Consider the following 72,089-nt stretch of genomic DNA (forward strand, 5'->3'; position numbering starts at 1 on the left):
AAAAGTGTTGCATTGCCTTACTCCATATCTATGAGGCCATGCAAAGTTATGCAGCATGGCTTTGCGTCACCGCATTGATATAATTGAGAAGCCCGCGCCACCAGAGCGTCATAAAAAGTGGAGTTCCGGCTGCAAAGACCTCTTGTAAATGAGGCCCAAAGAATACAATACCTAATCTAACATGTTCCGATTTCACTGCACCATGCACACTTTGGTGCAAGGGTGCCTGCATTGGCACTAGGCAGCTATTTTATCTTCGCCTAGGGAAAACACAGGGATGCGCCATACTATTGTGAATAGCTGCATTGTTGCATTTTGGAAATGTCGGAGGTCTGTGCTTCCAAATTTGACTCAGCTCCGCCTCCCAATATATCCTTGTACATATGCCCCATTGACTTTTAAAGCAATGGCAGACCAAAATGTTCATACTTTAAACTTCTCTTTCTGTATTTTGATATAGCCCTGACATTTATTCTATCATTATCTCATGCATGACTTGGGGACCGAGAATGGTGCTGTATTGTAATAGCTGTGAAACCTGGACAGAGGCCCAAATCTCACCCCACCTATCCCTCTTCCTGCCAGCGGCATGTGCTGCATGCTTATATTTCCACCCACATGTTGAATTTCTTGAGAACAACATTTGATTGGGTATTAATGATGTGCTTGCACTGAAAATAGTGCATGTATTGTAGTTTTGCCTTGTGGTTAAGGGTATATTCACAAAAAACAGGATTAGGGAGTGAAGAGGTAATGCCCCTCACGGGCACTAGGGTGGGTATGTCCTCCTCAACTAGGCTAATTCAAAACAAAAGGATCCACCTCAAAGAGGTTCAAAGGAAAGTGTTCCCAAACTTGGTAGGGCATACACAGTGTTTGCTTAAATACCCCTCACACACCAAAAGGGCCCTTGGTGTCATGCTTGATGATAGGGGTCTTCCCGCCCGCTGCGGCGCGGGCGTGCTACAACTAGCGACTACGCTGGAGCACTGTTATTTTAGTGCTATGTGTGATGTATGGGAAGTGAGAGAAAGGGTCGGGGTGGATGAGGTGAGTGTGTTAAAAGGTACCTGGCCTTATAGACTTAAAGAATTTAATAGGTCATAGGCTGGTACTGTTAAAATGGTAATTCGGAGATATCCCGCGTTTTAATGTGCGGATACTCCTGGTCAAGTCAACATGTTTCGAAGCATCAAGGCTTCTTCATCAGGACTAAAGATGATCCCTTCAGTGCTCACTATGTTGCTATCAATTGGTGCAGAATGAAAAAGAGTGCTATGTACAAAAAGTGATATTAAATACAGTACCCAGTCGGTATTGTTAATGTGTAAGCTCAGTCAGTATTTCTGAAAGTAAGCTAGAAGTGATAGGAGTCAGTGCTCCATGAGCCTTCTTTTGCGCGTGGGGAGGAATTGGCCACTGTGATTTAGTGGTTAAGAAGTCCTCACCTCGACTTGCGCCATCCCGCAGCTCGGTTATAATAAGCAAGGGTTTTGGTGCTCATTCCCCCCTCTGATAAACCACTGTGATAGAAGATTTGCACTGTGATAATATTTATTAGGCCTTTTAAGGCGAGATAGTGTTTTGTTTTGCCAACTGTAATTCTGTATTCCGTAGTTATTTTATGGGTGTGTGCCTAACGGCTGCCTTGTGGGAAAGTTTACACTCAGAGCAGTAGGACTGAATTTATTAGGGTGACAAGTCATGAGGGGGCGTGGCTTGGCGCCCGACGAGGACGGCGGCTCTCATGTGAGCGCTCCCGGTCTGAAGGGGCTCTCGCTTCTAATTTTGCACCAAATATCCCCGCAAGACGGATTTTCTGGCACCGGAGCACACGGACACCAGCAGGCTCCCGTCGGCGGAACGAAATGAGCAGCGGAATGGCCGTTTCTCACATGTTGTAACGGACGCGGCTGTGAGACAGTCGCGCCCGCCATCTTGGGTCCTGTCAGCGCGGACGGCGGCGCTCCCGTTCGTTACCCATGACAGCCTGCCACAGAGCCCTTCGTCCCTCCAGCTACCTTTGGTGAGCTAATTTATGCATTTTAGCACCATCGCTGGGCAACGTTTTTTTTTTATGGTGCCTTTTCCTCAGTGAAATACATAGACTTTATTTATCCTCTGGCGACCTGAGCGGCCATGTTACCTGGTTGTTGCTTCTTTACCTCAGGCACCCTGCATGTCTACACAGCTGCAGCCCACTCTAAATTATAAGAGCGCTTCAGTTCCTCATGCTCTTATTTCAGTGGCTATCTCCTACATGAAGCTGTCCTGCGCATTATTTTTACAAGTTCTTTTTTTTCTTTTTCTCCACATGCTCTTTCCGCATCTGTGATGTTTCTCACCAATTAATTCTCTGCTGCATCGCCATGTACCACTCCTGTTTGCCCTAGGGTAGTGCTGTTCTTCCGCTCTCACTCTTATTGTACTGCCTCTTCAAATGACTTGAATGCTGCTCCATTTATCTGCGTAAATCCTTTTTTTTCTGGGGAGGAACTTGCTTGTTTTCCTCCTCTCAACAACTCCTGCGCACACTTGCAATTGTCTATAGACCAGCAGAGATTGCCACTGAACTTTATTTTCTCTTACCAACAATTCCTTTTTTATGGAAAGAAAGGCAATTGCCCGCACTCCCAAGACTCCACGTCGTGTATTCATCAAGAACTCAAAAGTCTTCTCTGCATTGGCGCACCTCGAGGCCTCTCAAGCGCTCGTCACTCAGATGTCGCAGTCTAGCACAGAGCGGCCTGCCCAGCCGCCAGGGAAAGTCACGTCGAAACGCCTTAAAAAAGATCCTCCGTCACCAACAGGATCCACCTCGACTGTCTCCATGGAGCTTCTATTGGAAGAAATCCGCGCCCTCAGACCTTTCATGGAGGAAACTAATTCTAAGCTGCAGGTTCTCACCGACAATTGGTCTCAGATGGATGCCAGGGTCACAACAGTAGAAAAGTCTCTGACCTCTCTCCAAGAGTCGTCCTCCAAGGTCTCACACATGCAGTCCCAGATTTCCTCTCTTCATAAGCAGGTTGAAGAGTTGGAGAACCGAAATAGACGCAACAACCTCCGTCTCTACGGCCTGGCAGAGAATTGTGAAGGGACTGACCCCATCGCCTTCTTCAAGTCTTTTTTACCCAAGCTCCTTCATTTGCCTGAGGGTACTACGCTTAATATCCAGCGTGCACACAGACTGGGTCGCCTCCCCTCTACTCCTTCTCCCTCTTCACGGCCGAGAGGTGTCATCATGTACTTCTTAGAGTATACTGACCTTCTCAAAGTCATCTCAGCAGCACGTGCATCACCTCGTCTCCAATGGTCAGGATCCAATCTCTTCTTTGCGCAGGATTATGCCAAAGCTACAGCAAGCCGTCGTAAAGCATTTTTAGACATGAGACCTGAACTTCGCGCTCTTGGAGCCAGATACGGCCTTTTTCACCCTTGCCTGTTCAGAGTCACATACAACAACAAGACCACGACCTACAAGGATCCTGTTCGTCTACGAAGTTTCTTGAACGCTGCACAGTCATCTGACATGGACTTCTCTGGCTCCTCATCTGCTTTCCCTCCATGAATCTTGTTTTCAGTGACTTCATTGGCTTAACCAAATTATATGTTTCATGTTTTGATGTTTGATGTTTTGCTGTTTGCCTTTCATGGGTTTCCCAGCATCCTCAGTTTCTATGTTCCTCTCTTGATCCCTTCCTATCTTTCTTCCATCTGTATTGGATAGACATGTATTCTCTCTTAACGTTACTGTGTTTTCTTCTTCCTTCATTTGTCTTACTCATGTATGTTTTCCCTCCCTTTCTCTTGCAGGTTTACAATATGTTTGGCGTTTCCCCCTCGACCTGCCGGTTCGCTTGCATTGGATGCTTCCTTCCTCTGCCTGGCGCTCCCCTCCCACTCATTTTTCCTCGTCTCCTCTCCCTGGTGATCATTCCTCCCCACCTCTACCCTCCGTAAGTATGTTTTCCCTTTCTTCCCGAATGTTCACACTCCTCATCGCGATTTTCTCCCTTTCAAGTTCACTAGTTTCCTTTTTTCCACAGGTGTCTTCCTCTCTTATTTCTCGACTACTCTTCTACTATCAATTTCTTCCTACCATTTTTGCTATTTCACGGTCTACCTTCTCACATTTCTTATGTCAATTGATTCTATCTTTCTCTCCTCCGCTCTATTTTCTATTTCATCACCCGCTTTTACTCTCTTTTTCCTTACCCCATTTCCTCTTTCCTCATTCTTTGACTCTATATCGCACTGTACTGGCTTTTATTGACTTTCTAATTCTCTTTGGCTTTTTTATTCCTCTGGGTCACTTCTGTACTTCCTTTTCTTCTCTGATGTGAAATGTCTTTGAAGATAATTACATGGAATGTTAAGGGCGTCAATTCACCTATCAAACGACAAAGAATTTTATCACATCTTTCTCGTTTGAATGTGGACATTGCTTTTTTGCAAGAAACTCATTTAACTGCTGAAGAATCTGTCAAATTGAAGAGAAGTTTGGTAGGCGATGTCTATTATTCTCCTGCGGACGGTAAACGTAATGGCGTTGCAATTTTGTGTCACAAAGCTCTCTCCCATTCCCTAATTACTCAAGAATCTGATGCCGAGGGACGATGGATATATACCAAACTCTCTATCAAGAATGTTCCAATTTCTCTCCTAAATGTTTATGCCCCTACTACTGGTGATCCCACTTTCTGGCACTCATTTTCCCAGCACATCACCAGATTTATTGATGATAACTTTATACTGGCGGGAGACTGCAATCAACCCCTAGATCCCTTCCTAGATAGAAATTCCAAAGCACACTTTATCCCTAACAATTCCCACAAATCCTTCTCTCGAGCTATTTCCCAACACAAACTTACTGATGCTTGGCGTCTATGTAATCCGGATCTCCAGGAATTCACTTTCTATTCACCATGTCATCATTCCCAATCCCGAATAGATTATATCTTTGTTACCCACAATATCGCCCAAACTCTCACTAATGCAGAAATTGGTCCAATTCTACTCTCTGACCATGCCCCCACACTAGCTCAATTGGACATCTTACCCAAATCTGTAGGTCCTAAGCGTTGGCGTTTCAATAACTCTCTCCTCTTAGACCCTAAATTTACCACCTCGTTCACCTCCTTCTCTCATGAATTTTTCTCCCTTAACGATAACTCCCCTGTCCCCAAACACACCATTTGGGATGCCTACAAAGCAGCAGCAAGAGATTTTATCATTGGCTTTGTTGCTAAAAAACGCAGAGCTGCTCGCGATTATACCAAGGCTATCCTTCTCGATATTAAGAAATTGGAGCATTCTTATTTTACTTCTCGCTCACAGCAAACTCTAACAGCCCTGGTCAAAGCTAAAATGGAATTCAACAAAAAGTCAACGGATGATGCGTCATTGTACTTATTAAAATCTAGTGCCAAGTTCTACGGAGGCAAAAATAAGGCTGGGAAAATTTTAGCCAATTATCTAAAGGTGAAACACAACAAATTAAACATTGAATCAGTCTATGACGTCAATTCGAACCTCAAACATACTGACGCGGACATTCTCACAGAATTTTCTACCTTCTACAAGACCCTGTACTCATCTGAAACTCAACCCTCTTCCCACTCCCTAGACACATTTTTCTCCTCTATTCACAAACCATCTCACTTTCCAATTGACCTCTCTCACTTAGAAACTGACATATCCCAACAGGAACTACTCAAGGCGCTTCAAACCCTCCAAAAAGACAAAGCCCCCGGACCAGACGGCTTCACAGTAGAATTTTTTCTCCACTTTTCAAAACTCCTTATCCCCAGACTTCACTCCCTTATTGGCACCTTCCTTTCCTTGGGATCCTCCTCAGGCTCTTTTTCAGACGCTCATATTTGCCTTATACCCAAGGAGGGAAAGGATCCTCAACATTGCAAAAATTACAGGCCGATCTCTTTAGTTAATATTGACTACAAAATTTTTGCGAAATCTCTTGCGGCACGCCTGGACCTTCTTCTTCCAGACCTCTTGGGGGAGGAACAGTCGGGCTTTGTCAAAGGCCGTTTTATAACTGATAACACCAGACTCCTCTTTAACATCCTTTCTACATCTCGCCCTTTAACCCATCCCCTTGCGGCTATTGCCCTGGACGCCGAAAAGGCATTTGATAGGGTCGAATGGACTTACCTCTTCCATACTCTCCGTTGGTTTGGTTTTGGTCCTGTTTTCATTTCTTTAATTTCACTACTCTATTCCAACCCGCGTGCAGCGGTGTGTGCCAAAGGTCAAACGTCCTCCTTTTTTGATTTAAAAAGAGGCGTTCGCCAAGGTTGTCCCCTTTCTCCCTTTCTCTTCAATCTGGCCTTAGAACCCTTCCTTTCCAAACTCCGTCAAAATCCCTCTATTCATGGTTTCCAACTATCAGACACCCACATCAAACTAGCCGCTTATGCGGATGACATTTTGCTATTTATCTCTGACCCCTCCGTTTCCATTCCTGCCTTTCTTGCCGAAGTCCACACTTATTCCCAACTATCTGGCTATAAACTCAATAATGATAAATGTGAGATCCTCCCCTTGACTAAATTCACATTTAAACCCGACTTTGCAGTCTCTAATTTCACATGGAAACCTTCAAATATCAAGTATCTTGGAATGCATATTACCCCCACCATCCCGGATACTGTTTCCCTGTGCATGTCCAAATGCATTCAAAAATGTACGGATCTCACTTCTAGATGGCATCCCCTTTATCTATCCTGGTGGGGTCGCTTTGACACTATTAAAATGATGTTATCTCCCATTGTTCTCTATACCCTCTCTAATATTCCGGTCCCTGTCCCCTCCAAATTTTTCAAAAAGATCAACTCTATTCTAACGTCCTTTCTTTGGAATAAAAAGAAGCCAAGAATGTCCCTAGCACGTCTGATTCGTCCTAAATCAGAAGGTGGAGCTAACTTCCCTGACTTTCCAGCCTACCACAAGGCGTTTCAGTTGAGACAAGCCTCTTTTTGGTTACAGGACCCTGACACCCCTTGTCCTTTATGGATCAAATTTGAACGCCACCTTCTTTCCCCATTCTCCATTGCTGAATACCTTTCCTTTTCTCGCAAACCCACCTCTATCTCTACTCCGATTCATAAGTTTACCACTAAATTACTCCTCTCTTCCACGCACACACCTCCTACTACCACTGCTGATTTCCTTTCCTCCCCCATATGGCATAATACATCCTTACTCATTCGTGATAGGCCCTTTTTTTGGAAAACTTGGCATACTCGAGGTCTGCAGTGGGTCTCCCAACTTTTTTCTCACTCCTCTTTCTTATCTTTCGACACCCTTCGCTCCCTCTATAACTTACCTACTTCCTTTGCACGCAAATATCAACTGCTTAAAGATACAGTCCTAACGAAATACAATGAGCTCTCTCAGTCCTGCCCTCCTCCTGCTCCATCCACCCCCATTACCGAACTTCATTCCTTCTTACGCACTACACCAAAAGCCACTGCTATTTACAAATACCTTCACGATAGTAAGATCCCGAGACCCAAGTCTAAAGTAGAAGAATCTTGGGAACATGATTTGTCTGTCTCCTGGTCGGTTTCCCTCTGGGACAAAATCTGGACCAAACTCCGTAAATCTTCCAGAGCAGCGACCCTCACTCAGACTTTGTTCTTTGTTTACAATAGACTCCTTTTCACACCCTCTGACCTTCACAAACGTTATCCTGCCACTCCCCACATATGTTGGTCTTGCTCATCACCACAAGCTAATTTATTTCATATGTTATTTTTATGTACTCAAGTGCGTAATTTTTGGCTTCAGGTTTGGGCTCAAATTAATTCAATCTTTCACACCTCTATCCCTTTCTCTCAAACACATGTTTTTATGGGCAGTCTCTCACCTTGTTGGAATAACATTGATCTAAAACCTCAGATTGTTGACCTATTACTCGCCGCTGCCTTCCAACAAATAACAGTCAACTGGAAAGACTTCTCTAAAATTTCCTTCAAAGCGTGGTGGTTTAATGTATGCCACAACCACAGATTGGACACTGCCCATGTCTTCCCGGCATGTCTGGCTACAAAACGCATGGACTTATGGACTCCCGTTACACTTTATCTAGACTCATGTAGTAAACGCTTGTTTCACCCTCCGCCTCCACAACAGGAAGTTCCTAAACCTCCTTAAATGCCCGATGCGTTCCACTTATCCTTCACTGTATCAACTGTATTTATTACTTCTCAATGTTCTCATGCTTTTCATATTTTATGCTTACCGTATTTTTTTTTTTTTTTCTTAGCTTTTTCCCTTTTTCTCACCTTGTACCCAGATCTATTTTATTATAATGTTTGCATTTGTATGATTGTATTACTCTGCTTAGATTCTTACTTTGATATCACGTTGTACTTTGTTTTGACACCTGGTTTACTTTTTTATTACTCTTAATAAAATTCTCTTGAACTTAAAAAAAAGGGTGACAAGTCATTGACAAAGGCGATAGGCCTGACTGGTTCAGTGGTAAAAGTTCTGTCCGATGTCATATGTAACTATAACTCATGCCTCACATATTACAACACTCATGACATGTTCTATAACATCATTGATAATATTACTAATGACAACCCTATTCATTGGGGGTGAAAGTTATAGTATTCAATAGGTGTTTTTTTTAAGTGTAGCATTTTAGATTTAAACTATTCAATTCAATTCATTACTTCTTTATTCAGCCATGTGTGGCCATAAAAGAGAAAGCATACATTAAAAGAGAAAATAAATACTGCAATATTGAGTAAAACCAAGTTATACAGGCAGTTTTTATAGCATCACTCTAAATCTTGAAACATGTAGAATAGGGGATAGTCTACTGACTGTACCATAAACTTCACCATGACCGTTAATCAAAACATTTAAAGTAACAACCTTAAAATTCATGCAATCGGGTCAAAGGATAAAATCAGTATTGACAAATAGGTAAAAGAAACAGCAAAGATAACACAATAACATACAAGGCTAAAACCAATTAAAGAAATTGCCAAGGGTGGTTGGTTCTTAACTTTAGACAGCAGACAAGGGGAGCCTCAGCGAAGGCTAGCCTTCCATCAATGTTCTCCATCTCACAACAGCTTTAAGGAAGGAACCTACTCTAAAAAATATATTGTGACTGTTGAGCAGTTGCAGATGGAATAATGTTTCACTGCATTTACCAAGGGTATTTAATAATGGTTTAAGATGATGTTTGCGCAGAAAATGAAAAACATTGCAAAACACATAAAGTGCACCAGCATTTCATCTGCAGTGGCATCACAGGGGCATGGCAGAGCTGTTCCCCATGGGGCATGAATTGTCTCAAAAGCACAGAAGCCGTCACACCGTGCCTGCTCTAATTTGGAAGAAGAGAGACCTGCCTCAATGCACAGGTTCTAAGGACAGATATTAAGCAGGTTCAATGTAGGAGAAGGACCTACAGAAGGTCTCTACACAGTGTTTTTGCAATTCAATGTTCAGCCTTCTAGTCATGCAATAATCTAGAAAATAGCACTTGACCCTTTGTTTATCCTCTTTTTTTCATATTTTGAGGGGCCAAGAACAAGGCGGTTAGACCGAGAGAATAGAAATCTTAAGACGTAATCTATCCAACGGATTGTACGTCCCTTATCCAAACTGAGGCATCCAAAATGATGTGTCTACATAAAGATGCCTCTGGGTTGGTCCACACAATAACCCACAGTAACAAAGGTGTCCGATTAACCTTGTCCGTTAGTAAGTGTATCTCAGAGTGTATAATAAAGCTAAAACTGGACGGGGGTGAAAACATCATCAGTTCCAACAGATACGATTTTCCTCGACTTGAAGAGGGGAGGAACTGTGATAGCCCCAAACCTGGACAACGTAGGTGGCAGTGGAAACACTATGCATTGTAGACATTTAAGAGGGGTGACAGTCACTTTTCTCGCAACTATATGGAGGTTAAGCACTGCACCGGCCACTCTGCTAAGTTTCAGTCGTAAACTAATTAGTTGCGGTTGTCAAGACCTTGTGGAAATACCTAGATATCTAAAGTTGTTCACACTGCTGAGCAACTGATCCATGATGAAAAGCCTTGAGATATTGATTTTGCCAGGTCCACATTCCATAATGTGGGCCTTTCTAAATTTAGTAGCCAGGTTAAGACTGCTCCTAAACAAAGCAAAATGATCCAGTAGCGTCCACAAAGCATTAGGAGTGTGTCAAGAAGGACCACATCATCTGCATTAAAACTAATATTTTCACCCAACTATAATGTCACTTTAGCTGTTGTGTTTTTTCAGTGACTTTTTGAGGCATTTTTAAATCAAATTAAAATGTTTCTACCATACTTAACAATACTTCACTTAAACCTTTGTTATTTTCAGTGAATATATACATATATATTTCAGAGGAACCCTCTTTCGCTCATATGGAACACCTCGGCCCATCTGTTGCAGTGTGTTTAGCACTCTTGGAGGTAGTAAAAAGGAATTCTGCACCGTACTACTAGATAGATTGGCACCTCATGTCCTGAAAGCCAGCAAGTTCTTATTGATCAGAGATTTTAACCATCATTTAGAACTACTCGCCAATTCGGATACTGCCAGTCTTATAGACGCCATGGAATCCCTTAATCTATCATTAAGAGAGACCGGTCACACGCAAAGGGCAGGCCACACGTTAGACGCCATTTTCTCAAATATATCTGAGTTGGCAGTTGAGCCCCCTCTAGTAATTCTTGGTGCTGCCTCTGCCATCAACAAAACGGGCACGGGGGGCAAGAGAATTATCGCAGACCATGGTCAAGAATAACGCCGGCTGATTTCTGTCAGGTCTACAGGGATCCTGCTTTCAATTCGGATGCAGACCCTAACCTGGCCTGGTCAAAGTTCGAGGGAGCAATCCAGGGAGCCCTGGATGTTGTAGCTCCTCTCAAAAGGGTAACCATTCAGGAGAGGGCAGCCCCTGCCCCCTCGCATACTGACACCCTTAGGAAGGAGAAGTCCACATGTAGGGCCCTAGAGAGGAGATGGAGGAAGTCAAAGGATGATACAGATGAATCACGATACCGAAAGGTCCATACACTCTACCTCAACAGCTGCAATGCAGCAAGAAGGGTACATTTGGGCGTACGTATTACAGAGGCAAAGAACTCCTCTAAGGAACTATATAAGATCTTGAAGGAGTTCACAAATCCTAAAGTTGAGAATGTGTCACCCCCCCGCCACTCAAGCACTCTGTGACGAGTTAGCTAGTTATTTTATCCAAAAGATCGATTTGATCTATCAAACCCTCGACACGGAGGAAGAGGAACTGGTTGGGGGACAACCAACCAGCGACCTGCGGCCGGATGTAGATCCCTTTCCTGGGCTCGACTCCTTCTCCTATGTAACAAAGGAGCCAGTAGGCTCCCTATTGAGTCAGGTAAAATCGGGGTCGCCACTGGACCCAGTACCACCGGCAGTCATGGCGACTTTTTATCCCGGTCCTGGCAGGTGCGCTCTCCACAATATACAATATCTCTCTGGAGACGGCCATATTTCCTAATAAGTGGAAAACCGCACGTGTAAAGCCACTGCTAAAAAAAAGCATCAGCAGACCCAAATGAGCTGCAGAATTATAGACTAATCTCGCTTCTTCCTTGCTGCTCAAAGGTCCTGGAAACTTTGGTGAATCAACAACTATCCCTCTATTTGGAACAAAACAGCCTTTTGGATCCCTCGCAGTCTGGCTTCCGTGCATCACATAGCACGGAGACCGCACTGTTGGAGGTGATGGACACCATAAGGATGACTCTGGATAGAGGAACCCCAGTGATCCTAGTCCTCCTTGATCTGTTAGCAGCATTTGATACCATCTTGTACAGGCAGCTGCTCGACAGATTTAGGGGATTGGGGTGAAGGGTAGGGCTCTTAAATGGATACAAAGCTTCCTATCGGACCGTACCCAGAGCATTCAGCTAGATTAATTTGTATCGCAGACCACAGGGATGGTCGAGATGTTCCGCAAGGATCTGTCCTGAGTCCTACCCTGTTTAATGCATACATGACTCCTTTGGCCAATATCATCAGAGGCTACGGCTTCGCGACCATCTCTTATGCGGATGATACGCAGCTAATTGTCCCCATTGAGGAGGACATTATGGTAACTCAACTAAAATTTAGGAGCTGCATGTCCAGCAATGCCAGTTGGATGAGGAGGATTTTTTTTACAACTCACCTCCTCAAAAACAGAGATTCCACTGTTTGGGAAGGCCAAAACCATCCGGTCCCCAGAATGGTGGCCCACCGAGCTGGGCGAAGCCCCCCTCCCTAGGACCTGGGCCAAGAACATGGGTGTCAGAATAGACGAAAAACTGTCTATGGAAGAGCAGGCTAAGACTGTGGCCGGGACCTGTTTTGGTACAATGAGGATGCTTAGGAAGGTCTTCCCATGGGTCCCCCTGTCAGCAAGAAAAATCCTCACCCAGTCCCTTCTGGTAAGCCGGCTAGATTACAGTAACTCATTGCTGGTGGGGGCAAGGGAGGATCTTCTATCAAGGCTCCAGGTGGTGCAGAATACAGCAGCCCGTCTAGCCCTTAATAAACCAGCGCAGACCCCTTCTGCCCCCTTGCTGAACCAGTTACACTGGTTCCCGGTTAAGAAGCGAGCCATCTTTCAGATGCTCTGCGTGGTCTTCAGATCACTACAGGGTAGGGGCCCTGCGTATTTCAGAAATGAAATCAGCTGGTATCAGCCTGTGCGACAACTAAGATCTGGCAATGCTAACTTGTAGTGCCCCCAGAGAACACACAAGGTCAGGATGGGTGGTAGAGCCTTTTCCTATTTGGCAGCCAGGTATTGGAATAAATTACCACAGAACATCAGTTTGTAACGAGCTAACCACGTTCAAGAAACTTCTACAAGACATGGCTTTATTAGTTGCACTTGCTCACGTAGGACTGTCTCCTCAAAGCGCCGAGAGATCCCTTCGGGGATGATTCGTTTGCGCTCTATAAATCCACAAGTAAGTAAGAGATAAAGATGTTCGTTTAAAAAAGCAAAGGTTCAAAGTGATGTTATAGTTAAGTATGGTTATAAGATCTTAGCATGTGGCCTTATGGCTAGAGCGGTCATCCTCGAAGCTGGGGAACAACGTTCGAGTCTCACATTCTGTAATTCTGAGCAAACCACAAAGTGCTTGATTATGATGCTGGTCAGAGTTGCCTCCCACTGACATTTCTGGGGCTTCACAACCGAATGACCTTGAGTCGGCAGTCTGAAATCACAAATACGATATCTATACTACTATTATAAAGAGAGAACTTTGCCCTTTGAGCCAGGTAAACTCGAAAAGTACACCACCAATCAAACACCCAAGACATCTTTGAAAACCTCAGGGCAAGCAGAAGGACATAGGCTATTAAAAAGAAAAAATATACGTTGTTTAAAAAATGTCGAAATAAAAATAAAGTAGTCCCTTGCAAGTAGCGCCGGCCTCGACGTCTGCGTGATGACATCATTTGTGTTTGCGCTACCTGGCAACACTTCCGGAAATAGCGCCGAAGATCGCAACCTGCTGGGAGGACTGCCGCGGCCCTGCTTGCTGCTGGGAGAAGTGGCGGCCTGTGCAGGCGGGGCGCATGGAGAGTGGCGGCCTGTGCGGGAGGGGCGCCTGGAGAGTGGCGGCCTGTGCGTGCGGGGCGCCTGGAGAGTGGCGGCCTGTGCAGGCGGGGCGCCTGGAGCGTGACCGGCGGCTAAGGTAAGGATCAGGCTCTCCGGGACACGGGCGGGAGGGGGCTGGGACGGGAGGGGGCCGGGCCGGTCCGGGGCGGGAGGGGGCTGGGGGCAGAAGTGCACGCAAGCCTCAAATGCTGCCCCCAGCCCCTTTCTGCCCCAGGCAACGCTGGGGCGGGCTGCTAGTATATATATAAATACACACACACATATAGATAGGTAGATAGATAGGTAGATAGATAGATAGATAGATAGATAGATAGATAGATAGATAGATAGATAGATAGATAGATAGATAGATAGATAGATAGATAGATAGATAGATAGATAGATAGATAGATAGATAGATAGATAGATAGATAGATAGATAGATAGATAGATAGATAGATAGATAGATAGATAGATAGATAGATAGATAGATAGATAGATGGTGTATGCTGCTAAGGATACATCCATTTTTACAAAAGAACAAGGAAACCCTAAAGGTATGCCATAGGGACCTTGGGCAGTATCATATTATACAAAACAGTGGTCCCTATTTTTGGACAAAATAATGTACAGGAACAATAATCATACACCTAATAAGTGATATGTCTTTTGTCCAGCCGGACAAGAATATTATTTTTTCATTCAGTTAGATTTCAAAAGTTTTGAGAACAATTAGATGTCAAGCGGGCACAGCCATGACCCTTAACATACAAGACAGAACAACGAAAAAAGGTGGCCAAAAGGGCAAAGCAAAAATGTGTCTGTGTACTTGTAGTCAGTGTTACAGACTTAGATTGTTTAAAACACACCATTGTATTTACTCATTATTACATTAATGTATTGCATATGGGGTTGTTATGGTCGACGACGTTTCAATGCCTTTTTACATTTTGGACTATTTAGGGATGGGGCCGCGTCTAGCCCCATGAAACCAATCGCACAGCGTCATGCCGCCCTTGGCGTGCATGTATATTCGAAGGTTCTTTAACCATTTATCAGTACTATTCCATTTTTTTTCACCATATTTTCTACTTCTCATATGGACAATTTCATCACATTTTGTCGAAATCCACAGAAACCGATTTTAGTGCCAATTTCCAGTTTTCTAATATTCTAAATGTGCCGATGCGGGCCTCTTAAAAAGAATATGAATAATGCGTCGTTCATCACAAGCAGTCTTTATTTCACTTTAAAAACCCAATGCATTTCGGGCCATTACGTGCCCTTCTTCGGGGGTCACTGCTGTGGTTGTTAGTAAAAACCTGCGGTCCTCGCATCATCATCAGGACAAGGAATAACATCATTGTTGTCTTGAGCATGAATTATTAGCACTATGCCTTTTGTCACATTTAGTGCGTGCTTTCCTCGTGGTCTTACTAGTACCTCGTGGTCTCACTAGTACACACATTAAGTCATGGCTTCATGAGCGTTCAAATAGAATAAATTCCGTTGGGAGATAATGATTCTCCAAATACACCTGAGTTTGAGCACGATAGCTCAGTCCATCAGAGTTCGGGCACAATGGCTAGATTTGCAGGACTCTGGAGCACAGTGGCAATTACGGTGGTCCAATGTGTGCACACATCGGACCACCGTAATTGCCACAGTGCTCTTATTAGGTGTATGATTATTGTTCCTGTACATTATTTTGTCCAAAAATAGGGACCACTGTTTTGTATAATATGGATACATCCATGACAATATATGGCAACGAAACAGCCCACTTCAGACATTTTTTCCCTGTGAATGATTACATGAACCTGATTACACGTGCAGTGTGCTTCAGCGTCAGGGATGGTGGGCCAGTCTTTAGTTTTCCATTTTCTACTTTTATAGGACCCCTTTCATTTGCTTTCTTCTGTTCTTTTTATTTACATTTCTTAGAACATACTACAGCACTAGTGGGCCACTTGCCAAATGCTCATTTTATCTGCAGGGTGCAGTATCCCATGCACTCACTGCCTCCAGCCCAGGTGACCATCATAGAATGTTATTGTCCATAGTGTATCATTGTTTTACCAATCCAAGATGGTCATATTGGTTCTACATGTAGCAGTCATGCTGAAATTTTAAAAAGAACAATACACTATGTAAAATACTGTTTCAAGAAGACCACCTGCTGCTCTGTTTCATTTTATTTACTATTCCAAGCATATTCCCACCACATTTAGATTAGAGCTTATTTTCTTTTTTCTACTTGCATTCTTTTAAATTATCTTGTGTTTACTGTTGAGTTGGTTTGTGTGTTTTATTGTGGTTGTGTAAGTGATCGAATACAAGAATTTGTCAGTGGGTGGATGAATGAATAGCCGCGACCCGGGTGCCTTGCGGGTGGGGGGTCACGTGTGGAGAAAGTTTAATTTAAAAAATAAAATAAAACTTAAGTTAACTTACCTTCGCGTTTGCAGGTATCCCGCGTCGTCCGTCTCAACAGGACGCACCCACAGGCGCTTCCCTCCTCTCCCTAAGCCAATCACAATGCTGCAATGGCAGCGTTGTGATTGGCTGAGACGCTGACGCCACAGGCATCTATGGGGAGGCCATTTTCTCTATGTAAGGTGCATGCAGCTTACATAGAGAAAATGCAGAGTGTGTATGACTGGTTTGGTCGGCGACCAAACTGTCAGCGCACTCAAAGTGGGCAAGCCACTCCACCCCTGGACTCCTGCAGGACTGCCCGCCCCCAACCAGGCATTCCCTTCTGCTTTCTTGCAGTGTGAAATTTAAAGTACCATTTTATGTTTCTGCTTCTCGCACTGCGAGAAAGCAGTGGGGGGACTCTCCTATGTACACATTGAGGAGCGCCCCTGTGAATGGATGAAGACATGAGTTCACATTCGTGCTACAGAGACCATGTATGATGACTCATTTGGTGCCATTTCCATCAATGACAGAAGAGGCTGTTTCATTTACAGGGCTGACCTGTTGATATTGCTAATGCCTCTTCAGCTTTGCACTACTCCTGTCCAGGGCCTATTCCATACAACTAAACACTTCTAGTGCTTTCAGAGCCCATTATAAAGGAATGAGCTGTTATGTCTCTACTCTAGTTGAAAGCTACATCAGTTTAAAGATTATTTTTATCACATTTATGAATGCATTTTGTTAGCTTGTTTCATAATACATGCTGGATAAACTGCTTGTAGCACTCCTTGTGATGTCACTGCAAGAATGGGCATTTGATGTCACAGGTTAAAATGTCCTTTCACGCCGCTTCCTGTGAGGTCATTGGGGTCAAAGTTCTGGAGAGGTCACCAACACGATTGAGCTCTGGCTCTAACCCTCCAGTCTCCTCTTGAATGTTGAGTGGTATGGCTGTTGCCAAACAAATACTGTTTTAAAAGCACACCATTGGCTCTTTAAAATATTCACAATTTAGGGAAAATAGTTTTCAATCATTCTGGAGAGAAAAGACTTACATTTCCAGGCTGTTCTCTGGGATGTTTTTGGTAGCTGGTGTTGCTCTCAGAGGCAGAACGTGTTTCCAACACTGGATTATACCTTCAGGTGTGCTGGTTATTTTCACTTTGATTTTAGCGTGTGCTCGCAATGTTCTGGGTTTCTTCGAAGTAATTATCCACCTAGCCTTCTAGGAAACATGGGACTGCTTCCACACAGCAGGCTAATCTCATTTTCGTCCTGTCATTTTGTGAATGTTAGAGAGAGAGAGGGTTTTCATGACTAGTACAATTATTCCTTTGCTAAGAACCTCTGCAATTCTGTTTTAGCTTTTTTTCCTGCAGGATCACACAAAGGCCTTTCCCAGGCGCCTACCAGCTAATAGTGGGGGAGATGCATAAATTAGCCACATGAGGAGATATGGTTTCCCTCTGAGTCTCACTATAAACATGGGTACCGATTACATGCAGTAAGCAAATGTATGCATGCACCACCTACAAGAATTCGCAACCCCATGTTTACACTTCTTGCAAAGGAGCAGCATTCTGAATCTCTTTCGACCTATATTAGACATTTCAACTGTTAAAAGTAAGAACATTTGTCAATATTTCATCACCAGGGCATGGACATCAATTCACCAAAATGCCAGGGGTAGCGGAAGTGACATCGCAGGTCATTTGACCTTTACTTTGACTCATACAAACATGCTTACACATACTAAAACATTCACACACTTGTGCACGCACACCACACACACTCTCACCCGCAAGCATGCATACAGCATACATTTAACAACATTTTTTACTTACCTAGCTTCCAGATACAGTCATATTCCAGCTAATGTAATAATATTATTCACTATTTGTATAGTTAAAAAAATGACAAAAACCAGGCAAGTGCAGCTCCAACCAGCGTGCATTAGGACGAGCTGCGCCAGTGTTCCAGGCACTGCTTTTGTCACATTTGAGGCCAGGGGTCGCAAAAGAAGTGCCACGGGCAGCAAGGAGCAAGCCAGGGGTCGCAGCTGCGAACCCTAGCGACCCCTTATTGACATCGATGTACCTAGGGTCCAAATGCCAAAAGCAAGTTTATGACAAAGGTTTCCTGAGAATCAGCTTTCTGTCTTACTACAGCTACATCCATAACAATGCTATAATGCAGATGTGTAAAAACCGGGGGCCACATCCTCAGGAACGTGGCGGAGAGAGGTGTTAGCCTTCTTGGGTAAACACCTCTCTCCACCACTTCGGAAACGCGAGGCTGCACCCTATTCTCAAGGATAGGGTGCAGCCTCGCATTTCCCCCTGCAATGGCGCTAAGTTTCACCAGAGTGCAAGGGTGTCTGCAAGCAGGGAGGTTTGTTTATGTACAGGAAGGTGTCCCTTCCTACACATAAACAACCCTTAAATGCCAGTTTGTAACTTCTATGTATGCTGCTTCATGCAGCACACATGTAAGTTACAAAACAGCATTTTAAAAAACAGGGTTGTTTATGTACAGGAAGGGGCACCTTCTTGTACATAAACAAACCATAGCATTTTGTTTTTTCCATGTGTGTTGCACAAGGCAGCACACATGGAAAAAGCAAAAACGAGGAGACATAAAGCATTTCTCCTCGTTTTGTCACCTTAAGACCAGATTTTTCCAGGTCTTAAGTTTGGTGCGACATCCTATTTATGCTGCCCTTGTGAATAGGAGGTAGCGTCAAACTCAATGGGTGTTGTAGTGGAACGTCCACTGCAACACCCACTGCACACCCTGATAAGGCTGGGCTCCACTACAGAAATTTTAACAAGGAACCCTAGGTCTTTTTTTACCTGCTGAGAAGGGGAGAAACAACGCATCACAAAAATGAATTTTCCAAAAATAATCAGGACTCAAGGACCACAGACTCCAACTTCAGTTTAGGGAGTTTATTACAAAGCCAAAAACAACTGAATATACAAGCATCTCAAAACGAGGTTGTAGAAATACATGGGAACTAATACAAAACTAAACCGACGTATATGTCTGCTCCGATAGATGATCAAAAAAAGAATAAACAACTCTAAAAATAAAACACAAGGAAGGACTGCTCCAACATTCAAGTCAGACTTCATCTGTGACTGAAAAGAGAAAAACATTAGACTATCTCTACACTATCTCTAAAGTGACATCCCTACTTAACATTTCCCATGTAAAGTCGTTAAAAGTGTCAGCTTGTGAAGACTTCCTAAGAAGCACATTCACAATGTAAGTCAGATGACTAAACCAGCAGAGCTCGTTCTAAGATACTCTGCCTAGATCAATCCTCTAACCCCTTCTCCTAATTCATCCTGCCTCCTTCTACCTCTCTAACATTCTCTGACTCTCCTCCCTTGGGGCACTTTCCCTGCTACAAAATGCAAAACGGGTAAAACACGCCCACAGATCACCTCATACTAACAGACACCTCTCCTAGGTAGTTTTCCATTGTCTTCTCCATGTGTATTCCGTTGAACTTGGTTCACATGCCTCTTCAGCGAGAAGGAACACCGACTCCGAATTATCGATTTTCTGTTTACATTGTTTCACTCCTCCTCCATGCTTAACTCCTAAAACATAAGACGTTAGTTCTAACTAACAAAGGCAGCTTCTTCCACCTGCAACTGAAACGTGAGAATAGAAATGTTCTGCTTGCATATTACTATTTCTAAAACACGAGAGTATACCAGGGAAATTACATTTTTGGGCCTACATAATTTGGGCCACTCATGAATAAACAAATAGGCATTTCATATTACAACATGAACATTTCATTTAGGCTTTTACACATTAAATTATACACTCAAGTTAATAATGCTTTGCACTACAGCATCTACAATTATTATACGTTAAGCATCTCTCATTACTTATTCGTGCAATCTTCATCTTGGTGCACATTAAAACCAAAAATGCATTTTACTACACATAAGCTTCTCATTAGGTGACTGTGATATATATCAAGGGTTACAAATTCAGACAAAAATTTCATTTTGTTTCTCCTTGCATGGCACAAATACTTTTCGATCGTTTAACATCACATCATTATTACACCACACTTCTAATGCCCACATGTTAATACAACACAAGAACATATGCGGGTGCGGATTATCCGTGATTATGATGCACCCCTACAATTTTGGAGCACCACCACGCTCCATCAGCCCCTTTCACACTAGAACAGCGTGAAGGGGGCCCTATTAGCAAGGCAGCGTTAAGCCGTGTTAACCCACTTAACGCTGCCTTGTGTGTAGGATTAAGCCCCTATCGCCACAACAACGTCACTGAAAGTGGTGTCGCGATGGGGGCTTGAGAATATGCCCACTGGTGTTAAGCACATGACTGAACCAAGCTTTACTTTTTGGATTCTGATCCAAATTGATCAGGCAACTCTCAGGAAACTGCAGCTAAAATCTGCATTAATCTCCAAACCCTTCTCCCCCTTGATTTGCTAGTCAATGCTCCACAGCAATGCTTATTTCTTTTTTTTAATAGGAGGAAGAGCTACATGCTTTCTCAGGAGCTGCTGCCAGCACTGCTAAATTCTAGGGTTGTCAAATACCAAGGCTGCTAGGATTTGATTTCATGTCGTGCATCTGTCTTCCATCGCTGGGCACTTTCCATCTCTTTTATCTCGCCCTTGCAGGTTTTGTCATCTTTTCATTTTGTTTTGTCACTATTTTCTTATCTGTAACTCAGTCCTTTTTTCTCCCTTTATTTTTTACCTTTCTGTGTCTTGCTTTGGACTATAATTCTGATGACGAAAAAAAAAACCCTGGCCCGATAAAATTATTTCCTGGTATATTAACTGTAAGAACGGGTACAAATTAAGCACAATACCAGACATAGCATAGGTATATTTATAAAATATTTGTGCTGTAAAAAAGAAGGTACTTAATACACTAAGGTCCAGATTTGCTCAGATCTCAAGCACTGTTGTTGAGATGCCTGGCGTGAACTGGAGAGAGCAGAACTATGCCTTTTCTACAAAGAAATGCTGCAGTTCTGGTTCCTCTCCACATGCTGGTTCACTCTGTGCAGCCATGCCCTAGAACAGGCCCCATTGCGCCATTATGCAAGGACGTCTTCTTTGTGGTCTGGAAAGTTTCTGTGCAGGAAAGAGTCCCTTAGTGCACAAAAGCAATGCTTTAAGGCTATTTCTTCTATGTGTAGTACAGAATACAGCACACATGCGAAGAAGATAAAACGAGGAGAAATAACAATATTTCTTCTGGTTATGTCAGTCTCAGGTATGTGCAGTGTTTTGATGTAAATCTATGTCTTGAAGTCTTTGTAGTCATTGATTTGTGCCAAAATCCATCGGTGGATGCACAGGAATGCCCATGCACCACACATGAACACCTCCCTGCCGCAAAATGTAATACGAGACAGCACAATTGTACTAAATTGTGTTATTTTTTATAACAAGTCAATGCAAATCTCCCTCTTGGTTAGTTTGTGAATCCCAAACAGGATTTTGCTACAGATCTATGTTAAAAAGTAACGCAAACCAGCACAAAACCTTTAAAAATGGGGACCTAGTTTTGTAATCTGAAGTCTGTAATATAAATGTGTATCCTACATATTGTACTATAGAAGTAACTGGAAGACTGACACAACCTCACAGCTTTGAAAAACGCTCTGCAAAACTGATGCAATGCCTGGAGTTGGTCAGTTTCCACACACTCTCTTTGCCAATGTCTGTGAGGCTGTTTTGCAAACCAGAGAACATTGACCAGATACTGAATTGCACAAATAGTTTCACAATTTAATGTGAACAGAACTTTGTGTTTCATTGTGAAAACCCTTCAGCATAAATTATTGGATCCTGTCCTGGACCTTCATAAAAGTTAAATATGCCAGCTATGACTAATTCTACAAGGCTTTATGAAGGTCGCACTAATCACACATTAATTACATTTGTGACTGTGTAGGTGCATGTGAAATATGGAGCAGACCATAAGAACTAGGGTAGCATGATTTGCGAGGTTTGTGACTTGTTGCTGGTGGGAGAGATGAATGTCTGTATGAAAAGATGTGTGTTAGGTGTTTCAGATGTGTGAGGGTAATGTTTGAAGCAGGGGTAGCTACCAGAAGGCACATCCATCTAAGTAGGTATGGTAGTACTTGGGGGTAGTGAACAGAAATGAGGTGGAGCTTCTTGTTGGGTGGTTTACTTAGAGTCATCTGCCTAGTTATGCTACCTTTCACTTTGGACTGCTCTGTGGATCACCTACATGCACTTAAAGTGTACTTGAGAGTATATGGCAGAAAAGAAAGCCAGCACTGTGAAGAGTGACTGACTCCCATTGCAACAGGACAGTATCCAGTTTAGATACTATGCTTTGGACAACCACTAGTGGCAGAATGCCAGATTCTCCAATATCAAGATGTCCGCAGTGAGTAGGTGAACCACAACATGATGCTGGTCTGGTTTACAGTTTGTCACCTGGCACTTTCAGCAGGTATCTGTTGTTGTGCCATTTAAGCAAAATTAGTTTGACACCATTTTCTAGTGGATGTGTCTTCTGTTACTAGTGCTGTTGAATGGCCCTATTCTGGGGAAGTTTGAAACTGCTGAGTATGCCAAATTATCAATCTAGCAATCACATGGTTCTTGCATTGCGCAGCTTGTCCCCGTGGGGTGTCTCCACCCTGCACATTCTCATGGAGAAGTAGGCACTTGAGGAACAGGTGATACCCAACTTATGTTGGCCAAAATGAAGAAACATATTTACAAACCCATAAGAAACTGCAGGTATCTTGCTGGAGACGATGTCTCTATGCTCCCCTGTTGTAGGCGGAGGCAGGGAGTTTACCAGCAGCTTGAATCCCACTTTGCGTAGATGTTGTTGATTTTTAAAATATTAATCACAAAGGATGCTATTTTAGTTTATTCCCAGTTATTGGGTTTGTGTTAGAAGGTGAAGGAACACATACATGGAACTTGAAAAGCTAAGGTAATGGTACCGGGCAAGAAACAGTTCCCTAGGAGTGGAAGGGAAAATTTGTTTACTACGTCGAGAACACAAAGGAATGTTGAGAAATGCTTACACCATATTAGAGTGATAAGATCTGGCAGGGTCAGATACCCGAAAAGACTATATAGCTGTGTGGTATAGCGCATTTTCTCTTATTAATACCCCTTTTTCATTTTCCATTGTTCCCATTATTATGTGTAAGTGGTTAGCACCTAATGACTCCTTTGTTCTCTTACCTGTGTCATGGTACTTCCACCACTGTTTGTATTTGTTCTCTGCAGCAGTTCTTGATGACACTCTGGGCCCTCAGGACAGTGTTACTTGGTGACTCTAATAAACTTCAGGAAAAAGCCTCCTCGTTGTCGCTGTCCAAATTTACAAGTTGGCGACAAGCTTGGGATCGTACTCTTCACTCCGGCCACTCCATGGAGGAACTTCCTTTTTTTTTTTTTTTTTTTTTTTTTTTTTTTTGCCGGCTTTAAAGAGGTTTATTTTTCATTTCTTGGAAACGAGTTTTAACTGTGCAAACTGGTGTGGAAAGTACTAATTTACAGATGAACAAGTTGTTCAGCAAAGCTTTTATCGGCTTTTTAGGAAGATACAAAGTGAGATCAACTACGCAGTACATTTGGCCACTGCAAGTTACATTTTTTTTTTATTTCTGTAATTTTTTATTGTATATAAAAAAAAATATATATTTACATGGAGCATACATGAGTGGCGGAAAGAAAGAGGGAAGAAAAAGAGAAAAAAGAGAAAAGAAGGCGCCGGGGGGGGGGGGGGTATAGTAGTATTGTCCTGCAATAGTTCGTTCATTGCCATGGTGCGTGGGGTCGGATAGATCTACTAGTCCATGAAGGAAAAAGAAGTCCGTTATCCCAGTCTTGCTTGGCGTTGTCTTCTTTCCCCCCGTTGATCTGCCTGGTGGGTACAACACCCCGGACGATAGAGAGAAAGAGAGTGATAGAGGTTGGAGATAGGAGAGTGTACTTCCTAGCCGGTTTCTCTTGTTGGAGTGTCGGTCCCTGTGGTGTGTCCCTCAGTGCCTGTCTGGTGCCTGGTGTCTGCGCCTAGGGGGGCTTATGCGATGAGAGGTAGAGGTCTAGGGGCCTCCACATGTTTGATTGCCTGTGTGTTTTCGGTGTATATTTCGCTGTAATGTTGTCTGCCCCTCTTAGGAAGGTGACCCAGTTGAGCCATGCCTGCGGTGTCGCTTTTGTGGTGTCCTTCCAGTTGCTTAGGATTATTTTGACTGCAGCCGTTAACAGTAGGTCAATGAGGTCGCGGTCTTCTGTCGTTGTGATGGACGGGGATGCAAAGCCCAGGACTAGACTTGGAAAATCTATGTGTATGGCTACGCCAGTGATGTCCTTGATAAGTTCCCCCGTTCTTTCCCAGAAACCCTTGATCTGGGGGCAGCTGAGTAAGAGATGCTCTAGATCCCCCCTACCATCGTTACAGTTCCAGCATGTGTCGCTCTCTCGGATCCCCAGGGTGGATAGGCGGGCCGGTGTCCAGTAAGCCTTGTGCACTAACCAGTATTTGGTCTGATTTAATGAGGCAGTTATCTTTTTCCTAGTGGTCGATCTCCACAGTTCGGCCTTTTCTGTTTCGCTTAGTGCCTTCCCCGCTACATTCTCCCAGAAGTTTGTGACTTTGTCATTGAGTTTGGTGTGTTTGGGGCGTAGGGCTCTGTAGAGGTGTGCTATTTGGTGTCCTGTTTTGTTGAGATTGGCTGCAAGCTGTAAGAGCGACGGTGTCTGACTTGTGAGGTTTGCCTTCCTAATAGCTACTTTTATTTTCAGGAAGTTGTACAGTTCTATGTTTTGTAGGTTGTGCGCTCCCTTGAGTGTGTCAAACGTTGTGTTCTCGCCTTGTCTTAGAAGGTCATGGGGCGTGGATATGCCCTGTCCGTACCACGCCGGCATGTCCAGAACCTTATCTCTGTATTTTAAGGTAGGGTTGTGCCAGAGGGATTCAAATTGGCCTCCCCTGATGCTTGTTGCTAGTGTTTTGTCGACGCTTAATAGGGCTATCTTTGTGTTCTTGAGGATGGGGTTCTCCCTCATTGCTGGGTGTCGTGTGGCTGTCAGGAGAGTTATGGGGTTCATGCCCTTTAGTAGGCCGCGCTCAAAGGATAGCCATGCTGGGGTGTATTCCTTTCTTGGGTCTAGCCAGTGTAGTCCCTGTCTAGCTATGCATGCCGTCTGGAATCGCTTGAAATTCGTTATGTTTAGGCCCCCCTGTTCTTTAGATAGCCTTAGCTTGTGTAGGCTTATTCTTGGTTTCTTGCCCCTCCAGAGGAAGCTGTTTAGTAACTTGTCAAGTGTCTTGTGGAAGCTCTCTGTGTTAGTCAGTGGAAGCATTGTTACCAAATAGTTGACCATTGGTGAGAGCATCATTTTGATCGCCTCTATCCTTCCCCACCATGTTGTGAACCTGGGGGACCACCCCTCTACCTTGTCCTTGATTTTCTGTATCGTTGCGTGCTCGTTGTGTTCCAGTGTCGTTCTTAGGTCCCTCTCGAAAAGGATGCCCAAATATTTTATGGGTTTTGGTTGCCATGTAAGTCCTGATGTTCCTAATACTGTTCTTGTTGCGTGGATGTTTAGCGGTTTGCATTCAGATTTGTCCCTGTTAAGTTTGTACCCCGAGACCTTGGCGTATTTGTCGATGGTGTCAGTCAGTGCTTTTATGGATCTCTCTGGGTTTTCGGTGACTATTAGTACATCATCTGCGTACGCCGCTAGCTTGAAGGTCTCTCCCCCTATTGGTATCCCAACAATGTCCACATTGGTTCTGATCATCGTGAGGAGCGGTTCTATGGCTAGCAGGAATAGGGCTGGTGATAGGGGGCATCCCTGTCTAGTTCCTCTTCCCAGGCTGAGTGTGTTTGATGTGCCTCCGTTGACCACCACCCTTGCTTTGGGGTTCTCATATAGGGCCATCACCATCTTCCTATAGTTTGGGCCTAACCTGAATTTCCCCATGCACTGATCTAAGAAGGGCCATGAGACTCTATCAAAGGCTTTCTCAGCATCTAAAGCTATCATGACTGCTGCATTGTCGCTGCGTGAGGAGTGGTTAATTACGTGGCATAGAAGTCTCGTGTTGTCATGTGACATCCGGTTTTTAAGATAGCCTACTTGCGAGTTGTGTATGAGTTTCGGAAGGTAAGCGTTGAGTCTGTTGGCTAGGATTTTTGCATATATTTTGCAGTCTACATTGATGAGGGAGATCGGTCTGAAGTTCTTCGCCTCTGTTGTGTCTTTCCCTTCCTTGGGTATCACTATTATATTTGCCTCAGCCATTGAGGGTGTCATGTGTCCGCTCTGGGCGCATGTCGTGAATACCTCTCTCATTGTGGGTTTAAGTGAGTTCAGGTATTGCTTATAGAAGCCAGCTGTGAACCCGTCTGGTCCGGGTGCCTTGTTATCTTTGAGGCCTTGCGTGGCTCTCTCTATCTCGTCCCCTGTTATGGGCATTTCCAAGATGTCTCTCTCCTGGTCCGTCAGTGTGGGTGTGGCTATGTTCGCTAGTAGCTCTTTCCCCCCATCATCTTGCAGTGTGTCATCCTTAGTGTACAGTCCCTCGTAGAATTCCCTGAAGACTTCAAGGATGTCTTTGTTTGCGGTCTGGGATATGCCTTGTTTGTCTTTGATGGCACTTATCGTGTGGTGTCTCTGCTTCCCTCTCAAATAGGATGCCAGGTTTTTGCCCGCTTTGTTTGCAGTGCACAGATTAATTGATTTATATTTAATGATCCAAGTGCCCGCTCTCTCGCTCAGTATCCTGTTTAGTTCGTACTTTAATTTAGTTAGGTTTGTGAGTGTGTTCCTATCCTCTAATCTGGCTATGTGGCTGTTCTCAAGTTTTTTAATTTCCTTCTCCAGGTCTGCGACTTTCTTGTTTCTGTCTTTGTTCATCCTTCCCTTGATTGTCATGACTGTTCCCCGAATAGTGGCCTTCAGGGCGTCCCATAGGACTTCCCTGCTTGTGTTTGGTTCATCGTTTAGTATTAGGTATTCTTTTATTGCCTCCTCTATTTTGGCTCTCGCTGGGGCGTTTTGGAGCAGGCTGTCGTCGAATCGCCATCTGCGGGTCGGCTCATCGTTGTGTTTGCCCGATAGTGTTAGGCTTATGTGTGAGTGGTCTGATATAGTTCTAGGTCCTATCTCCGTGTGGTCTATAAGGTGAGTATGTGTTTCTGACATTAGAATGTAATCTATTCGGCTGTATGAGTTGTGTGGGTTGGAGTAGAAAGTGTACTCCCTGGCGTCTGGGTTGCTTATGCGCCAAGGGTCACTTAGACTTAGTTTGGTGCAGAGATTTTTAAGGATGTGGGGATTTTTTGTTGATTGGCTTGGTCTGTAGGGATGCTTGTCAATTGCTGGATCCAGAACTTGGTTCATATCCCCCGCGACGATCAGCAAATCCCCTAGAGGTAGTGAGTACAGTTGTGCGCCCACCCCCTCCCAAAAAGTTCTGTCGTCACTGTTGGGCCCATATATGTTAGCTACATGGAATGTCTCCCCCGCCCTTCTGAGTGTCGTCGTGAGCATTCGCCCGTGTGTGTCTGCCTGCGAGCCTACCACTTCTATTTTGGAGTGTTTGCTTATAATTGTTACTACACCGTTCTTCTTATTCTGTGCTGGGGAGCCCTGCACCTCACCTATCCAATTGGCCCCTATGCGGCTGATGTCCTCTGCTTGTAATCTTGTTTCTTGCAGTACGTATATGTCGCTCTTGAGTTTCCTAAGGTGTTCGAGTACCTTCCTCCTTTTCACCGGGCTGTTTAGACCCTTGACGTTTAGGGACACTATTTTAATGTCAGACGCAATGCTACTCTTGTTGCTATTTATCATTTATAGTGCTATTGTTTCCGCATTTGCAGTGGTTTTTCTCTGCGTCTTTTCGGTCTTCCGCCTGTGTGTGGGACCGTCCCTCTCCTCTCCTGTGTGTACTTCTCCCCTGTGTGAGTGTAAGAAGAAAGATAGAAAGATAGAAAGATAGAGTATAGAAAGGACAGGTGATAGTAAGTAGACCCATGTATGTGCTCCCCGCTCCCCCCCCACTCTTCTGCTCCCCCCACCCCGGTTGTCCCTCCCCCCCTCCCTTACTTGCTGAGTGGGTGTGCGACGACAAAGTTCCTTTGCTCCGCGTCTTTCCCCTGAGGTAGTGTCGGTTTCCTTCCATGATCTAGCTCGACTGAGGTGGATATGGTGCCAAGGGCAGAGCCAGGCACCCTGCTCTGCAGCGGCTCGATTGTCTCGTTGGGTAGTGCCTTGGTTGACCTTGGATTTGATGTGGTGGCTGTCGCTCTTCATTCTAGTTATAGTACTTTTTATTTCCCGCTGTGGGTGTAGTGAGGTAGATATGTTCCTTGTGACATTGGTGATTTTATTCCTTTTCTTTTTCCTTCGGCTTTTATCGCATACGCTTATTCAGGTTGTCCATTCTCATCCGGTGAGGCGCTTCTTTTTGCTGCTCCTGGGCTTCTGTTATCCTCCATCTCTTCCACGGGTGGGCCCTGCAGGTATCTCCTTAGTTCCTCCGGGCTTTCAAAAATCATTGTCTTCCATTTGTCCATTACTTTGAATCTGGCCGGGCCAACGAAGCTGAAGGTGGCCCCCCTTCTGCGTAGTGTGTCTCTGAGGGCCAGGAATCCTTTTCTTGACTCTACCGTGGGTTTGGAATAGTCTTGGGTTAAAACGATCTTACTGCCTTCCCACTTTAAGTTCTGGTTTTTCCTAGCGAAGGCGAAGATGGCGTCTGTTTGGCTTAGTCTGAGCGGGCTGCATATTATTGCTCTCGGCATTTTCCCTGTTGTGGGTTTTCCTGCCGGTATTCTGTATGCCTTTTGCACCTCGAACCTTCTGTCGAATGTAATGCCGGTGAGTTTGGGGATCAGCTCTTCTAACATTGCTGCGCATGACCCCGCTTTGTCTTCTGTACCTTCCGGCACTCCTAGGATCCTTATGTTGCCTCTTCTTGCTCTATCGTCCTTCTCAGCAAGCTGTTTTTGTATGGCTATTGTCGTTTTCTGTAGCTCGGCTATGGCCTTGGTGTTGCCCCTTGTCTCATCCTCCACTGCACTTATTCTACCTTCTGTCATCTCGATTCTTGTCGTTGCCTTGTGGAGGTCTGCTCTTATAGCTGCCATCTCAAGCTGCATGTTCTCAACCTTGAGTTTTGTATCTTTCCCCACTTCGATCCCTTCATTTACTCTCCGCAGGATCGTCTCTAGGGTGGCCGTCTCGCTCTTGTTATTTTTCAGAGGTGACCCTTGGTTGTCTATCTTTGGTTTTTTCTGATCACCAGCTGCTTTCCCATCGTTGCCTGCCATGCTTATAATGCCCCTCCTTGATAGGATGTTGCCTAGCCTCCCTTCTGCTAGGGCTGCCTTGGGTAGTTCTGTCGTCTTCAACGTTTTCTCTGAGCTGCCTGGCTTGGACGGCAATGTGGACGGTCGTCTAGGTCCGTCAGCTCCGCTTCCCTGAGGGGAAAACAACACGCCAAAACAACCAATTCCACAAACAAAGGAGAGGAACGAGGAGGGGAAAGGTCCGTCCATTTAGGAAGCTGCTCAGAAATAAGGGGAACAGCTGTGCTGCCGAGAAAAGCGGCTCGATAACTTTGCCGAGAGCCTCAAAGCGCGAAAGCCAAGATGGCGCCTGGTGCTCACAGAGAGGACAACAAGTGGTGACTGTGCGGCAAACCGGCTTACGAGAACAGCGAAGCAAGAACCAACACCGTACCCACGGAAAAGGGAGAGTAAGACAGCTCTCTGCACTTAGCGACTGAAACGCACTCAACGCAGAAGAGCCAAGCATCCGCCACCGCCTCCGCTCTAGGAAGGAGCAAACATAGCGAGGTAAGCCCGCTGAACAAGCAATCCCCCACCAGCAAAAAACAAAGCAGCGCGCTCACCGGAGAACAGACACCGTCACGGCTGCAGGCACCGGAAGTGAGAGGAAGGTTGGCGCCATCACCGGAAGTCTTCCTCAAATCAACCCCAAGCGGCAGGAAGTCGAAGGGCGTCATCGACCAGCGCCGGAAGTGGTCGCTCGAGCAAAGGTAAACAACGGAGGGGAGCTTACCGAGCCTCTCTCCTCTCAAGGTCAGTGGCCGGATCAAACGGCGCTGAGGCGGCACGAAGCACAGCGAACGCCATACAGAGTGACGCTGGGCGCAGGCGTGACGGAAGCGAGAACAAGTGACGCGGGAGCAGTGCGGTGAAGGCAAGCACAGCGCTAACTGCACCAAGGAGCCGGCGCTCATAGCGGGTCGCTCTAGCAAGGAGGAACAAAGGAGGGAAAGCTCACCGAACCTCCCAGAGGCGGCACAAAGCACGGCGGATGCAAGACAGAGTGGCGCTGAGCGCGCAGGAGTGACAGAGCACGACGGAAGCGGGAACAAGTGACGTGGGGGCAGCGCGGTGAAGGCAAGCACAGCGCTAACCGCACCAAGGAGCTGACACTCATAGCAGATCCTAAGAGGGCACACAGCCACAGAGCTAACTGCAGAAGCAGAAGCAGTGAGCAGCAGCGAACGGCAGACCAGAGCACAGGCAGAGGTAACAAGCGCAGCAATACTGCCGGAGGTGCGATTGGCACAGAGGCGTGGCGCTCATAGCAGGTAGTGGCGGCCAGCAAGCCAGGACACAAGCAGCTGCAGCGAGGGAAGACGGCCACTCAAAAAGCACAAGGAGCACAAGGAACACATAAGGTTAAGTGGCCAAGGCACCAACGAGAGTAGGACCGAGCCCCTTTAAAGAACATACAGCACAGAGGGCGCAGCACAATATAAAGGCAACTGGCAGTGACCAGTCAGAACTAACACAACATCCAACCTACCCTTTTGTGCGCCACACGTAACCACGCAGCCCCTGCGCCCAAAGGCAGTAAAGACGGAAGAGACAAAGGCACACGCTGGCAGGTCTCAAGGCAAAGACCAGAACAAGGTACATCCGAGAACCGAGCAGATACAGACTGCATGGAGGAACTTCCTAACAGTTGAATCTTCCATGCTGCTACCTCTGTCTTCCTTGGCTTTCTGAATGTTGTGATTCCTGAAAGTATTTCTTGCCAGTTCAGGTATATATTTCTTTCTATTTTGAGGGCCCAGGGCTCAAATCCTGTTTAAATGTTATCTCCAAATCCATTTTTCGAGTGCCAACTCTCGCGCCCTACTACTGCCCCCTGCTCGAGTGTTCCTTTGCTCGCTGTGCCACCTGCCTCAGCTCGAGCGTTTCTCGGTCTGCACCTGCTAGAGTGTTTCTCTACTTGTGGTGCCATCTATCTCAGCACGAGCGCTCCTCGCGCTGCATCTACTGGAGCGTTTCTCTGCTCGCTGTGCCTTCTATTTCAAACCCAGCGTCCCTCGTGCTCGCACCGGTACAGTTTTTCTTTTAAGTATTCCTTTTTTCAAAGCTTTCTCGCTGCCCCTAGTGTTCATCATTACGCTGCTGTTCGTGCGTACAACGATGTTTCCACCATCTAGTGACTTACCTGCTGCATCTTCTGCTGACTTTTATTCACCTTCATTTTCATTTTGAAGCATTATCTACTTCACATTGCTTCCGGCGACTTCCTAGCAACTGGATTAAATCAAGTTCTTCTGGACTGTCTTTGTTCTACTTCCTGTTTTGCAGCACTCCGTGTGGACATCTTTGGTTACTGCAGAATAAAAAAAGAGAAAATCTTTATTATCCATTTTAATGCAATCCTCTCCTGTACGTTAATTTTCCATGTTTGGTTGCATTTAAATTTGCATTTATTCTTTTTTCTCTCTATTTTCTCTTTTTTTTTACCTTTCCTTCTTCTTGCATTGTTTTTATTTACTAATCTTATTTAGCCTTTCAGGTTCATTTTTCATTGTTGTTTGGATACATTGTTTTATTTATTCCAGCTCCATTATGCAAACTGTCACTCCTCCTAGCCCGTTTCTACCAGATCCAGGTGTACCTCCTTTGAAATGGAGATTATGGTATAGATATTTCAATGCGTACTTGGTGCCATCGATAGTCTAAAGTTTAATCCAGATAGAAAACGTAGTCTTTTGTATCATTATTAGACTTTGAAGGACAAAATGTGTTTGACCATTTCCCAGAGTATACTGATCATGATAGTGGAGACATTGATGAATTTCAAATAGCCGTGAAACAACTTACTTATTTTGAGAGCAAAATCAATTTGGTAGTACACAGACACAAGTTTATCACACATGTTCAAGCTCCCAATGACTCATTTGATTCCTATGTGACTGCTCTGAAAATGTTGGTTGGGTATTAAGATTTTGAGAATTTCACATCTCAACTCATCAGAGACCAGATTGTTTGCAGGTGTCATTCAAAGAGAATTCAACAAAAACTGTTGTCTTTCAAAAATCCATCTTTAGATCAAGCTATTGACATAGCAAAACGTTCACAACTTGATTCGATACAATTAGGAAGTTCTATACCTGCTACTTCGATAGCTCTGGTTATTTCGGCCACGAAATCCAGTTTAATACTTCTAAATGTGCAAACTCTGGTGATTTTGTTCTAAGAGGTGGTAAAAGCAACATTTCTGCACGTAGCATGCCTAAAATACAATGTTTTAGATGTGGATCACCTACTCATGTTTCTAATTGTAAAAATTGTCCAGCAGTTTCACGAGAATCTTTTAAATGTAAAAAAATTGGACATTTTGGCATAAGGTATGTTCAAGTTTGCACTACGCATAATGAGCAAGATATTGTTGAAAAGAAAGTTGAAGAACTTATGTTGTGTGTTGAGTGTGTCAAAGTTAATAATGTTCATTCTAGTGAAAAGATAAGTGATCCTTTGGTGCATATTGAAATTGATGGTTGTGATATTCTGCTACTTCAGAATTACCATTATCTCCATCAACAAATATAAAGAGTTTTGGTCTCACAAGTATTTATTACCTCCTGATGTCATCACTACGGCTTTTGAAGGGAGCAGAAATGAATTGAGTAGGTTTTTCTGGACTGATATCAAGTTTGAGAGCAAAACTATACATGGTAAAGTGTATGTAGCTTTAAAATGTATTAATGTTTTGGGTTGGTGGCATCAAGCTGAGTTTGGTATGATTATCAAACTAGGACAGAAAAACCCTGTTTCTTTGATCAATGCTGTAGAGGTTCTGGTACCCTGGAAAACTAAGTTTGAAGATGTGTTTCAAGACAAAATTGTGCGCAATAAGAATTTCTCTCTCTCATTATATCAAAGTCAAAGACAATGTGGTTCCCATTAAGCACAAATTGTGCAATGTGCCTCACAGTATCAGAAGTGAGTTGTCTGTCATGTTAACTAAATGAAGAAAGAGGGAATTACTGAGAAGGTGGATGCCACTTTATGGTTGTCCTTCAAGTGGAGAGGTGTGGTGCAGCGGCCAGGGCAAGTGGAGAGGTGTGGTGCAGCGGCCAGGACAGCTGACTTTGGAGCAGAGGGCTCACAGTTCGATCCCCGGCTCTGGTGGCAGCTCAGCTCAGCACCATGTGACTCTGGGAAATAGCTCACTTAATTTCCACAACGTCCCCCAGCGCCTTGAGACCTGTAAGGGCGAGTAGCTCGTGCTTTAAAAATACGGATTTACATTTACATTGTTCTTGCTAAAAAGAAGTCTGGCGGATTGCGTCTTTGTGTGGATTTGAGGTCCCTTAATAAAGCAATTTGAGTTGAGAGTTTTCCTCTCCCACGTGTTGATGACCTTATCACCACAGTTGGTCAATCTGAATGGTTTTCAAAGTTTGACTGAAGAGCGGCTTATCATCAGGTTGTCTTAGATGAGCAGTACCGTCATCTCACTGCTTTTGGCACGCCTGATGGCACGTTTCAATTTTGCCACATGCCATTTGGATTGGCCTCTGCGGCTTCCGTTTTTCAAAAGATGATGACTTTCATGCTTAAGGATATACCTAATGTTGTTATCTTCCAAGATTACATTCTTGTGCACACTGTTTCACTCAAAGAACATAATACCATTATTGAGCAGGTCCTTACTATTTTACAAAGGAATGGTGTCACTTTAAGGGATGACAAATGCATTTTTGCAGTCAATGAAATTGAATATTTGGGCCACATTCTTTCACATGAGGGTGTCAAACCTAAACCCAGCATTGTCCATGGTATTATCAATGCTCCAGATCCTACCAATAAGAAGCAGCTCAAGCTTTTGTGGGTTTGTGTGAGTTTTATGCGAAGTTCATAAAAAACAATGCTAGTTTGACAGAATGTTTCGGAGGTCTTCTTAAGAAGAACACTGATTTTGTTTGGACCTCTACTTGTCAAGAGCACTTTCAAACTATTAAGGATAGTATTTTGTCCGCTCCTGCTCTTTCAGCATATGTTGAAGGTCATGATACTTATATCACTGTTGATGTCAGTTTGGACGGTTTGGGGCTATTTTGTCTCAAATGATGGGTTACAAAGAAGTTACAGTTAGTTTGGCATCAAGAAGGATAAAAGATGTTGAACTCAGATATTCTGTTATTGAAAAAGAAATGCTTGCTTATGTGTAGGGGATTGAGAAGTTCAAGCCTCACTTATGAGGAAGAAAGTTTTTTTTAAGAACTGATCACAAGCCGTTAGTAGACAATTTGTCTGGTAGCAAAATCAAGAATTCAACAGTCAGATTGTTTTGTCTGTCCACCAAACTTCTTGAGTTCAATTTCTCTGTATTCCATATTGCTGGCGGCAGGAACTTTAAGGCAGATTTTTTTGTCTAGACTTCGTGTAGAGGACCACAATGAACAATCTAAGGTACTGGAGGAGGTTGAGGATTGCATTATTGCTAGTGTGGAGGACACAGTGATCAGTGCCAACATGAGTGAACGGTTGGATGCATTAAAATCAAATGTTGTACTTAAAGAAGTTATGGATTTAGTTGTTACCGAATGGCCTAAAGAAAAAACTATTGATATAAATTTACAACCATATTGTAAAGTAGCTGATGAAATTTCAATTGAGAACAATTTACTTGGGGTGGGAGATTTATTCCTCCAAAACGTTTTAGACTCAAAATTCTTGAAACTGCTCATTTAGTTCACTTAGGAATGACTGCTACTAAAAGTAAAATTCATAATGATTTTTGGTGGCCCAGCACTGTTCGAGAAGTTGAGGCCCTAGTTAAAGAATGTGTACAGTGTTCTTATAAACGTCTCACTACTATTTCTCCAGTACCTAGTCATGTGTCTTGTCAGGACAGGGAGTGGCAGAGAGTAGCTATTAATTAATTTATTTGGACCTTTTCATGTGTTATCCAACAACATGAAATATTTTATTGTTTTGTTGGATCACCTGTCCAGATGGGTGGAAGGGAGGAGTGTGTCTGAGACTAATACCAAATCAGTTATTCGATTCATGTAAGAGGTTTTCAGCAGTGTAGGGACTCCTGAAGGGGGATAAGGGCGTACAATTCACTTCAGCTAGCATGCAAGAATTCTTAGCTAAAATGGGTGTGAAACATTTGCGCACCTAGCTTTATCATCCCCAGGCCAAAGGAAAGGTTGAAAGATTCAACCGTGTTTTGGTTGAGTGTATCCAGAGTACTGTTAAATCTAGAATGGATTGTGAAATTGTTGTTTGGGTATACAGGACCACACCACATTCAATCTCTGGTTCTGTACCGTTTGAGTTAAGGAGAGGCAGGAAAGTAAGTTCGACTTTGAATCCTTTTTAGAAAAACAAAGCGTTTAGTGGTAGCTGCAATGTTCTACAGGAGTCTTGTAAAGCGAAGTCTGCAAGTGATCTGTTCAATCGCAAAAGATGTGAGAAGTCTTTTGATCAGTGTAAAAAACAGAAGAGTTGTGAATTTTTCTGCTGGTGAGTGGGTACGTATCAAAGAACCCCTATTGTTGCAAGAAGGATCTTCAAAATACAGGGATCCTGCTTATATTGATGAGATTAAAGGCCATGCTGTCAAATTGAGCAATGGACAGTGGCTGGACATGTCTCCTTTGGCCAAATCCACTAGTCACGTTGCTACTAGCTTGAAAAAAGTAATGATGTTTGCCCATCAAGGGTTCAGATGAGTTCTAGAACAAAAGTGTTACCTAAGAAATGTACTGATTTTGTCACTAAATTAAAAAATATATATATATATATTATTTTTTCTATAGGAAGAGGAGACATGTGGTGTTGTGCATTTTCTCTTATTAATACCTCTTTTTCATTTTCCATTGTTCCCTTTATTATGTGTAAGTGGTTGGAACCTAATGACTCCTTAGTTCTCTTACCTGTGTCATAGTAGTTCGACCACTGTTTTTGTTCTGTGCGGCAGTAGCTTATGACACAATGGGCACTCAGGCAGTGTTACTTCGTGTCTCTAATGAACTTCAGGAAAAAGCCTCCTCGTTGTCGCTGCCCATCTTTACAAGTTGTTGTTCTCTTACACATCTATTAGCTTATTATAGTAGGCACAGTTCCAATAATGATCTGGCCCTTTAGGGAGAGGCACAGAGGCTTCATCTACCTACATTTCTGATGGGGGGATTGCCCTGTTCAAGAGGCCTAGGGTAATTATATAGAACATGAAAGGTTGGCTGAAAAATTGAAAAGGGAGCTGTAATACTACAAATCATCCTACTCGAGAGGGTTGAAATATGGTTAGCAATTAGTGTACCATCCTCTAAGGCACATCTACAGACAGATGAGGAGGCACGATGTGTGGTGCTGGAAGGCACACTAGTTGGACAGAATATTACCCTGGTAAACACCTATGCCCAAAATATACCAGATAGGGAGTCCTGCCTGGGGTGTCTGTGATGATCGCTGCAGGTCTTGATGGTACAGTAGGGTGGGCATGGAATTTTTAAAAGGTAATGTCTAGCATGCTAAACAGATGACTCCTTAGATAACAAGAAGTGAACAGATTAGACACACAATTCAGGGAAGTTGTGGAGAACCAAGATTTGGTAGATTTCTGGTGGAAATTCCATCTAAAAGGTAAAGGGGCAGATTTACGAGCCCTTTGCAACACTTTTGTGACGCAGGGGTGGCGTAAAAAATGTGGCCAATTTACAACGTGACACATCTAGGGAGATGCGTTACGTTGTAAAGCCCTGCGTCACATTATACCGGTATCAGGTATAATGTATGCAGGGTGTGCATTCCCACGCAGGAAAGCCTCGTAAAAGTGACTCAGTGAAATCTACAATATTTCACTGTGTCACTTCTAGGATGCCACTGCTTCAAAACCTTACCCCTGCGTGAAGCAGGCATAAGGAGTGACCCAGTGTAGTGGGAATAGGCCTCAAAATTAATTGCTGGAGTTGCGTTGTGCTTGCGACATGACTCCAGCAATGCGTGACTTTTGCCTCATAAGATGCGTCAGAATTTCAATCCTTTGCAACCATGGTGGCGCAAGGGTTTCTCAGAATGCCGCAGGGAAAGTGACGCATCTCTACAGTAAATCTGCACCAAAGTATATTCCTTCTACTCACTCCCGCATAACTCCTACAACAGAATCAATTACATCTTTGCATCCTGAGACAGTTAGATTATGCCCTTACCCAGCAGACTGATTGGTAGATAGTTGGCAATGTGTAATACCAAAAGTGCTTACATGGAGGCTGAAGGCGGAAACGCTGACGGAGGTAATATTTAAAGACCATTTAAGAGAGGTACTGATGGAGTATTTTGATAAGAATTGGGAAACAACGACCACTAGATCTATAGGGAGGGATTCCATGAAAATGGTTCTTAGAGACACATGGTTCGGAAAAAGAGAGGGAGAGATTAAAAGCCTGCAGGCAATCAAGACAAGATCGAGAGAGACAAGGCAGCAGTGATGTAGGAGATACACAGCCTAGATCTAAGGGGGCAATTGAGGGGAAAACATGGGACAGACTGGATAAATATACATATGACTCCTGGTAAAATAAATTGTACAGAGAAGGAGATATATTGGGCAGGATGATGGTCTGGTTACTGATACAAGAGCAAAAATGGCAACCTGTTACAACACTCAGATATGAGGCTGGGCAGGTCTATAACTCCCAGATTAAGATTAATTAAAAGTTTCACAACCATTTAGCACAAATGTATAAGCAAACGTATGATAGTAAACGGCAAGAGATCAATGCATACTTAACTAAGGCAAGGCTCCCGCGACTGAATGCAGAACCCAGAGACACGGTCTGCACGTCACTTCACTAAATAAGAGTTAATGGCCACTTAAAAATAATAATAATAATTCCAGATTTGTAAAGTGTAATTTATCAATCCTAAGGGCATCCAGGCTCTGGGAGCCGTTGGGGAGATTAGGGGTCAGATGTACAACAGTTTTCTGCGGTCGCAGAGGGGCATTTTGCCCTTTTGTGACTGCAAAAAATGATAGCACAATGTACCAACCCTATTTTGCGAGTCGCTAATGTAATAGCGACTCACAAAATAGGGTTAGCGACTCGCTATTAGGAAGGGGTGTTCCAAGGGTGACCCTTCCTAATAGCGGTCGCAAAACACTCACAGTTTACCATCCTCTTCATGAGGGTGGTAACCCATTCGCAAATGGGAAAGGGTCCAGAGGGCCACCCTTCCACTTTGTGAATAGGTGTGCGAACAATTTTTAAGAGCAGGCAGTGGTACCAGGGACCACTTCTTGCCCTTAAAAAATGAAACAATAACGTTTCATTTGTTTCTTCTTTAAATACATCCTGTTTTCCTTCGAGGAAAACGGGTTGCATTTTTTTAAAAAAACTGCTTTATTGATGTTTGCGACTCGCAAATTGCAATTCGCAAATTGCATCTCGCCATTTAATGCAATTTGCGAGTCGCAAACATCAATGGTCGTACATCTGGCCCTAAGTGAACTATTGCCCAGAGTCCCATTATGCTGAGCTGAGCTGAGCGTCCGCCAGCGATGGGGATTGAACCTTGATCGCACTTCTGCCCTACAACTCCGGAAAGAGGGAAAACCCCAGGATTAGGTTGACTGCCAACAGAGTGTTATTTCGAACATGCAGGAGGCCAAATGGACAGGTTCCTTGAGGTAGGTCCCCGATTGACATCCCGCCTCGGGAAGTAGGTATTTATCGTCAGACCCTCTCTGACTAGCAGCCTGTACCTTTGGACGATTAGCTGAATTACCTAATTTATGACATTCTTGCCTTGAAAAAGCCTTGGCCAGCAGGCCGTAGGGTGAAACACATGTCGGCTGTTGCTGTTCTCACTTTGAAAAAAACATAAATAAATAGGATTTTACCTAAGCAACTTTTGGTCCTTGTTCTCCGCACTACCTTTTAACAAAAAACAGTTTTTGGGGTTATTCCAACCCTGAGACTTCAGTGAATATCCTTGAGGTAGGTCATGAACCACTAGAACATAAAGCATTAGATAGAGGCATTCTACCAGAGACTATAACAAACTCATATATATTGATTCCGCCAAATCTGTGAATGGATTTTCTGGACTGTAAGGCATACAAACCCCTGTCCATTTTCCGAGTGTACATGTGTAGGAGAGTAGGGTCTGCAATCCTATGATCACCCCTGATTTTTGCTTTTTGCTTCACTGGTTTACGACTTCCCTGGCAGTGGGCCTGCTAATCAGACCCACAGCCTAGCTGTTCTCTCTCTAAATTGACACGTGTACCTTAGGTGCATTTACCAATTGGTACTGGGCCACCTTATCAGTCCCTGTACCCAGGGCATAGGTGTACCCAGGGCCTACCAGGGGCTGCAGCATGTATTATGTCACCCCTGGCTGGCCATCTAAATCTAACACAACTGGCTGCACGACAGCTGGGGCAAGGTGGTGTAATCACCCTTTGCTTTAGATATAGTATACCTATATCTAACCCTAAAATGGACACATGGATTCCTGTCAGTCACTCCTATGGTAGGCTTTAACAATCCTGAAGGCAGAGTGCTTGGAATTATGTGAGATGGTGCTCTGGCATGAGCTGAGCCCGTCTGCAGCTTGCGGAACCAAGTCCTAATAGCTGTTCTATGATGACGCGTACCATATACTCTTAAGTGCATTATAATCCTCGCGGTTATTTGCTATCTTTGGTATCGCTTTATCAAAACATGTCGAGTAAGGTGTCATACGAATTGGAATACTAACCCCTCGCCAATTCTGGCGACGGGGTTAGCATTCCACCCTTCTAGAGGGACACGACAAGTATGTAACTGTGAACCCCGGTTAAAGTTAACTCGAGCCTCAGCATCACAAAATGGATGTTGCCACCACAGACACAAGTCTGACCTCCTGCTGCTGGGAGTCCTTCCAGCGAGGAGAGCTTGGACAAAGGGGTTCCTGTCAGGGGCGGTGCTAGCACCATCCCAGACAGGGTGTTGTGTATCCTAGGTAGGCAGGGCTGAATAGGAAGGTGACTGCAAGTGGCACCCCGGTGCTCACTATGCATCTGCCGGCTTGAACCAGTTCCAGGGGCACACCAGCCCCTGAGCTGGGGAAAGTCCGGAAAGGGGAGAGGGGTGTAACCACCCCCCTTCCTGGTCCCACCCATGGGCAGGACCTAGTCGCGTGCCAGCCCCTTTCTTTAGAATAAAGGTAGGAGCGGGGACCCTTCCAGATTAGATCATCTTTGAATCCTGAAACTACTTTCCATGAAAGGAACTCAAGACTTCTTATCAAGATTTCTCCCTTGTGACTAAAGAGTAGTCACCCTGCATCAGCAGGCACCAACTAAGTATCTTGCGGTTTGCTGCACGTCCTTCCTCCGGAACCAGACCGACCAGCACAACGAGACCCGGACTCCCTGCCATCTCTGACCTCTACCTGCCTCTACAGCACAGCTGAGAACCGTGGGTGCGACGAGACCAGAGGACCCGGCGACCATCAGAACCAGCACAACACTGATCCAGCACGACCGCCGAGGGACCCTCGAGTGGGTGCACTGGGGTAAGAGAAGCCCCAACCCCAAGCAAAACGAGCACCGAAGACCGGCCCCCCAGCATCCACCAGATCTGCGTGGGGCCCTTTTGCTTCTTCGTTGCTTGCCACGTTGTCCGGTCACTTGCCTGTTGGCTAGTGACCCTCCAGACGACGTCCTACACTTGTTTCACCGCTGGTCTAGCTCCTCTAGACTAGCCCTTGTCTCCTCTTGAAGGGGAACTTCCTCGGACCCTCCTGGTCCACTCCAGACGCCATTTTTGTGTCGCCACGTGGGCTTGCCGTAGCCAAGGCTTGTTGCCTCCTTCAATGGATCCAGCATCGCCAGCAGCAGACATCCGACGTGGGACAGCTCCCAGACCTCCAGCCTGGTCGACATCAGCGCCCTGGTCCGTACAGCAGCAGAATCCAGTGTCACCTCTTCGCCTGACTGAGTGACCTTGTCCAGTGCCATCCTGGTGCCCATCTAATCACTGGCTAGTGATTCAGAACTCGGTCCCCTCTGCTTACAGGTACTCTTCTTCACTGATACGTCCCTGGATCAGCCCGGAACATCTTCACTGGCCGCCTGCCAGCAACTTCCACTTCAGGCTCCTGGTTCGTCAACGAGGATTCCCGACGACACTTGAACCCTATGCAGCCGCAGCCCCTGGGCTAGGTAAACGGAGTACCACGGTGCTCCAGCGTAGATCCACTCTCTAAGTGTCTAGATCCACTTTCGTTTTTGACCTACCTAGTCGGGTTCGCCCAAGAACACTAACTTTGCATTTGCTAGCATCCATAGACTTTGTCCCGCATTGCGCGTGAGAGTTTCCACTCTGCACACGGCGCCCATAGGCCTCCTGCTTCTAATCTAAGGGTTCAGCATTGTAGGCCTAGCGATTCTAAAGTCTCTGAGAACTGTTACTTACCTGCTAGTGATTCGCATTCCACTTCCATAGTATATGGTTTTTCGTGCCCCTCGGGCATTTGTGTAAATTGTGCGACTTTCAGTATTTCTTTAAGAGTTTTGTATTGTGCTTAGCACCCTGTCCTCATAAAGAGTCCAGGGTTGTTGTGTTATGAATAAATATCCTTTTATTTTCATAACAACTTGTGTGGTGTCCTTTCACTTGGTGTTCAAGGGGTATATGTGATGGTATTACAGCTGGCTTAACACGTCCTCTAGAGTTTAGCCTAAAGACTGCTCTTGTCCATGCTACTAGGATAGCTGGTCTATAAGGTTGACTTACAACCAATCATCAATAAGGGTCGTTTGGACTGATACATAGTGATCACTAGAATAGTGAGCACTGCATTTCAGGCCAACTTCTCACATTGGTGAGCAGCGGTTGGGATTTGAGCTTGCTGTTGTTTTACCACACGTATCCTAAGAATATCATTTGAAAGATCACATAAGTACCCAGGTACATATAACTTAGCTTAGAATACTCTGAGTTCTACTGAACCAGCTGCTGTAGTTCAACAGGGCCTAGCACATCCTGACTGCAACTCTTAGCAAGGGATCAGTAGGCAAACAAATAGTGTAGGTAAGTGTACCACTTACACCTCACTAGAAAAGCATGTCAGACAAAGGAGGGAACTCCGAGGCCCCCCTTGTGTCAGTTGACCCTCCACAGGTCATATCAAGATATGCAGCTCTTAGCTTCCAGGAGATGAGACAAGTGTGTACCTCCAAGAAGCTAAAACAGGGTTCTAACCCTACCATCCCATTCCTGATTGGTCTCTTAGAGACGTATGATGCCAGGAGGGCTTCTAGCACAGGCCCTCCTAATCCAGATGGGAGCATGCCCCCCTTAGAGGGAACCCTTGGGGACCCTGACCTCAACCTCAATGGAGCAGTGAGTGAAGGAGAGGAAGAGGATCTCGAGTTGTCAGGGGATGAGGCAGACAAGGGTCAGGTAGAAGTCAGTAGACTCACCAGGACCAACTTAAGTAGGCATGAGAATGGATTTGGGGGACCCCCAGGCCCACTCTCAGGCAGGCTTAACATTGGGAATGGACGGGTTAGGTCTCTATCCAGAGGCTCTAACAGATCCATTCGAACCAATGGCTCTCAGACCTCTTCTCACAGAGGGATGACATCCCCTCAGAGGAGAGAGCATGAGGCCAAGATGAGGGAAGTCAAGCTGAGGATTGAAAGGGAAGAACTTGCCCTGGCCAAAGAGAGACTTGCCTTTGCTAGAGAGCAGAAATTGAGTAGGGCAAACCCCACTGGTGGCAGCACTTTACCTAGAGAAAAGGACAGGAGTTTAGACACTAGACACCTGAGTAAGATAGTGCCCCCCTTTAAACAAGGAGATGATATCCACAATTGGATAACTGCTTTGGAGAGGGCCTGCACTGTCCAGTGCGTCCCCCAGAGTCAGTGGGCAGCTGTCTTGTGCCTCTCCTTTGAAGGCAAAGGTAGAGATAAGCTCCTCACTACTAGAGCTGAGGATGCTAACAATTACCAAGTCCTGAAAAATACACTGATTGATGGGTTTGGCTTAACAACTGAGCAGTACAGGTTGCTGTTCAGGGACACCCAGAAAACTCAGTCTCCGGATTGGTCTGATTTTGTGGATTGTGCCACTAAGGCTTTGGAAGGCTGGTTGCTGGGCAGTAAGGTTACTGATTACACAGAGTTGTACAATCTGATCATGAGAGAACAGATTTTAAATAATTGTCACAACCAGTTGTTGCATCAGCACCTTGTTGACTCAGATCTGACCTCTCCCCAAGAATTGGGAAAGAAGGCAGACAGATGGGTCAGAACAAGGGTTAAGCAGAACCAGCCTCAGAACCAGGGTGGTCAGAAGAAAACAGACCAAAAGGGTAGTAATAAGAATGAACAAAATGACCAGAAGTCTTCGACAGGTCCCCAACAAACCAAAGAGGGTGGGGGTCAGGCTTCACAGCAGAAAAAGAAGACTCAAGAAGGCCAGTCAAAAAGGTGGTGCCAATACTGTAAGAGTAAAACTCACCGGTTTAGTGAGTGCACCAAGAAAGGAGGGCAAACTCCTACCACTACAGCCCCTAAGGCACCTGCACCCCCTAGTACAGTCAGTAGTGGTAGTGCACCTCCCAAGGGATTAGTTGGGTTAACCTTGGGATCTGAGGGGTATGACAACCTAGTTGGCACACTCACTCAGGCTGTCCTTGTCTGTACAGGGGATGTGGACATATCCCCTGATGCAAGTTCCAATACTTTGGGCAAATACAGGCAGACACCTTTTATAAATGGAAAAATGGCTCAGGCCTACAGGGACACTTGTGCCAGTGTCACAATGGTGACACATAACTTTGTGGACCCTGGACAGATCATGCTAGGTACAGACTACCTAGTGACCAATGCCAGCAATGTCACTACCCACCATAGTATGGCAATTGTTGATTTCTCCTGGGAAGGGGTAAGTGGCCAAAAGAAAGTTGTGGTTAGTTCAGACCTCCCAGTTGAATGTTTGTTGGGCAATGATTTGGAGACATCCCTATGGTCAGAAGTGGAGCAGAGGACTCACATGAAAATGTTAGGCTTGCCAGCACATGTCCTTGCTGTGACTAGGTCACAGGCCAGAAGATGCCCCACTGAACAGGTGCTGGATCCTGGAACAATGGACCAGACACCTTCCAAGAGAAAGAGCAGTAGGGTTAAGGCATTGCCTTCGCCCTTGCCCCAGGTTGTGGATCAAGTCTCAGAGGAGGCTGACCTCAAAGAGCTGAGGGAAACTGAGCCTAAAGAACTTGAACCTGATCAGGTTGAGTTTCTGGGTTCAGGGGGACCCTACAGAGAAGACCTGGCGAAGGCACAGTTAGACTGCCCTTCCCTTGAAACCCTCAGACAGCAGGCTGCTGCTGAGGCTGCAGGGAACGCCACAGGTACCCACAAGGTATACTGGGATGATGGACTCCTGTACTCTGAAGCAAGAGGCCCCAAACCTGGTGCAACCAGGAGGCTGGTCATCCCCTTGTCACAGAGAGGTTTCCTTCTTACCTTGGCCTATGAGATTCCCCTTTCAGGACACTTAGGCCAGAATAAGACTTGGGACAGACTTGTCTCACACTTTCACTGGCCTCACATGAATGAAGATACCAGGGAGTTTTGTCGCTCCTGTGTCACTTGCCAAGCCAGTGGTAAGTCAGGTGGCACAACAAAGGCCCCCCTTATACCACTACCTGTGGTGGGGGTACCCTTTGAAAGAGTGGGGATTGACATTGTTGGTCCAATGGAACCCCAGACAGCATCAGGGCACAAGTTTATACTGGTAGTGGTGGACCATGCCACCAGGTATCCTGAAGCTATTCCCCTTAGGACCACTACAGCACCTGTTGTGGCAAGAGCCCTAGTTGGAGTGTTCTCCAGAGTGGACTTCCCTAAGGAGGTTGTCTCTGACAGAGGTGCAAACTTCATGTCAGGATATCTGACTGCTATGTGGAAGGAATGTGGTGTCAACTACAAGTTCACCACACCCTATCATCCACAGTGCAATGGGCTTGTTGAAAGGTTCAACAGGACCCTAAAAGGGATGATTCATGGACTACCTGAAAAGCTCAGGCGTAGATGGGATGTCCTGATACCCTGCCTTTTGTTTGCTTATAGAGAAGTCCCACAGAAGGGGGTTGGCTACAGCCCTTTTGAACTTTTGTATGGACATCCTGTAAGAGGACCCTTTTGTTCGGTGAAGGAAGGATGGGAGAGACCTCTCAAAAAGCCTGCAACCAACATTGTGGACTATGTACTTGGTCTCCGCTCCAGGATGGCTGAGTACATGGAAAAGGCTTCTAAAAACCTTGAGGCAAGCCAAGAACTCCAAAAAGCTTGGCATGACCAAAAGGCTGTCCTGACTGTGTACAAGCCTGGACAGAAGGTGTGGGTGTTGGAGCCAGTGGCCCCAGCAGCACTCAAAGACAAATGGTCTGGGCCCCACACAATCTTTGAGCAAAAGGGAGAGGTCACCTACCTGGTGGACCTTGGAACTCCCAGGAGCCCCCACAGGGTGCTCCATGTGAACAGGCTCAAGGCATATGTCGACAGGAAGGACATGAGCTTGCTCATGGCCACAGATGAGGGACAGGAGGAGGAGAGTGACCCTCTCCCAGACCTGCTCACTCAGAACCCTGATGATGGATCAGTAGATAGTGTTGTCTTTTGTGGCAGCCTCTCTGAGCATCAGCAAAAGGATTGCAAACAAGTTCTTAAATCCTTTAGACATATGTTCTCTCTGACACCCAGTCAGACCAATTGGTGTACCCATGAGGTTGACACTGGGGACAGTCTGCCAGTTAAGAGTAAAATCTACAGGCAGCCTGATCATGTTAGAGACTGCATTAAAACAGAAGTGCAGAAAATGTTGGAGCTGGGAGTCATTGAGCCCTCAGATAGCCTTTGGGCTAGTCCAGTAGTTCTAGTGCCAAAGCCTCACACCCAGGGTGGTAAGAAAGAGATGAGGTTTGCGTAGACTACAGAGGCCTCAATGCAGTCACTAACACTGATGCCCACCAAATACCAAGGGCAGATGGACTTATAGATAGATTGGCTTCTGCCAACTACTTAAGCACATTTGACCTGACAGCTGGGTATTGGCAAATCAGGTTAGCTGAGGAAGCCAAGCCCAAAACAACATTTTCTACCCCTGGTGGGCATTATCAGTTTGTGGTAATGCCCTTTGGTTTGAAAAATGCACCTGCCACCTTCCAAAGGCTAGTGAATCAAGTTCTCACTGGGCTGGATGACTTCTGTGCAGCATATCTTGATGATATAGCTGTCTTTAGTTCCACCTGGGAGGATCACCTGGTCCACCTGAGGAAAGTGTTAAAGGCACTGCAGAAAGCAGGTCTCACTATCAAGGCCACAAAGTGCCAGATAGGGCAGACACAGGTTGTATACCTGGGCCACCTTGTAGGTGGAGGCCAGGTCAAGCCACTGGAGAGCAAGATACAGTCCATCAAGGACTGGGCTCCTCCAACCACCCAGACTCAGGTTCGAGCTTTCTTGGGCCTGACTGGTTATTACAGGAAATTTGTCAGAAATTATGGATCAATTGTGACTCCACTTAATGACCTGACAAGTAAAAAGATGCCAAAGAAAGTTCAGTGGACAGCAGGCTATCAAAAAGCATTTGATGACCTAAAGCAGGCCATGTGCACAGCACCTATCCTAAAGAGTCCAGACTACTCCAAACCATTCATTGTCCAAACAGATGCTTCTGAGTTGGGTGTGGGAGCTGTTCTATCTCAGCTGAATTTTGATGGTCATGACCAGCCCATTGCTTTTATTAGCAGAAGGCTGACCCCCAGAGAGAAAAATTGGTCAGCTATTGAGAGGGAGGCATTTGCTGTGGTTTGGGCCCTGAAGAAACTGAGGCCATACTTGTTTGGCACTCATTTCAAGATTCAGACTGACCATAAGCCCCTCTTGTGGCTAAATCAGATGAAGGGTGAAAACCCCAAGCTGCTTAGGTGGTCCATTTCCCTACAGGGGATGGATTTTACAATGGAGGATAGACCTGGCACTGATCATGGCAATGCAGATGGGCTCTCGAGGTATTTCCACTTAGAGCAAGAAGACTCACCTGGTCAAGGTTAGTTTATTGTCCCAAAGTTTGGGGGGGGGGTCATGTAGGAGAGTAGGGTCTGCAATCCTATGATCACCCCAGATTTTTGCTTTTTGCTTCACTGGTTTACGACTTCCCTGGCTGTGGGCCTGCTAATCAAACCCACAGCCCAGCTGTTCTCTCTCTAAATTGACACGTGTACCTTAGGTGCATTTACCAATTGGTACTGGGCCACCTTATCAGTCCCCTTACCCAGGCCATAGGTGTACCCAGGGCCTACCAGGGGCTGCAGCATGTATTATTCCACCCCTGGCTGGCCATCTAAATCTGACACAACTGGCTGCATGACAGCTGGGGCAAGGTGGTGTAATCACCCTTTGCTTTAGATATAGTATACCTATATCTAACCCTAAAATGGACACATGAATTCCTATCAGTCACTCCTATGGCAGGCCTTAACAATCCTGAAGGCAGAGTGCTTGGAATTATGTGAGATGGTGCTCTGGCATGAGCTGAGCCCATCTGCAGTTTGCGGAACCAAGTCCTTATAGCTGTTCTATGATAACGCGTACCATATACTCTTAAGTGCATTATAATCCTCGCGGTTATTTGCTATCTTTGGTATCGCTTTATCAAAACATGTCGAGTAAGGTGTCATACGAATTGGAATACTAACCCCTCGCCAATTCTGGCGACGAGGTTAGCATTCCACCCTTATAGAGGGACACGACATGTATGTACCTGTGAACCCCGGTTAAAGTTAACTCGAGCCTCAGCATCACAAAATGGATGCTGCCACCACACACACAAGTCTGACCTCCTGCTGCTGGGAGTCCTTCCAGCGAGGAGAGCTTGGACAAAGGGTTTCCTGTCAGGGGCGGTGCTAGCACCATCCCAGACAGGGTTTTGTGTATCCTAGGTAGGCAGGGCTGAATAGGAAGGTGACTGCAAGTGGCACCCCGGTGCTCACTATGCATCTGCCGGCTTCAACCAGTTCCAGGGGTACAGCAGCCTCTGAGCTGGGGAAAGTCCGGACAGGGGAGAGGGGTGTAACCACCCCCCTTCTTGGTCCCACCCATGGGCAGGACCTAGTTGTGTGCCAGCCCCTTTCTTTAGAATAAAGGTAGGAGCGGGGACCCTTCCAGATTAGATCATATTTGAATCCTGAAACTACTTTCCACGAAAGGAACTCAAGACTTCTTCTCAAGATTTCTCCCTTGTGACTAAGGAGTAGTCACCCTGCATCAGCAGGCACCAACTAAGTATCTTGCGGTTTGCTTCACGTCCTTCCTCCGGAACCAGACCGACCAGCACGACGAGACCCGGACTCCCTGCCATCTCTGACCTCTACCTGCCTCTACAGCACAGCTGAGAACCGTGGGTGCGACGAGACCAGAGGACCCGGCGACCATCAGAACCAGCACGACACTGATCCAGCACGACCGCCGAGGGACCCTCGAGTGGGTGCACTGGGGTAAGAGAAGCCCCAACCGCAAGCAGCACGAGCACCGAAGACCAGCTTCCCAGCATCCACCAGATCTGCGTGGGGCCCTTTTGCTTCTGTGTTGCTTGCCACGTTGTCCGGTCACTTACCCGTTGGCTAGTGACCCTCCAGATGATGTCCTACGTTTGTTTCACCGCTGGTCTAGCTCCTCTAGACTAGCCCTTGTCTCCTCTTGAAGGGGAACTTCCTCGGACCCTCCAGGTCCACTCCAGACGCCATTTTTGTGTCACCACGTGGGCTTGCCGTAGCCAAGGCTTGTTGCCTCCTTCAACGGATCCAGCATCGCCAGCAGCAGACATCCGACGTGGGACAGCTCGCTGACCTCCAGCCTGGTCGACATCAGCGCCCTGGTCCGTGCAGCAGCAGAATCCAGTGTCACCTCTTCGCCTGAATGAGTGACCTTGTCCGGTGCCATCCTGGTGCCCACCTAATCACTGGCTAGTGATTCAGAACTCGGTCCCCTCTGCTTACAGGTACTCTTCTTCACTGATCCATCCCTGGATCAGACCGGAACATCTTCACTGGTCGCCTGCCAGCAACTTCCAATTCAGGCTCCTGGTTCGTCAAGGAGGATTCCCGACGACACTTGAACCCTATGCAGCCGCAGCCCCTGGGCTAGGTAAACCGAGTACCACGGTGCTCCAGCGTAGATCCACTCCCTAAGTGTCTAGATCCACTTTCGTTTTTGACCTACCTAGTCGGGTTCGCCCGAGAACACTAACTTTGCATTTGCTAGCATCCATAGACTTTGTCCCGCATTGCGTGTGAGAGTTTCCACTCTGCACACAGCGCCCATAGGCCTCCTGCTTCTAATCTAAGGGTTCAGCATTGTAGGCCTAGCGATTCTAAAGTCTCTGAGAACTGTTACTTACCTGCTAGTGATTCGCATTCCACTTCCGTAGTATATGGTTTTTCGTGCCCCTCGGGCATTTGTGTAAATTGTGCGACTTTCAGTATTTCTTTAAGAGTTTTGTATTGTGCTTAGCACCCTGTCCTCATAAAGAGTCCAGGGTTGTTGTGTTATAAATAAATATCCTTTTATTTTCATATCAACTTGTGTGGTGTCCTTTCACTTGGTGTTCAAGGGGTATATGTGATGGTATAACAGCTGGCTTAACACGCCCTCTAGAGTTTAGCCTAAAGACTGCTCTTGTCCATGCTACTAGGATAGCTGGTCTATAAGGTTGACTTACAACCAATCATCAATAAGGGTCGTTTGGACTGATACATAGTGATCACTAGAATAGTGAGCACTGCATATCAGGCCAACTTCTCACAACATGCTAGAAAAATATGTTTTAAACCACATAATGCAGTGTATAAGGATCCTATACAATAGGACAATAGCACATGTTAAGTCTGGCAGGTATATATCGGATAGATGGACATCGGAGCAGGGTACTCAACTGGGGTGCCCATTATTCCTGGCATTGTTTGCCGTGGCGGCAGCACCCTATGCACAAAGATCCAGACAGGAATTATCAGAATGGGGGATTACCATAGGGGGCACTGCGCATGGAATCTTGCAATACGCTGATGATTTGGTAATATTTTCAAAAGACCCTGTTGCATTGGTACCGGAATTACTCCATTTATTGGAGCAATTCAAGACAGTGTCTGGCTTGCAAACGAACTAGAATAAATACGGGCATTTTTTTAATCGCAATGGGCGCAACATCGGACACTATTTACTCAAAATGAAGGAATAACATTGAATATCAAGGATTTAAAATATCTGGGAATCATAGTGACACATGATGTTGAATGATGCATTGGAGACAATATAGATGGGATTCTTCTAAATACTCGACACCAGGTAGAGTTCTGGAAGAAATTGCTCCTCTCCATGATACCTAAACCTGAGATTAATCAGTGGCTGTTCTATTTAATCTAAAAGAAAGAGTTCCTAAGCAAAGGAACAAAAGATGTTACCACACTAACATCATATGTACAATAAATGATTAATAAAAATACAAGAAACCAGGATTTTTTGTTGTCTGAAAATTATTATTTAAGTTCAAGGCAAAAAAATATATTTCTGTACAAAAGGGGTGAGCATTCACATGGGGTAGGGTACATACATAGATATAACTTGGATATTCAAGGTATTAGTTATTTTTCCTTTGGCATATCCAAATATTAAGTCCAGACTGCTTAAGCACAATAATTAATTGATTTCAACTAAAAATCAGAAGAAAATCAAAAGATGACGTGAAACAGAATGTGCAGAGTTGGGCTAAGCAAGTCGACGTTTCGGTCTTTTTTGAAGTTTTCCTAAGACCATCATCAGGACAAAATTAGTGGTATATACAATTGATGACCCTTTTTAAAATCAAGAGCACGTCAGTTTGAAATTCAAGACGGCAACAGCACCTTCAATTATGGCGTAGAGATCAGGCAGAGAAATGAATCAATTGTGCCTAGGGTACACTCGTAGGTACAGAGATGTAGACAACGGTTTCTGGCGGTTAATCCAATTAAAGTCGCTTTTCAAATCACTCGGAAAATTTTTCAATTTCGCGTCAGGAAACATCAAATGAGTCCGGTCGGGGTTTTTTTTGCAAAAAAACCCCGACCGGACTCATTTGATGTTATTTGGATATGCCAAAGGAAAAATAACTAATACCTTGAATATCCAAGTTATATCTATGTATGTACCCTACCCCATGTGAATGCTCACTCCTTTTGTACAGAAATATATTTTTTTGCCTTGAACTTAAATAATAATTTTCAGACAACAAAAAATCCTGGTTTCTTGTATTTTTATTAATCATTTATTGTACATATGATGTTAGTGTGGTAACATCTTTTGTTCCTTTGCTTAGGAACTCTTTCTTTTGGATTAAATAGAACAGCCACTGATTAATCTCAGGCTTAGGTACTTTGATTGTTCCGAAACAGGTCCTAGCAGTGCTGAAAAAATTATTGAACAAACAAACCCCTTGCTGGCCATTTCCTATTATAACAAACTCTGCCCGAGCCCGCAAGGGAATATTGGGTTGCTCACCTCCCTATTCACCTCTCCATGATAGGCAGAGTAGCCGTGCTAAAACAGTTACAGTGTTGAGATGCTTATATGGGCAACTTAAGGGGTTTTGTTTTACTGTCCAAGAGAAGATTCATGGAACTGGATCGTGTACTTAAAGACCTAATTTGCGCACTGGAGGTATCTCATTCCAGTTGCCATTTGAAGAAATAGTAATGGGACTCCCTGACATGGTAGCATATTATCTGGCCTATATTTACCACAATGGTGGCAACACTCATACAATAGGGAAAAAAGACTGGAAAAGTATGCTGTGACACTAAAAATTTGCAAAATATGGGTCTATCAAAACCTAGACAGACTGGCAAGGACCCTTATTTAATAACACTAATGGCACAGCTCTGGGACTGGTTTACCTGATGAGTGTTGTAAAATATCCCATTTGCTGAACAAACCATGTTAGGTGGCCTTAAAGTATTTATGCAACTGCTTCCTCAGGCCATGGTGGTACTGGAAAAGGGCACAGAAGAAGCATTTAGTGCATTTGCTGAAACGAGAGTACACTTTGAGATGTAGGAAGGACATCTCTTATTAGACTGAGGAAGGCAACAAGATGCCCATGAAGAGCCTTCCCAGGTAGAACACCGGCATCAACCACGACAACGTTTACAATAGGTGGGAAACCATTGACGACATTTCACCGGGCTATAAAGTCAGCAAACATTAATGATGAACAAAAACTGTGATATAGATGCCAGTGCCATATTATCACACTCAACATGGAAACAGACCCCGGCTTATTTGGGTGAAGCGTCCAGTTAATCACGATTTAGGCTTATGCATATAAAATATCTACATAAAATGTGGATAACACTGATGATCACTAGCAAAATATATCCAGGAGGAGGCTCAAACTACCTCAGGGATCACAGTGAATGGCAAGATTTCATTCACACTGTGTGGATGTGTCCAGTGGTTGCCGTTTACTGGGACAGTGTTACTGGGGGAAAAAGTAAGGGGCTCCATGGTAGCTACAGATCTGAAACTATACATACTATGACTACATAGAAACCCAAAAGTATAGCAAATGCCTTGCCAATTTATAGTCCTAGAGTTGACCCTAGCATGTAGAAGGATATCAATTCATTGGAAATGGGCAACAGAAGCAGTATTTGCTTTATGGAGAAAAAAACTTGTAATGGACATTAGCAGAAGAGCTGTAATTAAAAGGCAAGCTACAATGATCTGAAAGTAGAAACTGATGTTGCAATGTGGAAACGACTAATAGACACTACGAGCCCACAAGATACAGTAGAGGACTACATAAAGACTATATTCTTTAAATAAGAAATAATGATGTTGACCAGTAGAAGAATAGAAAGTAAGCTTAAAGTGCATTTGTTAATGGTATAAGTGATTAGCTGTAAAAATATGTAATCTATCTACTAACATTAATGGTGTTTGAGGAACATACTGCTGTATGTTTGACATGCAAAGTGAACCTTATGTAAAAGAGATTTAAAACCCAAAAAATTAAATCAGTCAGAAATTCTAAATGTTGTTGGTGTATGGCACATCTAAAGATACTGGGTGTATAACCAGCACTTTTGTGAAATGAATCGGAGGCAAAGGGAAAAACATGTATAATGTCTACCATGTGTCCCCTCATCTTTCGTCCTACTGCTCTCCATCGAGTTTTCTATGCTGCTTCCACTTTCTTACCCTTCATTTTCCACAACAGTCTACAAATAGTTCACCTTCTGTACTCCATGCCTACCTCACATCACATCAAAGATCGCTGTAACCTATCTTGAAGTTCCCTCTATCCTACCTTGAAGATCCCTGTATCCTATCTTGCAGACCCTACTATCCTTCCTTGAAGAGCCCTCTATCCTACTTTGAGGATCCCTCTATACTATCTTGAAGATCCCTCTATCCTATCTTGAAGATCCCTCTATCCTATCTTGAAGATCCCTCTATCCTATCTTGAAGAGCCCTCTATCCTATCTTGGATACCCCTGTAGACTACCTTGAAGATCCCTCTATCCTACCTTGAAGATCCCTCTATCCTACCTTGAAAATCCCTCTAGCCTATCTTGGAGATCCCTGTATCCTATCTTGAAGATCCCTGTATCCTATCTTGGAGAGCCCTGTATCCTACCTTGAAGATTCCTGTATCCTACCTTGAAGATCCTTCTATCCTATCTTGAAGATCCCTCTATCCTACCTTTAAGATCCTTCTATCCTATCTTGAAGATCCTTCTATCCTATCTTGAAGATCCCTCTATCCTATCTTGGTCATCTTTTCCCCATCAGGCTCTCCTATCTCTTATTAAGCCCATTCCTGGGATGATTAATGTATTTACTCTCCCTATGACGGTGACAGGTTCCTTCCACTTACCCATCCTTCTCTCTATTGGAGACTTTTGCCTGCCTCAACCCATCAGAGTTCACTTTCCTGTCCTCTGCCCAATCGTATGGAAAACCGCCTTTACAAAGCAGGCTGAGCCACGCGTGCCATTTCCGTGCAAGCATAGCCTGAACCATGCATCTGCCTTAACCACGCATATGCATGGTTAAGACAGATAGCGGACTAGTGTTCAGATGGGCTAGGAGAAGTAAAGGAAGCATCGAAACAGGACGCTCTGGACGCGGACAGGTAAGTTAGGCTTGGGCTGGGTTTGGGGGGGTGTCGTTTTTACAGGTGGGGGTTGGCTTTAGGGCGTGGGGGTAGTTTTTGGAAGGGGCAGGGCCTTAAGGTTCAGGGTGGGGGAGGGGGTCAGGATAATTTAAAGAGCTGGGGCTGGGTATGTGGGTATTTTTAGCGGTGAGGGGCGGTTTTAGGGCTCAGGGCGGGGAAGGAGGTGCAGTTTCCAGGGCTGGGGCTGGGTTTGGGGGGAGTTTTTAGTGGTGAGGGTCTGTTTTAGAACTCAGGGCAAGAGGGTCGGAGTTGTTTACTTAGTAGTGGCATGGTTTTAGGCCTCAGGGCAGTGGAAGGGATATGGTTAATTTTAAGGACAGTGAGGGGTAAGTTTTAGGACTCAGGGCAGGGAGGCTGGGGTCGGGGTAGTTTTTAGTAGGGGGCAGGGTTTTAGGCCTCAGGGCAGGGGGAAGGGAAGGGGTAGTTTTAAGCGAGGGTAGGTTTTAGGCCTCAGGGCTGGTGTGCGTGGTAGGGGACAGGATTTTAGGGCTTAGGGCTGAGAGGGAGGTCAGGTAGTGGTAGTGGTAATCGTTACCATGCATAACCTTTTACCAATCATGTCTTTACCACGAAAATACATGGTATAGGCATGCATAGTAAAGGAATGTTTGGTTTATAAGCATTCATGGTTAGGAAGTCATTGTAGAGACAAGCGTGGTGCAGCCAACCGTGCCTTAGTCCTACAACCCAACCATATCCCTCTCAGAGTTACATGCGTCTCCCCCTTGCCTGTCCTACTGTAGAGTCAAATGTCCCGGTGCAATATGTCTTCATCTCAACATTCTGACAGGCTTTGTGAGTCTGCATAGGTGACCTCTGGCAGAAACCCTCTCTCAGGTGCCGTACAGAATGTTTGTTGTTGCTTTCCAGCAGAGTTATAGATTTCACTGGACTGCATGTGCCTACCCACATCAGAGCTTCTGTTAACATGTGTGACTAACAGCCTCGTGTTCCTGACTTCATACCACCAATAGTTGGTGCAGTGCCTACTGGATCATCATGGTAAATTCCATATGGAATGTCATGACCGACCTCCTGCCTTTTCTCCGAGTGTCCTGAATGCGACGAGGGTGTTTGGAATATCTGTTAACGTTGTCCAATAATAGTGGCAAGATGAATTGTTTCTAGATACAACAGAATGGAACTCATTTGATTGACCTCAGAAGGAAGAAAGGCCAAGTCAGTCCGTCTTCAAGTTGGACCTGGGACCAGTGGAACTCGTGATTGGGTGTGATGGGCTGCTAAGTCTGGACATTAACCTCTGAGGGAACTCAGATTTAGACACATGCACTCACATGTATATAAGGATGGACAATGTGCGGTGATATCACGATACAGTAAACCATAACCAGGAATCATGATATTACCACACATTAACCACACATGTTAGTAACATTGGGAATAACAGATGGAAATGATATTTCTTCATGTTTTCCGCATTCAAAGGCACAACGACAGTACCAGATTTTTAATGATGTTTACAAGCATGTCATTCCCATACAGTGAAGTGGTATTGCCGCATTGCTTATGTAGTATTACCACTTTAATCTGAATTACAAAATCACTGAATACATATAGTAATCTGTTTGCCACACATTTATTATGATTGGAATTTCAAGACCCACCATAAATGAGGGCTTCGGCAATTTTTCTCTACATTTTATGAAGATAGGATTTTAACAGGGGCCTCAAAAGCTGTCTGCCTGAGACCTCAAACGTTAACACATGCATTTAGATCACTGAGCTCTTTTGCCCTCTCCGCGTACTTACAAAAAGCAGTGTTATTCTGCTATGTTTTCAGCATCCTATTTTGTGATTGGAAGCAACCCACCCCTCAGGGCGAGCAACAATGGAAGAGTCTGCGAGGACAGTCAGTGTCATGTAAACACAAGCCACAGAGGCCCGCACAGCTCTTTTCTTTTACTCTCTAACCGCCCAGGAGTGGATCTTTTTCCTGGGTCTGTTTAAGTTAAATGTAAGGTCTTGGCCTGAAAATGACGAACGATCCGACAGGGAATCAGATGAAAGAGATTAATGACTGTAAATAAACACCCCTGACCCCCTGGAAGGTGTTAACCGAAAAGTTTGAAGCCAAAGGCGATGTGTTTTGGTTCATTGAAAGAGGAGCCGCAGCCTGCTGTCGCCAGTGGATATCTCGCAGACACTGTAGCTAGTTACTTCGATATAAATAGGCCTTTCCAGCTGGATCTGGGTATTGTTTGCATTCCCCCTCATACTTGGAGCAGAGAGAGATCAGAGGCCAGCATCCATGTCGCCAGATTTATGGCAGCCTCCGCGATGGGTGATGATGGGGTGCTTGTATTATTTAATAGCCAGATTGGCACAATCAGTAGATGCCATTCACAATGACATATTTGGAATTTCACAGAGGCCTACATAGCATGTGGCATGCAGATCACATACATGCATTCTGTGTGCTTCTTCCTGCACTCCCTACTGTGGGGGATACAAATGAGGAGCATGTGTTGCTGGGCTGGGTTTACCTGCATAAACCTACGTTTTTTTGGGTGGAAGGGGCGAGGCAGCAACCACCAACTCTGAGCCCTAAAAACTACCCCAATCCTTAACAAGCATTTGCAATGCAATAGGTCTTGCATTATTAAAGTTTGAGCTATTGGCATTGCTTATAATAATGCAACACCAATAGCTCAGTAATGCGAGACCTATTGCATTGCAAATGCTTTATTAGCCCCCATACTAACATACTCACATGGAGTAAGGGCCTTCAGAGGGTTTGTGCACATGCTGCATTGCTGCACGCTTACAGTACAGGCCTCAAGCTCTACCACGGCTGGCTCAACCTTTCACTTCCACTGTACAATTGATTTGGGTAAATAGCCGCATCTCAGATGTGGCATCTGCTACTACAGTACTTAGAAGCCAGGCCTTGTCAGCAAGCAGTGTATATGCACAATTATTTTTGTTGTTGTTGCAGTTTTATATAGCGTGAACTCGACACGAAAGAATTGGAGAGCTTTAAACAGTGCTATAAGTGGGATGAAAAAAGAACTGTGACGGGTGTCTGGGGCGTGGACGATGTAATTGAGGGCGTGGCTTAAACATACCCACACAAAAAATCTGTGCTTATCATTGTGTGCCGCCCATCTGGCGTTTTGCTATTTCTATATTTGCATCTAGATATATACTACAGCAAGTAACATTACACCTACAACAAGCCAGGACTATTAGCTTTGCCAATGGCCGTTAACTGCATAAGATAAATAAGCAGCAACTGTGGCTTCGTTGCCTACAGAATATTGAAAATGCTTCTATTTTTAAGTTCTGAGACTGTGAACGAACTATAACCAGCCTCTTAGAAGTTATCTTAAAGACAGTGAGCAGTGGCACTGCCGCAAAGTTAAGATGTATCTGTTCATGGAAGGTAAGGGGGAAAATTGACAGCCCAATAGGTACCCATCCCGTCACCTACTTTTTAGAGCTGCCAGTGCTGAGCACAGGCAAGACCCGCCCCACTTTAAGCCCTGGCTTCACATAATTTTTGGTAAGCATGGGGAGATTAACTGATTTGCCCAGAATCACGGGATGTTGAGCCAATGTCAGACTCAAACCTGCTCCCATCATTGCCAAAGTCAGCAACCCTTGTGCATTGTTTATTAATTTTACAAAACAGTGGGCATCCTTTTTGTTAAATAAAAAAAATCCTGGAACCGTTAATGACTACCCTGAGGTGTTCCAACTGAAAGCGAAGGTAGGGGGTCTCCTATAGTGAAGCCAAAAGGAGCCAGACAGCAAACGAAGAAACCAGACTTCTAGCAAGGGGGCTTGCTACTCAAAAGAAATTAAAATATGTGCAACTGGTGAACCACTAAAAGGAAAGACTGCTTCGAAACCAGGTCAGGCTTCAATGGAGGGAGTCACGTTGAATATAAGGGTTTTAATAGCTCAGTTCTGGATTGTCGGCTCCTGCCAGTTCAAATTAAAATCTCACTTCGAAACTGGTCTGAACCTGTCTGTACACTCATGTACTTTTCCCCCCCAACATGTGTTCCTGTATTTGTTCATTCAACACATGACCCTATTCAACATCTACGTGGCCCCCCTTGCTAGGCTTGTAAGATCGCTGGGGATGGAGGTGGTATCATACGCCGACGACACCCAGATTATGATATCACTCACCCAGCCCTCTGTCATAACATCTGCCTCTAGCTTCAGGTCCTGTATGCAACATGTTGCAGATTGGATGGTTACCAACTCCCTGAAGCTAAATGGCGACAAGACTGAGGTTTTGGTCTTTGGGAAGGACCAAGATATCTGGTCGAGTGAGTGGTGGCCTTCCTCTCTTGGTACTTGCCCCACTCCCGCTCAATCCGCCAAAAATCTGGGTGTGGTGTTCGATACATCACTCTCGATGTCTCTACAGGTGAATCGGACTGTCTCGACCTGCTGGGGCGTGATCAGGACACTCAACAGAATTTGCAGCTACTTATCTCCTCAAGCACATAAGCAGATTGCAGTCGCCCTTGTTGGTTCCAGGTTGGATTACTGTAACTCTCTCTACATGGAAGCCAACAAGGGCCTTATACATCGACTGCAAGTAGTGCAGAACGCTGCTGCACGTTTTGTCCTGGATCTTCCCAGGTCTTCCTCTGCTACTGCTGCGAGGAGAGACCTTCACTGGCTGCCTATCCAGCACAGAATTTATTTTAAAATTCTGTGTCTGACCTACAGAGCTCTCGAGGATGGACCTAAAGGCGCTATCAGCTCCCTGCTTACCCGCTATCACCCTCCAAGGTGTTTAGGCTCTTCTGGACAACTCCAACTTGCCGTCCCCCGTTTCAAGCTCTCCAGATGGGGAGCTAGGGCCTTCTCCGTCGCTGCTCCACAGCTTTGGAACATCCTGCCGACGGAGATTAAGACGCTATCCTCTCTGGCGCTGTTCAAAAAGGCCCTAAAAACATGGTGTTTCTCTAGAGCCTATACAGGTTGAGCTGCAGAGTTCCTCTGTTATGAGCTGTATTTGGAATTAGGCGCCTTGATGCCCATTGGGCTAAGTCCGCGCATGATAAGATCCCCTTTATTATTATTATTATTATTATGACTCTCACATAGTGAATACTGTACTGAGTCAACACGTGTCCGAGTCATTTCAGGTTAGCACGGGTGTTTATATCGGTGCACAATTGAGAGCTCTGAAGCTGAGGCAACAGTCAGTTTTCATAATACCAGTCAGTGGGTCACAGACGTGTACATAGTACATGCCCATCCACATCTTGGCCTCTCTGCCGAGCGATGGACGCCTATGTGGCAATTGTAATTATGCTTTTTTGGCCATGGCCCTTTTATCGACACGCCACCTTTTTCAGCCCACTTAAAGCATTGCCAACCAGCAGTGCTGCAATTCAGTGGTCGCAAGATATTTACAACACCCGCGTTCCAGGGCCCCATACATGTCCTCGGCACCAAGCCTGCAATGCCCCGGCACCAAGCCGCCCATGCGAACCGAGAGACCATGTGCAACGTCCGAGGACAACACTGGAAGGAGCATGGCCGCTACACTGTGTGTTTGTGCACGGGATGGGAATGATAGAGAAATCCAGGGTGAAAGGAAGAGGAAGGTGACGCCCTGCAGCCCCCTCCAATATCTGACCCACCCAGAGAGAGGGTGCGACGTAGGACTGCTGCTTGTAGAGACTAAAAATCAAAGTGTAAACCAACCATTCAGGTGTCTGAGGTCTGACCCCTTTGCCGTTCTGTACTGGGTGTTCTGTGGCGCGACGCCCCTGCTGCCTCCGGATCTGTGGAGGATGGGATGTATCGAGTTACCTGCTGGACTAGCCTGTGCGTGCGTTGGCACCCAGCCTGACTGCGTCAACAAAGCCAAGATTTGGATGCTGGCGGCCGGGCTAAAGACTGCAGCTAGCAAAAGCGATGTGGGAGGGCTGTGCTCTTGGCGCCGGTTGCCATGCCCTTTCGCATCTCGTTGCGCTGCCGCAGGCTGCCCTCTGTCACTCTGTAATTTTCCCTAGCTTTAGGAGCACTTGCCGATTAGAAATGGGGGTCAGCTATGAGAAGCGGGGGAGGTCGATGAGGCCGCTTCCCAATGGATTTTGTAGGCGGCGGCGGGTGAATGGCATCGGATTGCGGGCAGCGGCCTCTGATCTGCGCATGCATATGAGTAGGGGGTGGTGGGAGAAGGGAAAAACGTCTGGACAGAGCTGACGCAAATACAACAAGGAGGGGCAGCGCGATGAAAACAAACTGCGACCTGGAAGGAAGGAAACAATGTAAATAAAAAATATTCAGATGAAAGAAGCGGGAGAGGCAGATTAAAACAAAGAAAGCAAACAAGGGCGGAAATCCAAACTAGTGGTGCGCGCGCACCACAGAGGAGTAGGGGGGCAAGGGAGACTGTCGCCTGTGCCGTGCGCTGATGCGCGTCCTACACACGGACGGTAATGGGAGGAGCAAAGCCGGGAGATGCGCCCTCCTTTGCCCAATCACGTGCCATTTACAAAAAAACAAAAAGCACATGAAAGCCAATGGCAGACGGGGAAAGCTACCCACACGCACTAGCGTGTGGGTAGCTTTCTAAAGCCCGTACAAGAGGTCTCGCGCTGCGTGAGCAATGCTACGCACTGCAATGCAGGCGCGAGACCTAAAAACTACTCCTCACCCCCAAAAACCAGCCCCACTTATCAGTTCGCGTCCTCTCCCTATCCTTCCCCTTTCTGTGCCCGCCCATCTCAACATCTAGACCACGCACTGCCTTAACCACGCATCTGTGTGGTTAGGCATATGTGTGGTTAAGGCAAGAGGTGGGCCGCTTGCTGGGAAATAGCATGCATGGCTCAGCCTGCGTTGTTAAAGGCCTTTCACCCGTTTCTGCCTTCTCTCATTCAGTTAATGTTCCCAAATGATCATTAATGTCAGGGCCCAAAATGTCCTTAGTGTGCTATTGGTTTAAGAGAAAGCTGTGCATTTCAGGAACAGACGAGTCAACTAAACTCCAAATGACCTGCCAAAGAGCTCGACTTAGCAGGCAGCCCTAGCCTGTAGCCCACTTCATTCAACCCAACGCAATAAGATGGATAAAAGTGTCTCTCCTTATCACAAGGCATAATAGATTTGATTTACATTGCTCCAATACTGACTGAAGAGCCAGGCAATAACACTGGTTGTAATTAACCAAATAAAGTTTTCTTACTGACTGACACTGGTTTTGAACCACCACTGAGCCAAGCTGAGGCACTTAGGTATGACAACAGGCAATACAGACTGACTATCAGGTCAGTGACTCCACATGGGCATGAACACACCAGTCTGTCACCGCCCCATTTTCATATTTCTCTTTTTATTTATTGGCTATTATATGTGCGGACAAGTAACCTTCGGTGACCTGAGAGGGCTTGTTCTGTAACGCGAGCTAACCCCCTATGTAATTCAATTTGCACTAGATTACAGGTGTGCTGGTAGTTGTCAATTTCCAGTAGTTATTAGTTGCATTTTGTGGTTTGAAGGTGAGGATTGGGTTCTGGTGAAGGAGCCAATATTTGATGGCAGCATATGTTTGTAACTCAGGACTCTGGGTCTCTGTTACCTATACGAACGAGCATTGAGCAAATGCAGTGTTGCATAGGACACCTGTGGTATGTGAAATCTTGAGCTTGGTGGTATAGGTCCAACTGGGCTGGCGGCAGTTGTAGAAGAATGGCTGGCTCCACACAAGGGCCCTGTTGTGAAAGTACTCAGTCTTGTCCCGCATGCCTCAAATTCACTATGCAGCTTGCCTTGGGCAGTAAATGCAGCAGAAGGGTAATCTCTCAGCCTGGTGTCTGTCTGCACAGTATGCACACTCTGAGAGGAGGAGATATGCGGTCAGAGTCAACCATACCAGTAACAGGTGAACATGCAAGCAATTATGCTATTTTGCTTGGACTGGCATCTGAGAGCACCTGTGATAAGAAAACAAACAACAGTTCATAGAGATAATGTAAATCTTACTTTTTATAGCTTGCTAAAACTGTCACTTAATGCGCTGTTAACATTACACTTCTCAAACTATAATGCTTGGTTTACCTTTTCTTGCTAAATAGTTCGCTCAAGCCTGCACTATTCCTGTGGTCCATGAAAGACACATAATTCCACAGTCCAGTTCACACACAAATGAACACCAGGCAGCTATCTGAACCAGCTTCTTCCTACTTTCTACATTGCATCGAAGTTGGGTTTATAAGAACGGTGCCTATTTTGTACCTCTCCTTTGGCAGACGATCATAAAAATGATAACAAGAAATGTTACTTAAAAATATGTTTTTCTATCCAGTTTTACACATACTTTGATACACAAAGCTTAGATTAAGAATCGAATTTAATGCCTCACTGTCGTGGTGAACCTAGGTCGGTTCAATGAGGCAGGTCTACCAGTTTCCTTTTTACCTTGGTTTATTTGACATGGCCACTTCCCTTCCTCCCTTGACCCACGCAACATGTCCACGCCTATCTCTCCTGGTTTATGTTGTGCCTAGAATCATCTCCTTCCTAGTTGCTCAGCCAGAATGAGTGTGATTTCTGTGTGGAATGTTGGAATGCTTGATGACAGAGAGAGTGGAATGTGAGTGTGCCTGGTTGTGTGTGGAGGATGACAGTTGATGAGAGTGTGCTGAGCAACAACCATCTAGCTCCTGGTGGGACTCTCCAACTGATTTACTAAGACTCCTATGGAACCTGTGATGATTTACTAATAAACCTCCTACTTGGATAAATTACCTGGCTACCTCTACATTATATCATCTTATACCCACAACATTTTTCTCTAGCGCCGTCTGCCTGCCCTGCTTCTCTGGGGTGTCCTCCTTTGCGCTTCTACAGCAAACACTGGGCGCACCCTTTTTAAATACGTTGAAAGATTCTTTACTAAAGTGCTTGGTGTGTCTGTCTTCCAATACTCACACGTGCTCCACTTCAAGGTTACTTACTGTTCCGTGACCTTTCCTTGTCCTGATTTAAAAAAAAAACATTCTGAAGCTTTGGGTGAAACACTGCATGATGGAGGCTAAATGGAAACCAGCATTCTGGGAGAGGTCTTATTTTTGTTGTCGGGCATTCCAAGTAAAACACATCAATCCAGTTCCATCTTATTTTGCCTGCTTAGTTGGCTGTGCTTCTGGAGCATCTTTAAGCATTAGCCAGTTACAGGATCCAGACCAGAGAATGGCACAGGTATTAGCTAGTCCATGTAAAAGAAATACAGCTTTTATTTTAATAAAATGCTGCCTGGGACACCCTGAAAGGAGGTCTCTCAGTAGAGCTTGTCCGTTGTGTGTAGCTTCTTTCAGAAATGGGTATGGCTCTCAGAGTGGGTCACACCAGCATGGTCTGAACCAGTGCTTAAATTGAGCCAGTGGTTTCAGGTGCTCCGCACTTAATTGCCAGCACCAGCACTTATGACTGTCTGGCACATGGTGGCACTGTGTGGCTAATTTAGGTATGATCACTACAACAACTGTATATTAATTCAATTTACATTTACAATAACTAATACCTGCCTCCCAAGCCATTCCTTTAGGTTTGGGCGCCTGGAATAGTATGAATTGTTATACCTGAAAGAGTATGATGGTTAGTTGTTGTGTTGCCACTGTCATTGGCTGCGGTGGCAATGGGTGATGCAAGCCATAATGTCCTCCTGACGAGTGCCCTGGCACAAATTGTTTAACAGATTAAGTACTGCTCTGAACTCTTAGTAAAATGGCATAAAATCATCAGGAACACCTCAATTTGCCTGCTCAGTGTCTGCGTTCAGCCAAATTCTTAAAGGCATGGTCAATTGACTAATAGCCACACTGAGTGAGTCTCAACCTTTTCATGCATTATTGTTAATTTTTTAAATACCTAAAATGGCCAGTGATCCTGTAGCACAGTCAACGCATTCAGGAATGTAAATACATCTGTAAATAAATAATCGGCCATTTTCATCCGGTTGCAGATTCAACGGTAATTCACTTGGTGTGGTTTCTGTTTTTCCAGTTTGACCAATTTCTAAATCTTGCCATTCCCAATTTGTGGCCTAATATGTGGTTTTCTCTGATGATAACTGATCAGCTTCAAGAGTCCCTTCCTCAATAACAAAAGAGAAGTGTGTCAGGGATAGGGAATCGAAGAATGTATTTCAGTTTTTCAAACACCGCCTTCCAGAAAATGGAAAGCAAATCATACACTCACTCATTACTCCAAGAGAGAAGACAGGTACATTCAGCTATCCCTCACAGACACTCTCAAGTGGAGGGATCCTCTGAGTGAAACCACCAGAGAAGCTGAGGGACTCTCCACATGATTGTCCATTTTGCAAAACAAGGTGATAAAAAAGTCATTCAAATAATTTTAGAAAAAGTGGAAGGTACCCCCTGCGGTGGAGCAGACATCTATCAGCAGAAATCAGAACATTGGATTCCTACAACAGGAAAAAAGTGGTGGGTCTACCACAGTCAATAACAACAATCCCCATTGAAGACAATCTGGATTGTGAGTTCGTTCAGGAGAGAGTCTGCCATGTGACACTCTTGAATGCACATATGATCGACTACAGTGGACGGAGTTATCCGTTTGACATGTAGCAGGTGGCAGGAGACCGGTTGGTGTATGTGTGCTACAAAAGCTGCAGTAACGTAACAGGTGTTTGGGGCCCCCTGGGTTCAAAAAGATCCTTTAGACACTGTGGGGTTCTGGCCACCTGCTTGTGGGCACAGAGCGCCCACCAACCTCTCTGCGCGGTACAGCATCTGAATGTATGAGGTCACTTAGGGGCATATTTACTAAGAAGTGATGGAGCAAGGCGTTAGTCTTCTTGGCTTGACGCCATGCTTCGCCACTTCAGAAATGCAAGGCTGCACCATATTTACAATAATATGGTGCAGCCCTGCACTTGTGGTTTGAAAAAATATGGGGACCCCTACATAACACAATGAAAACTTGCTAGGTAGGGGGGCGTGGCCAAGCCGGCGAACATGGCGTTCGTCTAGAGCCTGAGCTCCGACCAGCCTGACACAATACTCGCAATTTATCCTGGCCCTGGGCTTCACTGAGGGTTTCCTGCCCTGGCATTCGGCAGCAGACGCATTGGGCAGCACTCGGAGGTGTTTCCAGCCCTGCAGCTGCCCGGGTGACGGAGTGGCGGCCCGGTGGCGTGGCGAGATCCTGCAGGGTCTGTTGAGGCCCAGGCAGCCGGAGCCTCGATTTTAGGGCTGCTGGGACCCGGGCGTGTATGCTGCCGCTGTAGCGGAGAGGAGTGCGACGCCGGTGCCTGGAGCTGGGTGCGGATCTCCGCCGAGGGTGCTTCTGTGGTGGCCCCTGTGCAGACGACCCCCCTCGGAGGGGCAGCTGGTATGGGGGAGCTCAGTGGGGCCTGCGCAGCCGGGACCTCAATTTTGGCGCTGCCCGGCCTGGATGGGCTCGCTGACGCTGAGGTAGGAGAGACCTGGCACCCGGGGGCTCGAGTGGCCCGAGACCCTCCTTGCCTCCCTTGCCCTGGACTGCTGCGGAGGAACAGGACCAGACAATTGGCAGGGGTGCACCAGGGGCATCTGCGTTGGCCCGCCACCATATATCCCCATGTCCAGACGGATGTGGCGCATGGCCAGAGACTCAGGGCGGAAGGCTGGGGACAGTCGACTGCGGTGGTGAGAGCTGCTGACCCTCTAACAGGCCCAGAACGGGCGGCTCCGGCCGGTGCAGGACAGGAGAGACCCTCTTTGTGGAGCAGGCTGAGCCCTGGTGGGGCTGACGACGCGAGCCGCCATCTTGAACCACGCACCCATCACAGCGGCGGTGGAGAGCCCCGGTGGAGAGAAAGGTGCTTGGTGCAGACCTGCTTGGAGTCGCTGGACAGCGGAGGCCAGTGGTGAGTGACACAGGGGTACTCGGGGTTCAGGTCGGGCCCCGGTGGGAGAGAGCCCGAGGCGGTGTACGGCCACAGGGACGCTGTGGAGTGTCAATCCGGGCAGGGGGCGCCTAGGCGAGGGCCCCTGTGTCAATTGAATACGCTGTCAGTGAGCCATGACACAAGGAGGAGCCGGAGGGGGACAGGGTAAACAGGGGCACATTGAAAAGTTCACTGCGGCGGTGGGACCTGGCGGGCCCTCAGCGCCAGCCCCGGACAATGCGGCGTTGCCGCAATCGCGCAATCGAGGGATATGCTCGACGCGAAGATAGGGGCGGTCAGGGCTGATGTTACCCTCCTCCGGCAGGACCTGAGGAATGCAGTGGAGCGCATTACAGGGGTGGAGACTCAAATATCCGCAGTAGAAGACGATGTGTCCACCCTTAAACGGAAGGTTGCAGACATGGAGAAAGTGCAGAAAGGCCTGGTCCTGAGGGTGGAGGATGCGGAAGGACGGGCCCGACGCAACAACCTGCGCTTTGTTGGCTTTCCGGAAGGGTGCGAGGGAGGCGGCGCGGAGGCCTTCAAAGCGCAATGGCTGGAGAGCTGGATCCCGGCGGATGCCCTCTCTAGATGCTTCGTGTTGGAGAGAGCCCATTGGGCACTGGTGCAGAAGCCCCGGTCGGTGCGCGCCCGAGACCGATCACAGCCAAATTCCTGAACTATGCAGATCGGGATGCTATCCTGCGGCAGGCGAGAATCAAAGGTACGCTTACGCACGACAACTCCACCATTATGATCTTCCCGGACTACACGAGGCTCGTGCAGCAGCAGCGCCAATCCTTCCTCGCCGCCAAAGCCCGTCTCCGTGGTCTAAAGCTCCAATATGCGCTACTCTACCCAGCGCGGCTACAAATCCCGTACACTATTCTTTGACACCGCAGAAGAAGTGTTTCAGTGGACTGATGAGATGGTCAAAATTCGGCTCAACACCACCAGGAAAGGAGAATTGGACTCTTCCTCGAGTTGCTTTGCCAGGGAGGGTCTAGGGAGTCAGCGTCGGTGAGGCAGGGGATCTCGTTCAGGCGGGAGTTCGCGCTCAGGCTCGGCCGCAAGTCAGGCCGACCCGACACAGGATCAGCAGCCAGAAGTGCCTTGATGACAGAGAGACATGAACGCTGACTAATCTATGTGCTGTTAATGGAAGCCCAGGTGCAATGATGATTTAGGCTGGGAGCCCGTCCTGTTCAGTATGGGAGGGTGAGAGTGACGGCCTAGTTCTTATGGGTTGTTACTGTGGGATGCATTGGAGGATGAGGCGTTTGCTCCCCCGTTGGGAGCTTGGCCGCCATCCGTCCGCGACTGGTGGGAGGTGCAGGGTGGGGGGAAGATGGGGGGGAGGGGTGTTCGTGGGATGTTGGGGGGGGCCTTGCTTCTGTGCGCTCTGTTGCCTGCTGTTTGCCATGTACCATGCTGGTTGGATGATGGAACTTCTAGTACTGTACTCGTTATACTGCCCAAATGTCCGCTGTTAGGGAGGGAGGGCGGGTAGGCCCCGGTTCACTACGAGTCATGAGCTGGAATGTCAGAGGGCTGCTGGACAAAGTTAAGCGGGGTGCTGTGTTTCAGTATGCCAAAAGGGTGGGCGTGGATGCTCTTCTGTTGCAGGAAACCCATTTGCTAGGCACCAAAGCACTATGCCTGCAGCGTTCAGGTTACACACAGACGTTTCACTCCGGCTTTATGAGAGGCTCACGGGGGTGGCGATCCTTATACACCGCAGGGTACCATACATTCATAAGCACGCCTGGACAGACACACAAGGTAGATACGTGGTGGTGCAGGGGGATATAGGCGGAGACAGAGTGACTTTTAGTAGCATCTATGCCCCTCCGCCACTTCAGTGTTCACTGGTTGAAAAGATCATATCCCTGTGGGTTGAGGTGCCTGACTCCCTGTCTGTTGTGGGGGGGACTGGAATGATGTTGTAGACAAAAGCTGTGATAGGAGGCGTAGGGGGGCAGCGGGTCAGGATCAGGGTAGTGAGGGACGCACCACCAGATTGTCAGCGTTAATCACAGGGCTGGACTGGCTAGACGCTTGGCGATACAAACATGGGGCGCGACGGAACTATACATACTTCTTGGCGGCGCGAGACTCATTCTCCAGGTTGGACTACATTCTTATCCCAGGGGGTGTGCCTCCTGCATAGCCTCGGTGGAAATTTTACCACGGGCCCTGTCAGATCACTCGCCGGTGCTTGCGGCGCTTTGTGTGGGCCCGGCTAAGTAGCCGTTTCGGTGGCGGATGTCGGCCTGGCACTTGAACCAGGACGATTATAAAGCACACCTTACGGTCAAAATAGACCACTACCTGTCTGCGAATGTGGGGTCAGTTGACTCCCAGACCACTCTCTGGGAGGCCCTGAAGCCTACCTTGCGTGGAGTGGACATATCCTGGTGCGCGGCGGCCTGAAGGGAGAGACGGAGGGACTTAGTGAGACGGGAGGCAGAACTGGAGTCACTGGAGCGCAGATCCCGAGAGGTGGATGGCGGGCCAGCACGGCGTCAGCTGGTGCTAGCGCAACAACAACATGCTTCGGTTTTGATGGACGAGGCGAGGCAGGCCTGGTTGGCTACCGCAGTCGGGTCTACCAGTGGGGCGACAAGTCCTGCAAAATGCTGCACCGTATTTGTCAGGGAATCATGCATGCCCAGCCATTACCACGGATAGTGACCCCTGAGGGGAGCCCTTGTTAGATCCAGTGGAGATTGCGGAGAGTTTCGCCGGGTATTACGAGTCTCTATATGCCCCCCGTGAGTGTTTGGAGGTGGATCTTGTTCAGCGCTTTATCGACGATCTCCCGCTGAAGGCCGTCTCGGATGAGGTTCGGGACCTGCTGGATCAGCCTCTGGCTGATGAGGAGTTGGGTGCTGCCCTGGGCGAACTAAACCCAGGCAAGGCGCCGGGTCGCAATGGATTCCCCAGTGAATTCTTCCGGAGGTTTTCGGTTCAGCTGGGCCCGCTTCTTTTGCCGGTCGTAGAAGAATCATGCGAGAGTGGGTCACTCCCACGTGATTGGCGCCATGCCGAGGTGGTGGTGTTTCTGAAGCCTGGGAGACCCCCTGAGAGTCATGCGTCTTACCACCCAATATCACTCCTGAATACCGAAGCCAAAATCTTGGCAAAGGCCCTTGCCACCAGGCTCAAGCCGCATATTACAGACTTGATACATCCGGATCAGGCTGGGTTTATGCCGCAGCGGGCCACCCGCCGAACATTAGACGGGCTCAGGTGGCGGTATCAGCTTGGAGAGGATTGGGCGAGCCGGTCGCGCTGTTCCTCGCAGATATGGACAGGGCATTCAATTCCCTCAGCTGGACGTATCTCTTTGCCCTGCTGAGCTGCCTGAATCTCGGCCCACGCTTCCTGGCGTATGTCCACTTGCTGTATACTGGTCTTACGGCATCGGTCCGTGTCGGAGGCGCGGTATCTCGCTCGTTCCCGGTCCAGAGGGGGACGCGACAGGGCTGTCCCCTCTCCCCATACCTGTTTGCGCTCGCCATGGAGCCTCTCACGGCATGGGTTCGCATCGATGCTCAACTCAAAGGATTCCGATGGGCGCCAGGTCTTACCGACAAAATAGCATTGTACGCTGATGATGTCCTGTTTTTTCTCACTGCCCTGGACCGTTCCAGGCCCCGACTGCTGCGCATTTTGCAGATCTTTGGTGAGACCTCCGGCCTGTACATGAATCCGGGCAAATCCACGCTTTGGCTGCTGGGTGACTGGCAGAGCGTTGGGGACTGGGCATCGGGCCTTCGGTTGGCGACTGATGGGGTGAAGTACCTGGGAGTCTTCTTATCCGAAGATGCTGCTATATACCGGGAGCGTAACATCACTCCGGTGTGGGATCGGGTACGAGAGGACCTGAAGGTCTGGGCGCGGATGCCGTTATCTATTCTCGGTCGGTCTGCAATTTTTAAAATGCTGGCGCTGCTACGCCTGGTGTACCAGCTACAGAATCATCCCCATGTGCTTCCCCCACGCTGGTTCCGGCAGCTTAACTCAGCTCTGAGCGGATTTTTGTGGGAAGGGGGCGTGGCTCGGGTGGCTCTACGGACGTGTTTTCTGTCAACCTACACCGGTGGCCTGGCCACGTCGGACGTGCTTTCGTATTATCAGGCGGCGCATCTTCTGGTTTTAAATGACTGGTGGTATGGCGACCGGGGGGACCCGGCTTTCGCCGTTGAGAGACACTTACTGGGCTCGGCGTCAATGCATATGCTGTTGTATGCTGCACCCCTTCGGAGGTCTCTCCCATCAGCCACGCAAGTGGTTTTCCACGTGTGGAGGCAGGCGTTGCGGCGGACGGGTTGGTGGAATGTCCTTACACTGGAGACCCCCCTCTGGCACAATGGAAGGCTCCCGCAGTTAGATACCTTGACAGGCTTCAGGGGCCGGGACGCCATTGGCATTTCCACCCAGGGCGACGTTTTGTCTGGCGATACTCTTAAATCCTTCGCAAACCTACAGGAGGACTTCGGGATGCCCCGCACCCAGTTCTATAAATATCTCCAATTCCGCCATGCCCTGGCACCCTCCCTGGTTAGCCTGGAGCAGATCCCTGAACTCGGTCCCATCGAAGCGAAAATCTTCATGGGCGAACTGCCAGACCAAAAACTTTCGCGTATCTATCAGCCGTTGGTGCGGCATTGCTCCTCAGATTTGGGTGGCCTTAGGGCCCACTGGGAGCGGGACATCGGGGACTTGGACGAGGAGGATTGGGTTGAGGCCCTCGAAAGCCCCAGAGGAGCGGCCATATCCACGCGCCTGCGACTAGTCCAGTTCAGATACCTGCACTGCACATATTACACCAGACAGCGGCTGTAGAAGGCGGGACTAGTAGTGTCCCCCGACTGCCTTCGCTGTGGGCTAGAAGTTGGTACGTTACTACACACGGTTTGGGACTGCACATTTGTTGCGAAGGTTCTGGGATGGGGTCCATCGTTGCATAGATGAGGTCTTAGCTTGGAAGATACAGAGGGACCCCAAACTTGCACTGCTGCATGTCATGGCTGGGGTCGAGGGAAACAGGTATAAACGCCACTTAATGTTGTTAGGACTTACATTGGCCAAACAGGATATTGTGAGAGCATGGAATGCCCCCCAGGCCCCGTCACTCACAGCTTGGAAGAATGGAATGGATTACTGCATGGGCCTGGAACAACCAGTATTCCTAGCGAGGGGCTGTCCCCGGAAGCATTTCAAAATCTGGAAACGGTGGGCGGACTACCGGGGTCTGGACCTAGACCCACCACCCAAGGAGAACACCCTCCTGATGACATGAGGACACGGACTATGAACAGTGGCAGTTGGTATGGATCATACATGGCATGATAATGTTTTCCTATGTTATGCGACAGGTGGGCAAGCTTGCACGCAGGGAGGGTGCGGGAGGGGGAGAGGGTGGGGTGGTTGCATGTTTAATTACATCCTGTGGTACTATCTCTTTAGGAGGGGAGGTGTTAATGGATATTCATTGTTATAAATGTGACTGCAGATACAGC

This window comes from Lissotriton vulgaris, chromosome 6 (assembly GCF_964263255.1).
Source record: "Lissotriton vulgaris chromosome 6, aLisVul1.2, whole genome shotgun sequence".
NCBI classification, from domain to species: Eukaryota; Metazoa; Chordata; class Amphibia; order Caudata; family Salamandridae; genus Lissotriton; species Lissotriton vulgaris.